At 38.7% G+C, this 62,058-nt stretch overlaps 2 protein-coding genes, 1 non-coding gene and 1 pseudogene across 3 annotated transcripts; 2 read left to right on the forward strand and 2 right to left on the reverse strand.

Moving 5' to 3' along the window:
- Nucleotides 1-686: 686 nt before the first annotated feature.
- LOC140508845 (olfactory receptor 52I1-like) lies at nucleotides 687-1,691 on the reverse strand. The gene has a single exon (XM_072616726.1). The coding sequence runs from the start codon at nucleotides 1,674-1,676 to the stop codon at nucleotides 687-689; it is 990 nt and encodes a 329-aa protein (XP_072472827.1). The 5' UTR covers nucleotides 1,677-1,691.
- A 16,809-nt stretch (nucleotides 1,692-18,500) lies between these two features.
- LOC140508846 (olfactory receptor 52I1-like) lies at nucleotides 18,501-19,511 on the reverse strand. Its single transcript, XM_072616727.1, has one exon. It carries the CDS (start codon nucleotides 19,488-19,490, stop codon nucleotides 18,501-18,503), a length of 990 nt encoding a protein of 329 aa, XP_072472828.1. The 5' UTR covers nucleotides 19,491-19,511.
- Nucleotides 19,512-22,659: 3,148 nt separating this feature from the next.
- LOC140507633 (heterogeneous nuclear ribonucleoprotein H2-like) lies at nucleotides 22,660-34,140 on the forward strand (annotated as a pseudogene).
- Nucleotides 34,141-53,804: 19,664 nt separating this feature from the next.
- On the forward strand, nucleotides 53,805-53,911 carry LOC140509325 (U6 spliceosomal RNA). Its single transcript, XR_011968656.1, has one exon. It is a non-coding gene; the product is annotated as a U6 spliceosomal RNA (small nuclear RNA).
- Nucleotides 53,912-62,058: the final 8,147 nt, after the last annotated feature.

Below are 62,058 nucleotides of genomic sequence, written 5' to 3' on the forward strand. Positions count from 1 at the left end.
TAATTTGTCAGGACTGTGGTAGAGGGAAATCTTTTTGTAGTTACAATTTGGACCAGATAACCATTGAGATTCTTTCCAATTCTTATAAAAAAAAATCCAGTTGCAATTTGATAATGTTGGAGGTAGTCTTGTTCATCCTCCCACTGACATTAGGAAATTCCTCTACAGTGACATGAAAAGTCATACAACCTCTGTTTGACTGTCTCCCATGAGAGGGTTCAAAGTTAGCCAGCTAAGTTCACCCATAACCAACAATTAGATTATCTATAATTATCACCATTGCTCAGTGTAAAATATTTTCCATAGTGTTGCTAAGCAATATTTTCTACTATGGATAGCCCTAGACAATGAAGGATCATTGTTTGCTCCAAGTATAGGAGGCCTTCTCCTTCACCTAGTCACAATCCTGGTACCAGGGAAGCAGTGTAGTATAGCAGATAGGGAGCTAAGGTTGAAGCCAGGAAGAGCTGAGTTTAAGATGTACCTCTGAAACAAACCAGCTGTATAACCCTGAGGCAAGTCACCTAACCTCTCAACACTTTGAAAAGTCCTGTAAGAGAATACAAGTTTCAAAAATGATAACAATTTGTATTAGCAAAAGAAGTTTCCTTCTTTCAGAGTTCCTTGAACAAAGAAAATCATGAGTCTCATCCCCATCTCTACCCTAGCATCATAACATCTAGTAATTAAGTGCTCATACACAGTTTCTCCAATTTGAACCTCGACACAATGCACCAGCAGTTCCCTAGCACACCTAACACTCGCTGTAGGATCTGCTTGGTCCTCAGGCCATAGATGATAGGGTTCAAGGTGGGTGGAATGACCAAATAAAAATCAGCAAGCAGCACCTGTGTGTGCAGAGGCACTACACCCTGCCCAAACCACTCCACATAATGGGATATCAACCCAGGAAGATAGTAGAGCACCATGACTCCTACATGGGAACCACAGGTGCTGAGAGCCTTGAGTTGGGCATCCCTAGAAGAAAGTCTAAACACTGCCTGAAGAATCAGGCTGTAGGAGGTGGCAATAAAGGACACATCAGAACCCACAATGATAGAGGAACCAATCAGACTATAAAGGCTGCTGGGCATATAATCAGCACATGCCAACTTGGCCACAGCCATGTGCTCACAGTACGAATGGGGGATCAAGTGGGAGCCACAGAATGGCAGATGAATCACCATCCAGCTCAGTGGAGTCATGAACAGAATAGCTCTCACCACGATAGCTAGGCCAATCCCTAACATCATCTTGGGTGTGAGGATGGTTTGGTAGTGCAGAGGTTTGCAGATGGCTACATAGCGATCAAAAGCCATGCCTAACAACAGGCCTGTCTCAACAGCTGTGGCTGCATGGACCACATACATCTGAACAAAGCAGGCAGTGAATGTGATGGCATTATCACCTGACCAAAAGATGCTCAACATCTTGGGAGCAACAGAAGTGGCCATGATGATATCAACAGCTGCCAGAATGCAAAGGAAGTAGTACATGGGCTCATGCAGAGTAGGTTCAATGCAGATCACAGTCAGAATCAGAGTGTTCCCTACAAGGCCCACAATATACATAAAACTCAATGGGGCTGCCAGCCAGAGGTGTGACCCCTCCAGTCCTGGGATGCCCAAAAGGGTGAAAGAATTATCTGCTGTCTGGTTGCAAGGTGGTGCCAGCATGACAAGGGAGGCTTCTTTCCTGTGGATAAAAGGGGAAAGATCTTAAAAAGATCCCAGCCTAGGCTCCTATCTCTTCCCAATGTCACCTCCTACTTGACTTAATTATTATTTGGCTTCTAGTTTCTCTGCCAACTAGCAGATACTAGATAAGAAAGAACAAAAGTGGCTAATTGGCAACAGATGACCACGAATGGTGAAGAGATCACAGGCAGTGGGATGTTTTTTTTTTCTGATTTCAGTTCAAACAGCTGATCTAAATAATAACCTCAGGGACTGAAAGAAATGGTGGACATGACCTCTGGGCCACTGCTGGTGATTTGAAAGATTGCTGAGCACAGGAGGTATGCTGCAGCAGTGAAGAAGGGTCAATGTTGTCTCAAGTTTCAAGGAAGGAACCACAATAAAATCTGACCTGTGAGCTTGACTTCAAATCTGAAAACATTCCAAATTATATTGGGTGAAAAAGTGGTCAATGAATGGCTAGAAAACAGCAGTTCCCAACCTGTGGTCCATGGACCTCTGTGGATCCCTGCGGTCCCTTGAGTGGATGTTCACAGTTATTCACTTGTTAAAATCTCCTTTCTTTTTCACCTATACTTGTGTATGATACCAAATTTTCTTCATGTACTTCAACAACATATCACAAGAGACTGAATTTTAGAATGAGGGAAGAGAATCCAGCTGTCTTCTACTAATCCAGACACTAGAGATTTGCCAAAATAAGTAAAACAATACTACTGATCTTACTGTTTTTTTCTTTGGAAAATATAAATATTTGTATTAAGATGTTAACATCTTATGAGCATATTATTGATTTTAGTCAATTGATATTTTAAACTTAATCAGCTTAATTTATAATGTGGTAATTATGACCTTCATAAACATGGGTCTTTTGGGGGTTTTCAATAAATTTTAAGAATGTAAGAAGGTCCTGAAAGAAAAAGCCTGAGAAGTATAGATCTAGAAAATAAAGTAACACTCCTAAAATGTCTTCAGCAAAAGCAACTACACTACATTTATTTCCTTTTTTGAAAGATCCTAAACTGAAAGCTCAGGAGAATGCTATACATATAGGTTACCTAGATTTCTGAAAAGTATTTCATAAAGTATTCTTGCAAAAAGGATTGAGAGATGTATATCACTAGATGAAATCAGAAATTCTGCTTTAAAAAAATTGTAAGAAGAAGTATTTATGCATGGTTCAAAGTCAAGACTGAGCAGGTCTCCAGTGGAGGACAAGGAATCTCTTTTTCTCCCTTGCTGATGAACTTTTTTATCAATGATTTAGGTAAAAGTATAAATGGCAGTCCTAATGCATTTGTCATACTCTTTTTAGTAACATTTTCCAGCTTTTTGTTATTTGCAGAGTCAGTATCCAAACATGTTTGGACAGGTAAGAACATTAATGGGACTCTAATTAGATGGAATTTAATAGAGAAAAATTTCAAGTCTTACACTTAGATCAAAGGGGGGGTGGACTTCACAAATACTGAGTCTTCCAAAAGTCTTAGTGAAATGATAAGCTTAAGAATGCAGTAAGACTTTTAGGATATCCTGCACAATATGGGAGAGAGGCATGTCAGACAACCATTTTTCTGAAAAAGAATCTGGGCACGTTGATGAAATTCAGACAACTGTGAATCAAAAATGTGATGATGTCTGAAAAAGCTAAGGTGCCCTTGGGTTACATTAAAAGAGATGAGCATTCTGAGAATTATTTGGTTGATAATCCTGCTGTTATCCTTCCCTGGTCTTAGCATATAGGCATCATGTTAGGAGAGAGAGCCCTGGAGACAAGGTTAAAGGAAGAAACAGCTATAGTATTTGGTCAAAATCACCTTCCTTTTTAATCTTCACATGGTGGATGAAAAGGGAAATGTTCAAAGAGGTTAACCTCAGTTGAAAATCTGCCTGAAATGGTCCCTGGTGGACCTGTCTAGGGACAGAGACCCTGAGTGTGCAAGGAGGAGCCCTCCAGTTAATCAAGGACAGCCTGAGTTCTGGGAGTAGGAACAATCCCTAAATTAATGTGTTGGGGAACACAAACCCTGGCAGTGAGGGAGAGTACCTTGTCATCCTGTATGAGGGCCAGAGCCCCTGCACTGGAGGAAAGGAGATATTCTCCATCAGATTCTCTGACACCTTAAGATTCTGGATCAGATCCTGTCATCCTGCCTGAGAGCCTGAGTTTATGAACTCCTGAGCAGAGAAAACTGATTTTTGTCCCATACATTCAAAGAGACACCCACCTGAATTTGCATCCTCCCTACTCCAGGACCTACCTACCCTGAGGAAACTTCCAAGTCCTCCTTTCTCTGAAAGGGCAACAGGAGAATCTGAGCTGCTCCATCTCTAGATAAGGAGGATTTGCAACCCAGACTCCTACTTGCCCTGGGAACCTGGAGCCCTGCAGTCCTCTTGATACCTGCATCCACTCACTGGGGAAAAGCCTGAGCTGGTGAGCTGTGGAAAATAGAATATCAGGGGAGGCAGCTAGTAAAGGAGCAATGACACTGGCTGTGGAGTATGGAGACCTAGGCTTGAATGCTGCCTATGTTTATGCCACTCACTAGGGAGAAGATACTTCCCCTTCTGGGCCCATTTCCCTCTACCATGAGGATCATACTGTTCTCCCTACTAACCACACTGGGCACTTTTAATGAAAGTACTTGATCAACCTTAAGCACTGTGTAAATGTATGTGGTTATCCTCAACACAGCAACCTGAGACAAATAACCATCGTCTATATCTCCTACTGGAAGCAATGGACCCTCTGTGGTTACTGTCCTCAAGGAGTTTGTCTTCTACTGGGGAATACATATACAGAACACAGTAATTTTGTTGGTGTTGTTTTTGTTGTTGTTGAGTCATTCAGTCATGTCCAAGTCTTTATGATCACAAGGATCACAGCATGACAAGCCTTTCTATACTTAACTATCCCTTAAAGTCTGTCCAAGCTCATGTTCATTGTTTCCATAGCACTATCTATCCATCTCATCCTCTGCAATTCCCTTCTCCTTTTGCCTTCAATCTTTCTTACCATCAGGGTCTTTTCCAATGAGTACCATCTTCTCATAAGGTCAAAGTATCTAAATCTCAGCTTGAGTGAATTTGAGTGAATAGACTGAATTAATTTCTTAATTAATAGTCTGAATTAATTTCTTAATTAATAATCTGAATGAATTTGAAGTAGTGATTGATTTGATCTCCTTGCTGTCCAAGAGACTCACAAAGTTCTCCATTCCCACAATTTCAATGATTCCACAACCTTCAGTTTTCCTTATTGTATAGTTCTCACTGCCAGACATTGCTACAGGAAAAACTATCTCTTTGACTATATAAAATGTTGTCAGCAAGGTGATGTCTCAGCTTTTCAGTATGCTTTCAGATTTGCCATAAATTTCCTCCTAAGTAGCAAGTGTCTTTTAATTTCATGACTGCTGTCACCACCTACAGTGATCTTTGAGATCCAGAATAAAAATTCTAATACTGCCTCCATTTCTTTTCCTTCCATTTACCAGGAAATGATTGGACCAGTTGTGAAGATATTAGATTTATATATGTATATATATAGGTATAGATATAGATATATTGCTTCATACCATCTTTTATGCTCCCCTTTCACCCTTATCAAGTGGATTTTTAATTTATCTTCACTTTCTACCAACAGAGTACTGTCATCTGCATATCCAAGACTGTTGATACTTCTCCCAGCAACTTTAATTCTAGCTTTTGATTCATCCAACCTGGCATTTCACATCACATACATTGTATATTAGCAAAACAAATAAGGTGACAATATACATCCTTGTCGTACACCTTTTCTGATCTTAAATCAATTAACTGTTTCATGTCCAGTTCTACCTTTTGCTTCTTGGCCTGTATACAGGTTACTCAAGATGATGTGGTACTCCTATCTCCTTGAGGACTTGGAACATTTTGTGGTGATCCATACACCCAAAAGCTTTAGAGTAGTTAATGAAGCAGAAGTAGATGTTTTTCCAGAACTCCCTTGCTTTCTCCATAATCCAGAAAATGTTAGCAATTTGTTCTCCAGTTCCTCTGCCTCTTCAAAAAACCAACCTGTTCTGGTAATTTTTGGTTCATGTATTGTTGAATCCTAACTTGCAGAATTTTAAGCATAACTGCATTGGCATGTGAAATGAGTATGATTGATTGGTAATTTGAACATTCCTAGGCATTACCCTCCTTTAACACTGAGACATAAACTCTCTGACCACTAGTATATTTCCAAATGTGCTGGCATATTGAGTGCAGTACTTTAATAGCATCATCACTCAAGGGTTTAGATACCTCATCTGGAATTCTATCATCTTCACTAGCTTTATTGTTAGCAATGCCCACTGGACTTCATTCTCCAGGATATCTGGCTCTAGATCACTAACCACATGATCCTGGTTATCAGTGATGTTAAGGACTTTCTTGTGTAGTTCTTATATTCTGGCCACCTGTTCTTAATCTCTTCTGCATTGTCTGTTAAGTCCTATTTTTGTCTTTTATTATCACATTTTTGGCATGAAACTTTCCAATGATATTTTTAATTTTCTTTTTATTTTTTTCTAATGTATTTATTTATTTGTAGTTTTCAACATTCATTTACGCAAAATTTTGAGTTCCAAGTTTTCTCCCCATCTCTCTCCTCCACCCACCCCAAGACAGTGGGCATTCTGATTACCCCTTTCCCCCAAGCTGCCCTCCTTTCTATCACACTCTCCCTTCTCTTATTCCCATCCCCTCTGTTTTCTAGGAGGGCAAGAAAGATTTCTATACCACCTTGACTGTATATCTTATTTTCCAGGTGCATGTAAAAACAATTTTTAACATTCGTTTTTAAAATTTTGTGTTCCAACTTTTCTCCCTTCCTCTCTTCCCAAGCATCCCCACTGAGAAGGCAAGCAATTCGATATAGGTTATACATGTGTAGGTATACAAAACACTTCCATAAAAGTCACGTTGTGAAAGACTAACTATATTTCCCTCCATCCTATCCTGCCACCTATTTATTCTATTCTTTCTTTTAACCCTATCCTTCCTCAAAAGTATTTACTTCTAATTACGCCCTCCTCCCACTTGCCCTCCCTTCTATCACCCTCCTTTTCCCCTACTTTCCTGTAGTGTGAGATAGATTTTCATAGCAAATTGAGTATGCATATTATTCCCTTTTTAAGACAAATGTGATGAGAGTAAGGCTCACTTTTTCCCTCTCACCTCCGCTCTCTTCCTTTCCACTGAAAAACCTTTTTCTTGCCTCTTTTGTGTGAGAGATAATTTGTCCCACTCTATTTTTCCCTTTCTCCTCCAAATATATTCCACTCTCACCCATTAATTTTATTTCTTTTGGATATCATTCCTTCCTATTCAACTTACCCTGTGCCTTCTGTCTATATTGATATAATCCCTCCAACTATCCTACTACTGAGAAAAGTCTCAAGAGTCATAAATATTATCTTTCCATGTAGGAATACAAACAGTTCAAGTTTAGAAGGTCCCTTATATATCTTATTTCTTGTGTTTGAAAATCAGATTTTCTATTCAGCTCTGGTCTTTTCATCAAGAATGATTGAAAGTTCCCTATGTTATTGAATGAAGATTTTTTCCCCTGAAGTATTATACTCAGTTTTGCTAGGTAGGTGATTCTTGGTTTTAATCCTACTTGCTTTGCCTTCTAGAATATAATATTCCAAGCCCTAGTTCAGCTGGAATTCTATCATCTTCACTAGCTTTACTATTAGCAGTTCCCACTTGACTTCATTCTTCATGATATATGGATGGATGACAGGATTCCAGCTGATCTAGGGCTTCATCTAGTGGCTGTTACATGTTGTGTTATCCCAATTACGTTTCCACAATACTCGAATTGTTTCTGGCTGCTTGCATTATTTTCTTCTTGACCTGGGAGCTCTGGAATTTGGCTAAAATATTCCTAGCAGCTTTCCTTTTGGGATCTCTTTCAGGAGGTGATCAGTGGATTCTTTCAATATTTATTTTACCCTCTGGTTCTAGAATGTCAGGGCAGTTTTTCTTGATAATTTCTTGGAAGATGATGTCTAGCCTCTCTTTTTGATCATGGCTTTCAGGTAGTCCCATAATTTTTAAATTGTCTCTCCTGGAAGTATTTTCCATGTCAGATGTTTTTCCAGTGAGATATTTCATATTGTCTGCTATGTTTCTATTCCTTTGGTTTTGTTTTTTAATTTCTTGATTTTTCGTAAAGTCATTAGCTTCCATCTGTTCCATTCTCATCTTTAAGGAATTATTTTCATCAGTGAGCTTTTGGACCTCCTTTTCCATCTGGCCAATTCTTCTTTTAAGGTCATTCTTCTCCTCATTGGCTTTTTGGATCTCTTTTGTCATTTGAGTTAGTCTATTTTTTTTTAAAGTGTTATTTCCTTCAGCATTTTTTGGATCTCCGTAAGCAAGCAGTTGACTCTTTTTTTCATGATTTCCTTGTATCACTCTCATTTCTCTTCCCAATTTTTGCTCTTCTTCTCTTATTTTATTTTCAAAATCCTTTTTGAGCTCTTCCATGACCAGAGACTAACTCATATTTTTTCATGGAGGCTTTGGATGGAGGAGTTTTGACTTTGTTGTCTACTGTTTGCATGTTTTGGTGTTCCTTGTCACAAAAGTAAGATTCTATAGTCTGATTCTTTTTCCAGTTTTGCTCATTTCCCCAGGCATTTACTTGACTTTTGAGCTCTTTGTCAAAGTAGATCTCTGCTTCTTGTGGGCATGGGGGTGATGTACTGTCAGCCACTTGATCCTCCCACAATTTTTGGACCTAAAACTCCAGAAACAGTGGCTGCAGCTACCCCTGCTGCTGCTGTGGATGCTACATGCTGCTCTGTCTCCTCCCCACCATGCTGCCCTAGGCCTGGAGCCAGACCACTCTACTTTCCCACACTGGTCCCACAGACTTTTTCCACTGACCTTCCGATTTGTCTGAGGCATTTTGGGGTCCTGAAGTCTGGAAACTGCCACAGATGTGAGAAATTCAGTCTCCCCAAGGCCCACTCAGGTCTTCCCTGTGCCTGTGCAGGTCTGCACCCTGTCCACTGCATGGGGTGACAGACACTTCACACTCTAGGCTATCTTGGAGTTGAGATCTGCTTCACTCTGTTACTCTGTGGGTTCTTCAGCTCCAGAATTTGTTTGTTACCATTTTTACAGGTATTTGGCTGGGCCTGTGGACAGCGTTATAGAAAGTGTATGCTGATATTCCAGTATGTTGACTCTGCCTCCCTCTATCTCTAATTTTCTTGAAGAGACTCTTTTCTTTCCCACCCTTTTCTTCTATTTCTTTGCGTTGCTTGTTAAAAACAAACAAACTTCCTGTTCTCTAAAATTTTGCATTCAGTTGAGTATCTTTCCCCTTCCATTTCTTTCTTTCCTCAACTATTCATAGATCCTCATCAAATAGCCATTTTGTTTTCTTGCTCTTCTTTTCTTTGGAATGTTTTTATTGTTACCTGCTGTGCAATATCAGTCAATACTTCTTCAGGCACTCAATCTACCAAATTTAATTCTTTAAATCTATCCATCACCTCCACTTCATATTCATAAGTGATGTTATTTTTTCATACCTACATGGGTTGATGGTTTTCCCGACTTCTTTCAATTTAAATATGTATTTTTTAACAAAAGAGAAACTCATGATCTGAGCTGCAGTCAACTCCATGTCTTTTTCAAACTGCCTCTATAGAGCTTCTCACACTTTGGTTACAAAGTATATAATCAATACATTTTCTATGACCATCTGGAGATGTCCATGCATAGAGTAACTTTTGAGTTTTTGAAAAAAAAGTTTTTGTTATGATGTGGATGTGGGAAAATAGGGATTGTGATGCATTCTTGGTGGAGTTGTGAACTAATCAAACGATTCTGAAGAAAGATTTTTGAAACTATCAAGAAAAATACTATATTCCAAAGAGATAAAAAAAGGCAAAAAAGACCTATTTATACAAAAATATTTATAGCCCCTCTTTTTGGGGTGGCAAAGAATTGGAAATGGAAGGCATGTCAATCAGTTGCAGAGTGTCTGAACAGCTGTGTTACATGATTGTTGAATAGTATCGTGCTATAAGGAATGAATAGCAGGATAGTTTCAGAAAAACCCAGAAAGATCTGTATGAACTGGTACAAAGTAAAGTGAGTAGAACCAGGAGAATATTGTCCACAGTAACATCAATATCATGGTATTGATTAACTGTGAAAGACAGCTACTCTGAATAAGACAATGATCCAATGCAATTACAAAGGAACCATGATAAAAAAAAATACTATTCACCTATAGGGAGAGAAATGATGAATTCAGCAGATTGAAGCATATAATTTTTTGCATTCTTTATTTTTCTTGGGAGTTTTTGATGTCTTTTGTAACATGGAAAATGTGGACATATCTTTTGCCAGACTTCCCATGTAAAAACAATTTTAACCTCCATTTTTTTTTACAATTTTTAAACAGCATTTCCCATTTGTATATCAGGAAAAAAAAACTTTAGCATTCCTTTCTACAAGATTTTTTCTAATTTTTTTTCTCTCCCTCCCTTCATTTCCCCTCTTCTGAAAATGATAGGCTGTTTGATACTGTTTACGCATGTGCTATCAGATAAAACTGTTTCCATGTTAGTCAGAGTTGTGAAAGAAGAAACAGATCCAGCAGGAAAAAAATGCAAGAAAGAATAAAGTAAGCTAAAAAAAAAAAACAGCCTTCAATTCTGCAATCAGAGTCCATTAGTTTTTTGGATGGGGATGACATTTACTTTAGTGAGTTCTTTGTACTTGTCTTATATAATTGTGTTGCTGAGAAGAGCTGAGCCATTCATCAATCATCAATCAATGTTGCTGATCCTGTGTGCAATATTTTCCTAGTTCTGCTCATTTCACTTTGCATTCATTTGTACAAGTCTTTCCAAGTTTTTTTCCTGAAATTTGCCTAGTCATCATTTATTGTTCTTCAATAATATTCCATTAAATTCACATACCACAGCTTGTTCAGCCATTGCTCAATGGATGGATATCCTTTCAATTTCCAATATTTGACCATTACAAAAAGGGTTGCTATAAATATTTTTTCCAAATGTGTGTCATTTTATTTTTCTTAAATCATCTTTTTTTAGGATACAGACCTAGTAGTGCTACTGCTGGATCAAAAAACAAAAACAAAACTAAACAGTTCTGCTGCTCTTTGGGCATAGTTCCAAACTGTTCTCCAGAATAGTTGGGTCAGTTCAGACCTCCAACAAGAGTGCATCAGTGTCCCATTTTCCAACTACTTCATCATTTGTCATTTTCCTGTTCTGTCATATTAGGCAATCTGATAGATATTAGGTGGTACCTCAGAGTTTTTTGAATTTGCATTTCTCTAATCAAAAGTGATTTATAACACTCCTTCATATGCATATAGATAGCTTTCATTTCTTCATCTTAAACCTGCCTGTTCATTTCCTTTGAAGATTTATCAATTGGGGCATGGCTTGTATTCATGTAAATTTGACTCATTTCTCCATATATTTGAGAGATGAGACCTTTATCAAAGACACTTGCTATAAAGCTTGTTTCCCATCTTTCTGCTTTCCTTCTCATTTTGGTTGCATTGCTTTGGTTTTGTCTGTAGAAAAGCTTTTTTACCTAATATAATCAAAATGAACTATTTTACATTTTGTAATGCTTTTCATCTCTTGTTGGGTCATGAATTCTTCCTATCCTCATATTTCTGGCAGATATGTTATTTGTTCCTCTCCTAATTTGCTTCCTTTATGTCTAAATCATACCAAAGGTCTACCAGGTCTCACTCTTCTAATATTGTATTTATCCCCTTAGTTTCTTTTTTGATTATTGTTTTGGTTAGGTTTATTTAGTTCTGAGCAGGGACAGTTAGTGTCCCCCACAAGTATAGTTTTGCTGCCTATTTCTTCTACATCATTTGATGCATATATGTTGAGTATTAGCATTGCTTCTGTTAACAGGATTTTTATTGAGCCAGTCTCTAACCTGAGAATGCCCCCAGCTACACAAAGCAGGACTAGAAACAGGTGTGCCAGTAATCACGTCATTTAATCAATTTCAGAGTGAGGAATGTTCTCAGCTGAAGTAAAAGCATAGGTTGTGTACTTAAATCACAAGTGGAGAAGGTGGTTTACAAATAAACATTTACTGGTTTCCCATGAGAAATCCACAAGATCCACAATGCAATAATTCTGGAGTCAAATCTTTCAGGGTCTTGACCACCTCCCCTGGGGCACAGAACCAAAGTTCTATGACAGGAACAGATTCTAAAATCTTTGATATACTTCACTGGTCAGAGTTTTGGTTTCTCAGTTTAAGTTGTATTGTGAGCTCTGACTCCCTAGCCAAAGAGGCAGCTCTTGAGTAAACTAAATTATTAGCAGATTAATTACACATATCATATCAATTAACACAAAAAATACAATCTTTTCTCATTCCTTCCTTTTGGTCAAGAAGCTCAGAATAACCCTTGAAGGCTGATGAGGAACATTCATTTGAAACATGATTTTGAAAAATTTGATTATGGAAATTAGCTATCAAAGAAAAAAAAAGAGGGACATAGTTGTCATACAACAAGGGGAGAGTCTCCCTTAGTTCTTTTTGCTTCCAAGCATGAGTCACATATGACAGTCAATCATATAGTAACAGAGTGTTAAAGCAAGGCACGGGATTAATCAGGTGGAAATTTTCCTTTTCTAGAAAGGAAATAACACAATGGGGAAATGAAGTCAAGGGGATCCTACCAAGACTGTGTCCTGAGCCATCCTCATAACCTTTTCTAGGCACAGACACTTACCTTGGCACTCCTCAGACTGCCACACATGTCATTTTCTATTGTTGCTTTGTGACAACTCAGAAAACTCTTCTAGAAATCAAAGCTCAAAACAAATTACAGTGCCAGGAATTTTTACTCAAAATAGCAAAATTTTCATTAATCACTACTTAAGGAAATAAGTATGACAGAAAAGTGAGAAAAAAGGCTACATCCATGAACATTAGGTGACTGAGGGGATTGTAGCAAGGAGAAAAAAGGATTAGTTTATAGCAGAAGTAACTGCAAACATCAGCCCATGTCCAGTTTCTTGGTTGGTGATCTACATCAGCTGTCATCTACTCCTCATCCTGAGGGTCTTGGTTACAACTGTCCACTTAAATGTTGGCTGCTTCAGAACCTATTTAATCTTTAGTATCAGATCATCAGTAAGTTCCAAATTGCAAGTGGGTGGTTCTGCTCTTTTGGAGATGTGACAGGTGGATGTAGGACTCCACTTTCTGGAGTTTGGCTGCAGTGGGAAGGGTGAACAGAACCTCAAAGGGATCTTTTCACCATGGCTCCAAGGAGTGTTTTCAGAGGTGACATTTCCAGTAGCCTCAGTCACTTCGGTTGGTTCAGGGGATAAGTTTTGGTTGGAGTATCTAAAGAATGGCACTGTGAGACAAGTTGGTAAGTCTGATATTTTCTGAGCCAAGCTGTGGATTCTGTTTCCCAACCCCACAGGTACAGTGACATTGGGCATCCTGTTAATATCTCATAGGAAATGAGCTTATGGGAAACAAATGGTCTGGAATAAGGCTTAACAGGGCCAAATGAAAGGGTTTGAACCACAGAATTTTGCAAGGGAGATCTTAAGTATCCCATTAACTCTTTCAACTATTCCTGATGATTGGGTGTGACAGGCACAATGGAGGTGCTGAATAATTGGCCAGGATAAAAGTACCTTAACTAAGGAAGCTCCTGTGAAATGGGAATCATTGTGTTTCTCTTTAGGGAATTCCCATAATGGAATTATTTTTTTTCTAAGAGGATTTTTGCTACCTCAGAGGCTGTGGCAGTATGACAGGGGAACATTTCCACCCAACGAGAAAACATACAGACCATAAATCATATCCAAGGGTAGAGGGCAATTGAATAAAGTCAATCTGCCAGGTTTCAAAGGCTGCATCTGAGAGAGGAAACTGGCCACAAGTAGGCTTCAGAGACTTGGATAAATTGTGCTTGGGGCAGGTGGGACACATCTCCTAGGCTGTGACAGCAGTCCTGTGAAAATTATCCCACTAACATTTCTGAGCCAGCTGCACTAGCTTGTCAGGTCCCCAATAGCTGAATGAAGGTGATTCACCGTAGGGAGTGATAAGTTCTTAGGGAGTACTACAAGTCTGTATGGAAGAATCTACAGTCCCTTAATCTTATCAAATTCATATCCTTCCTTTTAAGCCTGTTCTTGCTTTGTGATAAGCATTCTCTGTAGCCAGTGACTACATTTTCTTTTCTTAGGCTAGGAGGTTTGGGCAGTCCTTCACAGTGGGACGGATATACTATTAAGGCTCTACTTATGGGGACTTGTACCTCAAGAATTTTAGGAGCTGAAGCTGCAGTTTTAGCTGCTTAATGAGCCTACTCATTTCCATGGGTATGAATGCTGTCTTCTTGACTGTGCCCTGGAATTTTTATAACTACTACAGTCTAGGAAGATATAAATGGTCTAATATTTGGGAAATCTGTTTTTGATTGTTAATAGGTTTTCTGAAGAGGTAAGGAAGTCCCAGTGTTTCCGTATCACCCCAAAGTCATATGCCAAAGTCTCATTCTCACTTTCCATCTCAGGTAGATAAGTAGTGTGATCAAATGTCCTTGTGCCAACTACATTTCCTCCTTTCTCAGAGGTGAATAAATCAAATGGGAGAGCTAACAGCACAACGATACCTGCAGCATTGATAACTGGCCTGATATGAGCGGCATCTGAAGTCCCTAAGCTGGAGGAAATTTGGTTAAGACCTGGATGGTCAAAAGGGGTTAAGGAAGGAGAAGGAGGTAAAGGACAAAAGCGAGTGGTCCCTCCTTGGTCAAAGGAAATAGTGATATAATATAACAAGTGGCCAAGGGCCTCAGGGACCAGGACATAAGGATGAAAGACACTGACCTCCAACAAAAAGAGAGTGATTCTTAGATATTGGCCACAATGGTCTTATTAGAAATCCCCACAACTAAAATACTCTCTTCACTCTGGCGGATGGGAGTGGGAAAGGCAAAGGGGTTTAAAATAGAGCATGGCACTAGCCTGAACTAGAGCAAACACCTCTTGTCCCTGTATGAGCAAGGAGACATCCCCAATAGGAGTCATGGGGATAACAGGCAGTGCCTGTGCACGTCCCTCCTTTTGCCACCCCTCCTGCTAGCCCTCCCCAAAACCTAGTCATTCGGAGTGATCACAGTTGTAGGGAGGGTCCCTCAATACTTTCTGGGGTTTCTTCTCTTTTTTTTCTTCACCATCTGCCACAATCTCCATTTAACAGTTTTTCCTTCAGGGGCCAGATTTTCTACAATTAAAACAAATTCCTGGCCTGTTTGATTTTGATGGTACAGGGAAGCACTGTTGGAGACAACAGGGGATGTCCCCAGGGATGGTCCCAGGGATGGTAAGGAATGTATTGCAGCTGTTTCAGAAGGAAGGCAAAGGAAAACAGGTTTGGTTTTTTTTTTTGCTTCTGTAAGTTCTTTTTTATTGTTTTCAATCTCCTTTGCCAGAGTTGCTGCCAGCTGTGCTTTGGTCTCAGGAAGGAACCCAGTGTCTCAGTGTTGCCCATCAGAAATAGCTTAATTAGCTTAGAGGTGGGTGGACAAAGATTATTAATAAAATACGAAAGAAACTGAATTTCCCTTATTGCTATCATGCTTAAGGTGCAAATTGCCATCAAAAGCCTGTGTGAGTTTGTCATAAAACTGTCAGATTCCCCAGGGTCCTGTTCAGTATCTCAAACCTTTGTTAAATCAGTGGGTCAGGGGAATACAAGAGGTATGGCTTCAAGTAGATTTTTACCCATAACTTAGACAAGTTGGTAATGTTCTTTACCTTAGCCCTCCAGGGCCCAAGCTATCTTAAGATCCTCCTCCAGGTCTTCCCAGCTGGCCTTTAGGAACCAATTTTTAGTGTTCTCCTTCTCAGCCAAGACAATCATGAGTTGATACAGATCTGGGAACCCAGGTTCGTATGAATACAGGATTAGCTGGAACTACACAGCAAAAGTCTATGGGATCCTCCATGAGACTGGGATAATCCTTGGCAATAGTCTGGAGTTGTCCAAGCTGCCGGGGCTTGAAACTATAGACCCTGATCAAGACACTCTCCTCAGGGTTTTTTTTTTTCCTCAAGAACTTTGGCTTGTTCTTTGAAAGGGAACATAGAATCTCAGGAACTGGTGGAATCCTTTGATAAAAGTGGATATTTTTTACATAGTTGTGGAGTTTTGGAGGTTGTTAAGGAGAATATTTTCAAATGATTTAATCCTTTCTTTCACTGATTCTAATTCTGACCTCTGGTCTCTTTTCCTTGCCTCTGAGTACCATTTATTATAGCTGTCCCATTCTAGAGGCTGAGTTTTCTTGTTCATCAATTTCTTCTATAAATATTCTAATGTGTTTTTATCAAAGCTGCCTCAATGGGAACAGAAAAGTTTAAGATCATCACTAATCAAATCAACCCAAACCTGGCAATATGAAGGACAATCAAGGCCATATTTCTTGTACATTTGAAAGGTACATGTCTACTCTGGAGGTTTCTTAATAAGAATTGCTGTATCTTCCCCCATAAGTTTACCACATATCTGTCCCATTGTAAAGGTATACACTCAAAGATAACAAGACTTAACTAACATGTATACACAATTCACAAATACAAAGATACAATAAAGGGAATACAAAACAAATACACAAAACATAAGTTCACAATTACAAGAGCACAATTAAAACGTTAACACAAAATGAACCTCACAAGCTACTCAACACAAATATTTTTATGGCATATAGAAATAAAAACCCACAGTCCATAGCTCATACCACTTTAATAAAAGAGAGAAGAAAAACCCTGAAGGTCATAGCCTGCTCTATAGTACAAAATAAAAGATACAGGCAAAGCCAAATCCAGGTGACAAAAACGAAACAAAACATGAGCCTTACCACAGTGATCTAGTTCAAGAAAAGGAGTAGGAGAACATGCCTTGCAATGAAAACCCAGAAGTGATCAGAGGCTGAGCTCCTAAGGGAGCATCTAATTTGTCAAGCACTTTGAGATTCTGGAAAAAATCTGATGATGCAGGTCCCTTCTCCCCACACTGAAGTGCTCAAGGCATTAGTCTATGTCCTTCCCATAAAAACTTCTGACACCAATTAATATTAACAGGATTTTTACTGAACCAGTCTCGAACCTGAGAATGCTCAGAGGCAAACAAAGCAAGCCTAGAAACAGAAGTGCCCATCCTCAAGCAGTTTAAATCAATTTCAGAGTGAGGAATGCTCTCTTAACTGAAATAGAAGTAAGTACAGGTCATCTACTTAAATCCTAAGTGGGAAAGGAAGGGATGAGGTGGATTACAAACAATCATTTAGTGGTTTCCCATGAGAAACCCACAAGTCCCACAACAACAGTTCTGAAGTCAAGTGTTTGGAGGTAGTGACCACCTGCCCTAGGGAGCATAACCAGAATTCTGTGATGAGAAAAGCTTCTTCAATCTTTGATTCCCTTCACTTAAAGTTCAGTGATCGTGAACATTGTCAGAGTTTTGATTAATCAGTTAAAGCTGCATTGTGAGCTCTGACTCCCTAACCAGAAAGGCAGCTCTTGAGAAAACAAAATGATTAGCCTATTCATTAAACATCATATTGATTACTATGAAAATTATAATCCCTTTTCATTTCATTGTCTATGTACCTTTTAGCAAGATGTAGTTTCCTTCCTTATATCTTTTAATTAAGTCTACTTTTGTTTTTACCTTTTCTAATATCAGGAATGCTATCCCTGCCATCCTGATATTTTTACTTCAATTAAAGCATAATAGATTCTGCTCCATCCCTTTACCTTTATTCTGTGTGTTTCTCTATGCTTCAAGTGTATTTCTTGTTAACAACATATTGCAGAATTCTGTTTTTTGATTCACTCTTCTCTTCACATCTCTTTTGTGAGAGCATTCATCCCATTCACAATACAGTTATGATTGGCACCTGTGTTTTTCCCTCCATCCTATCCTTCCTCTTGTCTGTCCTCTCCTTTTCCCCTTTCCCTCCTCACCAGCTTTTTGCTTGTCTACCACCTCCCCTCATCTACCCTCCCTTCTGTCAGTCTCACCTCCCCCTTTACGTTTTCTCCTCCCTTCCTACTTCCCTGTTGGGCAAGGGAAATTTCTATATTTAACTGATTGAGTGTTGGCTAAGGTAGATTTCTACATTCAACTGATTGTATGTGATTCCCTTTTTAAACCAAAAATGATGACAGTAAGGTTCATGTGATGCCCATCAACCACCCTCTCATTTCCCCTTTTCTGTAATAGGTCTTTTATACCTCTTTTACCTCTTACTTCCTTCTGCACCTTTTGTTACCCTCTTTCTCATCCCTTACTTTTTTAGGTCGTTCCCTCCAATTCACCTTATACCTACACACTCCATGTATATCCCTTCGAGCTGTACTATTAGTGATACAATTTTGCTACAAGTATAGGAGGCCTCCCCTTTCATTTAGTCACAACTCTGGTACCAGAGAAGCAGTGTTGTATAGTGGATAAGGAGCCCACCTTGAAGCCAAGAACAGCTGGTTTTAAGAGCTGCCTGACACAAACCAGCTGAGTAACCCTGAGGCAAGTCATTTAACCTCTCACCACTTTGAGAAACCCTATAAGAGAATATAAGTTTCAGAAATGATACCAATTTGCATTAATAAAGGAACTTTCCTTCTCTCAGAGTTCCTTATACAAAGAAATTCAGGAGTCTCATCCCCACCTGCTTCCTAGTCTTAAAACCTCTAGTAATTAAGTGCTCCTGCACAGTTTCTCCAATTTGAGCCTTGACACAATACACCAGCCATTCTGTAACACACCTAAAACTCGCTGTAGGATCAGCTTGGTCCTCAGGCCATAGATGATAGGGTTCAAGGTGGGTGGAATGACCAAATAAAAATCAGCAAGTAGCACCTGTGTGTGCAGAGGCACTACACCCTGCCCAAACCACTCCACATAATGGGACATCAACCCAGGAAGATAGTAGAGCACCATGACTGCTACATGGGAACCACAGGTGCTGAGAGCTTTGAGTCGGGCATCTCTAGAAGAAAGTCTAAACACTGCCTGCAGAATCAGGCTGTAGGAGATGGCAATAAAGGACACATCAGAACCCACAATGATAGAGGAGCCAATCAGGGTATAAAGGCTACTAGGCATATAATCAGCACATGTCAACTTGGCCACAGCCATATGCTCACAGTAGGAATGAGGGACAATGTGGGAGCCACAGAATGGCAGATGAATCACCATCCAGCTCAGTGGAGTAATGAACACAATAGATCTCACTATGATAGCTAGGCCAATTCCCAACATCATCTTGGGTGTGAGGATGGTTTGGTAGTGCAGAGGTTTGCAGATGGCCACATAGCGATCAAAAGCCATGCCTAACAACAGGCCTGTCTCAGTAGCTGTGGCTGTATGGACCACATACATCTGAGCAAAGCAGGCAATGAATGTGATGGCATTATCACCTGACCAGAACAAGCTCAACATCTTGGGAGTTACAGAGGTTGCCATAATGATGTCAACAGCTGCCAGAATGCAAAGGAAGTAGTACATGGGCTCATGCAGAGTAGGTTCAATGCAGATCACAGTCAGAATCAGAGTGTTCCCTATGAGGCCCACAACATACATAAAGCTCAATGGGGCTGCCAGCCAGAGGTGTGAGCCCTCCAGTCCTGGGATGCCCAAAAGAGTGAAAAAATTGTCTGATGTCTGGTTGTAAGGTGATGCCAGCATGACAAGGGAGGCTTCTTTCCTGTGGATAAAAGCAGAAAGATCTTAAAAAGTCAAAGAGGCCCAGCTTACACTCCTATCTCTTTCCAATATCACCTCCTACTTGACTTAATTAGTATTTGACTTCTAGTTTCTCTGTGCCAGCTAAAAGACACTTGATAAGGAAAGAACAAAAGTGGCTATTTGGCAGCAGATGACCATGAATAGTGAAGAGATCACAGGCAGTGAGATGCTATTTTGCTGATTTCATTTCACACAGCTGATCTAAATAATAACCTCAGGGACTGAAAGAAATGGTGGACATGACCTCTGGGCCACTGTTGGTGATTTGGAAGATTGCTAAGCACAGGAGATGTGCTGCAGGAGTGAAGAAGGGACAATGTTGTCTCAACTTTCAAGAAAGGAACCAGGATGAAATCTGAAAACTGTCAACCTGTAAGCTTGACTTCAAATCCTGAAAACATTCTAGTTTATATTGTGTGAAAAGGTGGCTAGAAAACAACAGTTCTCAAACTGTGCTCCATGGATCTCTGTGGATCCCTGAGGTCCCTTGAGTGGATGTTCAGTTATTCACTTGTTAAAATCTCCTTTCTTTTTCACCTATACTTGTATATGGTACCAAATTTTCTTCATGCACTTCAACAACATATCACAAGAGATTGAATTTTAGAATGAGGGAGGAGAATCCAGCTGTCTTCGACTAATCCAGACACTAGAGATTGCCAAAACATGTAAAACAATGCACCTGATCTTACTGTTTTTTTCTTTGGAAAATATAAATATTTGTATTAAGATGTTAACATCTTATGAGTTTATTATTGTTTTTAGTTAATTGATATTTTAAATTTAAATAGTTTAATTTCTAATATGGTAAGTAAGACCCTCATAAACATGGGTTTTTTGGGGTCCTCAATAAACTTTAAGAATGTAAGAAGGTCCTGAGAGAAAAAAGCTTGAGAATTATAGGTCTAGAAAAAAAAAAAAACAATCCTAAAGTGTCTTCAGAAAAAGTAACTACACTAACTTTATTTCCTTTTTTGAAAGGTCCTTAAATGAAAGCTCAGGAGAATGCTATACAGAAAAGTATTTGATAAAGAATCATGTGCTATTTTCCAAAAAAAAAAAAAAGATGAAGTATATCTAACTAGACAAATTCAGAAATGCTATTTTTAAAAAAATTATAAGAAGTAGTCAGGAATGGTTCAGTTTCAATGTTGAATGAGGTCTCCAGTGGAGGATCAAGAATCTCTGTTTCTCCCTTGCTGATGAACATTTTTATGACTGACTTAAGTAAAAGTATAGATGACATCCCAAACACATTTGTCATAGTGTTGCTAGTAACAATTTCCAGCTTTTTGTCATTTGCAGAGTCAGTATCCAAACATGTCTTGACAGGCAAGACCATTGATGGGACTCTAATTAGATGGAATTTAATAGTGACAAATTTCAAGATTAAAAAGGGGGGTCTCACAAACACTGAGTGTTCCTAAAATCTTAGTGCAGTGATAACCTTAACTGTAGTAAGACTTTTAGGACACCCTGTACAATATGGGAGAGAAGCATGTCAGACAACAATTTGTCTGAAAAAGCATCTGAACATATTGATGAGATTCAGACTAACGTGAGTCGAAAACGTGATGATGTCTGAAAAAGCTAAGGTGCCCTTGGGCTACATTACAAGAGATGAGCATTCTGAGAATTATTTAATTGATAATCCTGCAGTTATCCTTGCTGGTTTTAGCCTATGGGCATCATGTTAGGAGAGAGGGCCCTGGAGACAAGGTTAGAGGAAAGGACAGGTATAGTCTTTGGTCAAAATTATCTTCCTTTTGAAACTTCAGGTGGTGGGCAAATATGGAAACCTGCAAAGTGGTTAGCCTCAGTTGAAAAGCTGCCTGAAATGGTCCCTGGTGGACCTGTCTAGGGGCCAGAAACCCTGAGTGGGCAAGGAGTCCTCCAGTTAATCAAAGATAGTCTGAGTTCTGGGAATAAGAATAATCTCTAAATCAATGTGTTGGGGAGCACAAACCCTGGTATTGAGGGGGATTACCCTGTCATTCTGTCTGAGGGCCAGAGCCCCTGCACTGGAGGAAAGGAGATATTCTGGATCATACTCTGAAACTTTAAGACTCTGGGTCAGATCCTGTCATCCTGCCTGAGAGCCTGAGCTTATGAACTCCCGAGCAGAGAAAACTGATTTTTGTCCTATACTTTCAAAGAGACACCTACCTGAATTTGCATCCTCCCCACCCCAGACCTACCTGCCCTGAGGAAACTTCCAGGTCCTTCTTTCTCTGAAAGAGCAACAGGAGAATCTGAGCTGCTCCCTCTCTAGATGGGGAATATTTATAACCCAGGCTCCTCTTTGCTTGAGAATTTGGAGCCCTGGTGTCCCCTTAGGACCTGCATCCACTCACTGGGGAAAAGCCTGAGCTGGTGAGCTGTGGATAATGGAATATCAGGGGAGGCAGCTAGTATAGGAGCAATGACACTGGCTGTGGAGTATGGAGACCTAGGCTTGAATGCTGCCTATGTTTATGCCACTCACTAGGGAGGTGACCTTTGAGGAAATACTTCCCTTTCTGGGCCCATTTCCTTCTACCATGAGGGTCGTACTTTTCTCCCTACTAACCTCACTGGGCACCTATAATGAAAGTACTTGATCAACCTTAAGCACTCTGGAAACGTAAGTGGTTGTTCTCAGCACAGAAACCTGAGACAAATAACCATCTCCTATATGTCCTCCTACTGGAGGTAGTGGCCCCTCTGTGTGGAGATTCTAAGACTACTTCTAGGGAAGGCACCATGAAGGAGGAGAGACATGATAGGGTAAAGTAAGTTGCAGCCACACATTTAATTTGGAGTGCAGTATCACAGAGGGAAAATTTTCCACCCTCTTTCTAACTACACATAATGATGCTCTGGGAGTAAGTCTCTAGAGACTGAACCCCAAGGTACAATGATTACCTACTTCAATTCATTCCTTAACGTCTACCATAATTTCATCCTGTTATACCTTTCCCATTTCCATCGTTCTCAACCCACATCTCCCATTGATCAAATTCCATTCTTTATCCCCCACTGACCAAGAATTGCAGCACCCTTATTAATATCATCCCCCTCAATCTAAATTCTCCCAATCTCACATTCTGCCACTGTACTTTCAGGAATATCTATACCATAGACAACAAACTAGCTTTGTCTAACACTTCTTCTCAGAATGCAAAATTCAAAATGGGACATCAGCCATCCATTTCATTTATACCAGAGTGAGGAGATCAAGTGGAGAAGTAGCTGTTGAACTCAAATCCAAAGATGAAGTCAAACTGGCATTGAAAAAGTGTACAGAGAATACAGCACACAGATATGTCCAAGTTTTCAAGTCAAATAAGGTTGAAATGGTTTGAGCATTGAAGTATACTGCCCCAAATAGCCTTGACAGAGATGACTATGTGTGCTTTAGAGGACTCCCTTTTAGCTGCAACAAGAAAGGCATTACTCAATTTTTTCAGGTTTGGAAATCATACCAAAGGGGATAACATTTCCAGTAGACTTTTGATGGAGGAGTTGTGGGGAAGCCTTTGTACAGTTTGCTTTCCAGGAAATAGCTGAAAAGGCTCTAAAGAAACACAAGGAAAGAATAGGGCACAGGTATACTGAAATCTTCAAGAGCAGTCTGACAGAAGTTCATAATCATTATGATCCTGCTCAAGAGCTAATGGCTAGAAAACATCCAGGTCCTCATGGTAGACCTCAGGCTGGCAGATGCTATGACAGTCTTAGTAGAGGATCTGGGATTAAAGGAGTGAGGTGTGGTGCCTATGAAATTGGGTATACAGGTAATGATGACTATAATGGGTATAGTGATGAATATTACTTTGAAAGAAACCTCAATTTCTATTTAGGAATGTCTGGTCATATCTATGGAGACAGCTGGTCTACCTTTCAGAATCCAGCAGGTCATTTTGTGCACATGAGAGGACTGCCTTACAATGCTATAGAAAATAGAATCTATGATTTGACCTGTGGGAGCATGCATTGAAACTGGACCTGATGGCAGAATGACTTGGAGAAGCAGATGTTGAAATTCCTACTCATGAAGATTCTTGGCACCTATGTCAAAAGATAAAGCAAATATGCAACACAGGTACCTAGACGTCTTCTTGAATTCTATAGCAGAAGCAGACAGCAGAGTTTATGATCCCCAAATGATGGGAGGCATGGGCTTGTCAAACCAGTCTAGTTAGGGCAGTCCATCTAGCCAGGAGCTGAATGAAGTTTGTGGAGGAGCCTACAATGGTCAGATCAGCATGAACAAATGTGACCAAATTTTACAGAAAAACTTTAGCAATTTTTCAACCACACATTGCATAGAGAAGCAAGGAGAGATGAATGGAAGCTACAACAATTCTGGGAGCTTTGCATCTATGGCACCTATGTCAAGCTTATGGTTTATTGTTACTGTTACTGAAATCAGAATAGTTTTTTTTTTTAAACTCCAAGTTTGATATTGTTAGAACACAGGAAAATATTAAATATTTGTTCATGATATAATAAGTAAGTAAGCTGAATAAAGATTGTAAGTGCTAAAAATGTTTCTATTTTTCTCAAGGTAACTATGTTGTAGGAGTGCTCTTCAATATTGAGGTTAAAACAATCTCAGTTCTGTTAATGGTTACTCTTATACAGACTAGCAAGAGTGCCAAAATGTATTTTGGGAGACGTGGTTTTAAAATATATATTTATTTATTTTCTCAATTACATGTAAAAATGACTTTTAACATTTGATTTTTTAAATTTTAAATTCTGAATTCTCTCCATCCTTCACTTCCCCACCCCCATTGAGGATACTAATTTTCAATAGATTATACATGTGCAATCACTCAGAACATATTTCCATATTAATCAGGTTGCAAAAGAAAACAATGAGTCAATAAGAGGCAGACCCGACTCAAATGACTCGCCACCACCACCAACACTACCACCCCCCCAAAAAAAAACATACAAAAGAAAGAAAAAGTTAAAAAGTTAAAAAAGCATGCTCTGATCTGCATTCAGATTCCATCAGTTCATTCTCTGGAGGTGGATAGCAATTTTCATTATAAGTCTGTCAGAATTGTCTTGGATCATCATATTGCTGAGAACAATTGAGTCTTTCACAGTAGATCATCACAAAATGTTGCTTTTACTGTGTACCATGTTCCCCTGGTTCTATTCACTTTACAAAAATCTCAGCAGGATTTTTATAAAACCAGTCTACTCCTAATTGGGAATCTAATGCACTGTTAGTGGAGTTGTGAACTGATCCAAATATTCTGAAGAAAAAATTGGAATTGTCACCACAGGGCTATAAAACTGCATCATATCATTTGATCCAGCAATACCACCACTAGGTTTGTGCCCTGACGAGATCAACAAAAAAAGGAAAAGGACCTATGTGTAGAAAAATATTTGTAACAGAATTTTTATGGTGACAAAAAATTAGAAATTTATTGGGTACCCATTAAATTGGGGGATTGCTGAATAAGTTGTGGTATATGATTTTGATGGAATAATATTTAAGTCAATGAGGACAATTTTCAGAAACAATATGCATATTCTAGAAATTTAGTCTTGGTATTTATATTAAATTGTGAGGCATTGATTTAAATCTTTCATTGGATTGGAATTTCCTTTTAGGTTTGTTGTATCAAGTGAAATTTGTTAAATAAAACTTTTAAAAATTATTTGAGGGGGTGGATCCAAGATGATAGAGTAGATGCAGAACCCAACCAACCCTCTATTTTTTAAATTGATTTTTCCTATAATATGATACTGAGGTCTGATTGGATGAGGCAGAATCTAATTGAGGGAGGAGATGGGTGAGCTTGTCTGTACCGCCCATGAGATCCAGTCTGAGGAAATTGGCAGTTCTCTGACTTAATGGAAATTCTTGTCCCTTTAATAATGTAGCACTGAGCAGTAGTTTAAGGGTGATTGTGAGGTTAAAAGAAATTGTCATTGTTTCATTAATTTGAGAGGAAAAGAAATGCTGATTTATCTAGCAGGAAAATTGTGGGGGGCATCCTAAAAACAGTTATTAGCAGAAAAGCAACTTTTTTGTGGCACAGAATATTCATGAAGAAAATGAACACATGAGTACCTACAGTCCCAGAGTTCCAAGTTGGCCCACACACATGAACTGTCCTTGTTTATGTGACTCCTTGCTGGATTTCTCTGTGAGGGTTCCACCTCCCCCACTGCTAAAATAGGAGAATGTGATGCAGTTTAGCACATGGACTGTGATGTGATCATTACTATATTCCTCCTATCTTGTGCAGTAGAGGTGTTACAATTATTTTAGGTTTATTTTCTTATTAAATAAGTGTCTTGTGTTTCAATTAATGGTATTATTATGAATTATTTTGTATAAATAGGAAATATGTCCGTGTCAGGAACTACAGTGGTAGATAGCCCCACCTCCTCATCCTACCCATACAAATACAAAGAAAAAAAAACAGAATTGAGTCCTGCACCTTGTCCCTGCCCAATACCAACATGGCTCCTGTGATGTTAGACTACTCCATTACCTGCTGATGTCACCTGCCTTATCAGTATTGATCGCAGAAATCAGAGTTCCCCGTACCTCTAAACACTGTCAACCAAAAGACTCAAACTGTCTTTGCTAGCTCACCATTCAATACCTGACATGAACATCAGGAGACATGATTAGTCAGTCACCAGCCCAGAGACTCTAGCCATGAACAGTGTCTACTTGATCAACCTCTGCCTGGCTAGAAGCCACTTCAACCAAGGCAAAATGGTCAGCACCTTTTGACCAGCAACACTAATGACTAGGTCCCTTGGCTTGGCCACTTGTAACCTCCTTCCCCTGGGGCTATACTTACCCCACTCTCATCCCAGGAGGCCCACAGATGGTGCCCCAAATGGCAAGCCCAGACTTTGCCAATGTGGGTTGAACTAAGGTATGTCTGCTGCCACTTCCCAATAATAAATGTAAACCCCAGGGAGCCATGAAAGACAGCCTACAGCCTACTAGTCAACTTGTTTGGAAAAGGGCTGATGGTGTGAACCATTTAGAGACTAACTTCTATTGCTTTGGGGGTGGGTAGGTGCTGAGATTCAAACCCATTTCTCCCTTGCTTTTACCTCTCCCTAAGAGACAGCTGTATGGGAGGGACATCAGCTTTACTAGGGAATCCAACCAGTCTGCATCTGCCAATTTTTTTCAAGTCATGTTTTGGGACTACTTTATGCAAAGAAAATGGCAAGAATGGTCACAAAATACTCAAAAGCAAATGTTGTGAAACTGCAAGTAACAAGTATGAACTCAAGGAAGTGATATGAGAAGACACACCTTTGCAAAAGTATACAGGTCCTAGGTATGGTACATGGCTTACATTTGCAGACTTTAACAATGTATTGATGAATTTTGCTGATTTTTTTCATCTCCCCTCTGCCCCCAAGCCCCATTGTAAATACTATTTTTTTACATGAAATGGCTCTCCAGGAGAGAATGAGGGAAAAATGCTGGGAAACGTTCAAATGACAGAAAAAGCAAAATATATCAATAAAATTTAATTTTAAAAAACTATCTTTATAAATAGTACCATTTAATATTTTTCTGTACAAATCAGACAATATTTTAAAATAGAGATGATCATACAAATTTGTGCCAATTCTGCTTACTTGAATACCAGGATATTGTGGTTGTTTTGTCCATTTCCTTCTCCACCTCATTTTATAGGTAAGGAACTTAAGTAAACAGGCTGAAATGACTTGCCCAGGGTCATATAGTTATGGAGTGTCTGAGACCAGATTTGAACTCAGGAATATGAGTCCTTCTGTCTCCAGGCCCAGTGTTCTGTCTACTGCACCACCTATCTGCCCTGATGAGGGCATTACACTGCACAACAGGTAATCCCTTACAATGGGAGATTAAGTGCTTGAAAAATCTACTCATCTTATATTTGCAGAAGGAATTTGAAACACTGAGTGGAAGTGGACCCTGAGAAAGGGGGAAATCATGTACACAGGGAGATTTTGAGGCAAACAAGGAGGGAAAAGTAAATAAGAAAAGACAGAGAAAAGTGGTGGACCTCAAAATGAGTGACATAGTGAGGGAGGGGCCTAAGTATGGGCCAGTGTCCTCTCTGACAACTTCAATAATTAATAGGCATTATACTACTGTACAGAATCCAGCCACCACTGCCAAGTTATATTGAGTAAATCCAGGCTTTCCAATTCCCCTTTCCTGGTTTTGCATAGCATCTCTCTAGTAAGGGGTGGACAAAATACTTGCAAATCCAACTACAGGGTAGCCTCTGTACATCCCAACCAGATTCTAGGAAAGGGCAGCAGCATGTGATTTGATCCCCTTTAGAAATGTGATTGTAAACTCCTCTCTGAGATGACACTAGCCCATCTCCTTTTGGAAATATCCATCTATCAGGATTGTCTTGATCTTCTGGTGAACAGTTATCTATCAAAGCAACAGGGAGTTTGAAATCATGACCTCACTTTCTTCAACAACCTTTTGCCTTGGGTGCTACAATAAGGTACTGAGATTAGCCACACCTGCAGGCCAACCACTTTCCCAGGTGCATATAATCTTAAAGCTTCCCAACTACCCTGATCTCCCTGCCCCTTTCAAAACTGAAGAAGGGTCTTTTCCATCCTTGTAATTGTTGGTGACTCAACTAAGGGGAGGGAAATAGTAATAATCCAGGCTACTCCGACTCATCTCCATCCTTCTTAGCAAATGTGTCACTGACCATCCATAGCTTAAACTAAGTTTCCTAGTACTTATATCTTCTCCTAAGGAGTAGGAGAGGCAGTCCTTTGTCTACCCTCTGTCTTATCTGGAGAATGGGAGAAAGAGAAAGGAATAAGCATTTATTTAGCATGCTAAGCACTTTAAAAGTATGACCTCATTTGATTTTCATAACTCTGCTAAAATATGTTCTGTTATTATTCCTATTTTAAAATTGAGAAATCTCAGGGAATGAAAAGCTAAGTGACTTGGTCAGGGCCATAAAGCTATTAATCTCTCTTTAATGCCAAGAAGATTGGAACTTCTTTTTGTCTAAGTAATTTACACTTAGTAGTTAATTAGGAAATTGGTGGGCTTAATTCATCAATAATGCAAGCTCCCTTTTCATTCTTCCTATGGAGTGATATACTCTAAAGGTTTCAGAATTAATATTAATTAAATAAAGATGCTAACTGGAGAGCTAAGAGGATAACTAAGTACTGAGGGATGAAGACTGGTAAAGCAGAACAAAGAGATTTTTCTACTCTATCACTGGTGTTGAGGTTGGAATTCATACCTTCTTCCTTTGGGAGGAAACAGAATATAAAAGGCCTGTACTGTCTCAGCTTGAAAAGTCTCTCCTTAGAGCTAAGACTCCAGCTGGAGCTGTGTTTCTGACCCAGAAACATCACACCAAGGTAGGTTTTCATCCAGAAAAATGCCCCTTTTCTTACAGGTCTGTGAAAACTGGCCCTCAAACAGACCCTCAAAGGGCATTGCTTTTCCATATCCCAAATTGCTTTACAATCCCACTGACAGTAGTGGACTTTCTAAACCTTTTCCTCTGTGCTTACACTTCTCATTGCTTCCCTAAACTTCTCAAATGAAAAAGTTTGACTTATATTACATGAAAAAAAATCTGTTCACCAAAATATCTGTTCACATCATCTTAGCATCCTATAGCTCTCCTCGTTTTCACAGCTACTCAAGAAATTCATTTAACAACAGTATCTTCAAATCCTTTCTTGTCACTTCCTTCCTCACTCTCTGCCCTCTGACTTCCTAACTCACCATTCAATGGAAATTACTTTCCAAAGTTACCAAAGATTTCTTAACTGCCAAATAAAATGCTCTTTTCTCAATTCTCATCCTGTTTGAGTTCGCTGCAGCTTTTCATCCTTTCAATCACTCTTTTCTTGATATTCTCTTCTTTCAAAGATTTCCTGATATTTTTCTCTCCTGTTTCTTCTTCTAACTGGTACTCAGATTCATTTTCTGACTCTTTAGCTATGAGTGTCCATTCTTTCCTGGGCCCTCCTCTCTCGCCACTCTATGCTATTTCACTGATCTCATTGGTGATCTCATTAGCTCCCATGGATTGATCTATCATCCCAATATTGAGGATATACAGATATATTCATCCAGACCACACCTCTCATCTGACCTACAGTGTTGAAAGGGGGGGGAAAGGATGGTGATACAAAACAACAAAAGAAACAATTATTTTCAACAGAATGGTCATATGGAAAAAAAGTGCTCCAGGATTAGTGGAGCAGAATACACATTCTGACTTTTTTAATGTGAGCAGGAATGCACAAGCTATAAGCCATTGACATTGATTTTAATTCCTGGAAAAAATTTACATAAAATTATTTTAGACCACTTTCTAGATAATTCTTCAATAAGAAGTATGCCTTCTTCCAGTCCAAATCACATTTATCTCAGGTTCTTTTTTGATTAGGTTAATAGACTGATAGGGGAGAGGCTAAGAGAGTGGTGGATCAGTGGAATAGGCTAGGTACACAAGACACAGTTGTCAATGACTATAATAATCTACTGTCTGATTAAACCCAAAGACTCCAGCTTCTGAGATAAGAATTCACTATTTCACAAAAAACTGCTTGGAAAAGAGTATGGTAGAAACTGGACATAGAACTACATCTTGCACCATATAATAAAACAATGTCAAAAATAGGTACATGATTTAGATATGAAGAATGATATTGTAATCACACTGGGAAAATAAGGAATAGTTTACCTGTCTGATTCATGGAGAACAGAAGAACTTTTGAGCAACCAAGAGCTACAGAATATTATGAAATGCAAAATGGATAATTTTTATTGCATTAAATTTAAAACTTGTTGCTCAAACAAAGCCAATGCAACCAAGTTTAGGAGGGAAACAAAACTGTGAAAGAATTTTGACAGCCAGTATCTCAGATAAAGGTCTCATTTCTAAAATATATAGAGAACTGAGTCAAATTTGTAAGAATACAAGTCATTCCCCCATTGATAAATGGTCTAAGGATATGAGCACACAGTTTTCAGAGGAAGAAATTAAAACTATTTGTAGCCATATGAAAAAATGCTCTAAATCACTATTGATTGGAGAAATGCAAATGAAAACAACTCTGAGATAGCACATCATACCTGTCTTATTGGCTAATATGACAAAACAAGAAAATTATAAAGGCTAGAGCAGAGAGGGGAACATTGAAACACTAATCCTTTGCTATTGGAGTTATGAACTGATCCAACCACTTTGGAGAACAATTTGGAACTATGCCCAAAGGGGTACAAAACTGTGCATACCCTTTGAGCCAGCAATACCATTTTTAGAGCTATGTCCCAAAGAGTTTATACAAATGGGAAAAGGATCCCCATGTACAAAAATATTTATAGCAGTTTTTTGTGGTGGAAAAGACCTGTAAATTGAGGGATTATCCATCAACTGGAGAATTGCTGAAGAAGTTGTGGTATATGAATGTAATGGAACACATATTGAAAGGACATGTTACCTGAGGCTGAGAGAGGGGAGCAGAACCAGGAGAACACTGTACATAGTTACAGACACATTTTAAAATGAGTAACTTTGATACACTTGGCTCTCCTAAGCAAAGCAAAGTTCTAAGAGAAGTTCAAAAGACTCAATGATGGAAAATGCTATCTCTATTCAGAGAAAGAATTATTGAGTTTGAATGCAGATTGCAGCATACTATTTGTGCTCTCTGTTTTTCTTTGGTTTTGTTTCTTCTTTCTCATACTTGCTTCCATTGGTTATAATTCTTCTTTGCAACATGATTAGTAGGAAAATATGTTCAATGGGAATGTATCTATATAATCTGTATCAGATTGCATGATGTCTTGGGTAGGGGTAGGGGAGAGAGGAGTAGAAATTATGGAACTCAAAACTGTGAAACTGAATATTGAAAACTAATTCTTTTAAAAAACTGAATTTAATTTAATTGATATTTTCTATTCCTAATACCACCACAGTATTTCCAAGCATCCCTTCTCCTCTCCCTCCCAGAGGTCCTTCCTATATGACAAAAGCATTTTTCAGAAAAAAATAAAATTCATTCATTTCAACTGGTTGATGCATTGAGAAAGTATACAAATGTATGGATTATATAACAGCTGTTGACCTTCCACCATGATAAATAGCAAACAATTCAATTTAGAAGAGTATTAGTCTTCCCTCAAATAAATTTTCATTAATATATCTTTCCCCACCTAATGATCCCTTCAGCAGTTAGTTGGTTCTTGATTCCATGGCTGCCCATGGGGCTTTCCTCACCCAGGGTCTGATGCCCCTGAGTGGCCTTTGACTCTCTCCTGGTAGGTTATACTACAAAGATCAGGAAAATTGGAGCCTGGGATTTGTTTGGCTTACTCAAACACTAGAATACTTTAGTAAACCCTTCAGTACCAGATGTGATCATTTCACTAGAAGCTCTGTTCCCTACAAATAAGGTTGGAGCCCTCCTTTGTTTAAATATCTCACACTTAGTAGGTACTTACTGGACTGGTATGTCCAGTGAGTAAACTCCCTCTTCTTTGTTTCTGAGGAGTGATACACTCAAAAGGGTATCAGAGTTAAATGTTAATTAAATGAGGTGCTAAGCAGAGAGTTGAGACCGTGATCAAGAATTGAGGGATGGTGATTGGTCAGGTGGAACAAAGGGATTTTTCTACTGGATTATACATGACAGGTTGGAATTCACACCTTTATGTAAATATCAAAGGGAAGGGTAACTGTTGGGAGCAAATGAAATATAAAAGGCCAGCACTTTGTCAGTTTAAAAACTCTCCTTAGAGCCTAGACTCCAGCTGGAACTGTGTTCCTGCCTGAGAAGCCTCCCACCAGGATATTCAAGGTAGGTTTTCACCTGGAGAAATGCCCCTTTACTTATAAGAGTAAAAAACGAGAGCTAGTCTGTTAAGAGGACTTGGAGTCAATTCAGATTTGGGGTTTGTATCAGTGGCTATGACATGGCAATAATTTCATGAACATGGTCAAGTTCCTTACTCTGCCTAAATTGCAGTTTTCTCATGTATAAATTACATGTACTTTAATAACTATAAGATCAGGGAGGCTGGCAAAATCAAATATGACAATATATAGAGACTGGCAATAGGTCTTAGGTTGACTTTATGTTAAAGTTAGATCAGACCAACTCAGAAGAGAAGTGTTCTGATACTGATTCTCTGATATATTGGTCTCAAATGTCTTGACTAGGGAGAGTAGGGATAGTTGAATTCTTGGGGAGAACAATTCCCTCAACTTCCAGTATTTTGCCACCAAGAAAAGGGCTGCTATACATATTTTTTCAAATGTAGATTCCTTTCCATTCTTTTATGATCTCTCTGGGATTCAGATCCAGTGGTGGTACTGCTGTAGGAAAGGGTATGCACACTTTGGGAGTCCTTTGAGTATAGTTAAGATTGCTCTCTAGAATGGCTGGATCAGTTCACAACTCCCCCAACAATACATTACTGTCCCAATTTCCCCACATCATCTCCAACATTATAATTTTTCTTTTTTGTCATATTAACCAGTCTGATTGGTGTGAGGTGGTACCACAGAGATGTTTTAATTTGCATTCCCTCATCAAAAGTGATTTAGAGCAGTTCTTGATATGCCTATGCAGAACTTTGAATTCTTCATCTAAAAACTGCCTGTTTATATCTTTCACCATTGTTCAATTGGGAAATAACCTGTATTCTTATAAATTTGACTCAGTTCTCTATATATTTGAGAAATTAATTCATTAGCAGAGACTGTTGTTGCAAAGATTGTTTCCCAGGTTTCTGCTTTCCTTCTAAGATGGTGGCATTGGTATTTGTGCCAGAGCTTTTTAATTTAATATAATCAAAATTATTTAACAATTTATAATGCTCCTTTTTTCTTACTTGGTCATGAATTCTTCTCCTCCCCCACAGATCTGACTGGTAGACTACTCCCTGCTCTTCAAATTGACTTATGCAGTCACCCTTTTATGTATGCCAGGCATTCTGAATGTTTCAAAACTTAAAGTAATCAAAAATAAGAGACAATTATATTGTCTTCCTTCTCACAAACACATGTTCCATATAATTTTGTTTAAATTTTGAGAGCAATTGACTGTATCCTCCACTTAGAGGGTCTATCCTCTATTTCTTCCCTTTTACAGTCCATGTCCTAGAGAAAGGAACATATTCCTCTTTCTCACCTGTAAGCTTTGTTTGAGCTAATTTATAGAAATACTGAAGAAAAAATTGATTCCCCCTGTCAGTGACTGAACATCAAAGGGTAGAGGTAGAGTAAAGAGTCTGGTAACCAGATAAAGGGGAATTCATCAGCTGAGACCCCAGTGACATAGGAAAGTTAGGTCTACCAGCCAAAACAGCTCTGGGGTGAGCAGCAAGTGAAGGGGGCCAGATTCCCATGTTGGCTAATCAAAGTTATTTTGATGTTAATTCTTCTCTCTATAGGTGCAAGTGGTGAAACAGAAATCATTGTCCCAGAACCAGACACATCACTCTGTGGACTTGTACAAGAAGAACCCAAACCCAGCTCATTTCAATGGATACTGTTCAGCCAGAGACAAAAGACTCATGGGCTCTGGCATTGGAATATGAAGAACATGAGCCATTGAACTCCTCTGTGGGGGAATATTCCACCCCCTCACTCCCAGAAACCCACACAGGATATTGCCCCCCTCAATGCTGCAACTTTATTGATGAATTTCTTTTTGATAATATCCCGGTTCTCTTTTTTTTGATTTTCATGCTTCTGTTGATCATCCTCCCAATAGTTTTTAGATGCTTAAAACCAACACCATAAAATCCATTAGTGTATCCTCATATTTTCCAAATTATACATTGATAAAGACTGGCTTCTGAACCCTGCTCCTCCTCTTAACTATTAATGGCATCAGCAGTTAGACTAGCTCCAACCACTCAATATACTGCCATATTTCCTTTTTGATAGAAGGTACCTGTGGTTCCATCTTTCAATACCAACCTTCCACCATGATCAAGTCAAACACCACCCAAGGCCTTGAAAAACTTTGCAGCAATTTGTCAGGAATGCTGTGTCTAGATCTGCCTTTCCGTCAAGTCTGGAGAGACCTGAAGCAGCTTCGCTTATCTCACTCAGTCCTCTTCCTAGAGAAGGAATTTTTCAGGACACTACTGAAAATTTGATATAAACAAATATAGATCCAAAAAAGAAATTTGAGAAGACACTCCCACCCCAATCCTTTACAGAGTTGGGAGGACAATTGGTGTGGTACGTTGCATATTTTTGCAGCTATTTCAATATGTTGATCAAGTCCATTCTTCCACGTTCCATTTTTTTCCCTCTCTTATAAACATTAGTAATATGGAATGGTCTTCTTGTGTAGGATGGGCAAAGAATACTGGAGATATTCTAGTCATTGAAAAAACAAAAGATATCAATAAAATTTTATTTTAAAAAGACTACTATCCTTGGTCAATAATGTTGGTTGTCATTTTCTCTGTAAATGTCAGATAGTGTTTTCAAATATGAATGTTCATGCAAATCTGTGCAAGTTCTCTTTACTTGAATTCTAGGATAAGATTGGGAATGGAAAGAAGATAACTCTAGAAAGGAAGAACATTTAAAGCCCAATTAGGCTGATGCAGTTCAAGAGATTGGTGCATGCAGTCACGTATTTAGTTTGCAGTACACAGCCTCATGTTCATGAAATTATTGCCATGTCATAGCCTCAGAAAGAGAATATTACTTATCGAGATCCTCAGACATTTACTGGCTGTATGACCCTGGCCAGTGCCATATAGTGGATAGCCCAGAAAAACACAAGTTGTAGGTGATTAATAAATGCATGTTTCCTTCCTTCCTCATTTTGTTATTTTTATTCTTTCCATTTTGTTCTGAGATGGCAGAAAAATAATAATTTTACTTCTCAAACATTTCTCAGTAACCATTTTGGAAAGGGAACAGTTAAAGCTCTTCTCTTGAAGAAAGAATGAGTTAAAAGAAAGCCAAGCCTCTACTAAGGGAGAAGGCAAGCACTTCTACCCCCAGGACACATAGCCTTTACATTGAGCACTACTTCCTTCTATATACATAATTCCACTTTTCTTATTTCATATTTTTTCATATGAATTATTAATACTGCTAACACTAGCACTAAGCACAAATCTCTTCAGCAATCCACTAAAGACAGTTCTTCCAAGTTGACATCAACCCATCAACTCCTTCTGGAGTCTGATCATTCAGCAAATTCCAAGTCTGGTTAAGTATATACTGTTTTGCCCTTATTTCTTTGGTTTGCTCATGAACTTTCCACAAATGCTTTGTTTAAAATCTAGGTAAACGGGGGGGCAGAGCCAAGATGGCGGAGTAGAAAGACGCACATACACATAGCTCCGAACCCACAACCCATAGAACATCTGTAAACAGGAACTCACAGTGAATTCTGGAGCAGTAGAGGCCACAGAACAGTGGAGCGAAGGAGATTTCTGTTCCAGAGGGACCTGCAAACTTCTCGCAAAAGGTCCTTCGTGCCGCGGACTGGGCGCCGGGACTGGGAGCCGAGTACAGCCTTGCCACGCCCATGGCACCAAGAGGAGCAGATCCGAGTGGGCTTCAGGGACAGGATCTCCAGCAGCCATGCGGGTCCCTCCACCCACAGGTGACAAGGGTCGGTGAGAGGGTCTCTTTGGCGGGTCGAGAGGAGAGTGGGGTGCCCCCATAACTCAGGCCCCCTCGGGAGGCAGCAGCTGAGGCAGCAGCAGACCAGGGCTCCCCAAGCAGGCAGGAGCCTGGATCCATTGTTGAAGGTCTCTGCATAAACCCCCTGAGGGAACTGAGCCCGAGAGGTGGCCCTGCCCCCACCTGAGCACCTGAACTTAATCTCACACTGAATAGCAGCCCTGCCCCCACCCAAAGCCCAGAGGCTGGGAAGCAGCATTTGAATCTCAGACCCCAAGCACTGGCTGGGAGGATCTGGAGGCAAAATGGGTGTGAAGAGAACATTCAGAAGTCAAGTCCCTGGCTGGGAAAATGCCCAGAAAAGGGAAAAGAAATAAGACTATAGAAGGTTACTTTCTAGGTGAACAGGCATTTCCTCCCTTCCTTTCTGATGAGGAAGAACAATGCTTACCATCAGGCAAAGACACAGAAGTCAAGGCTTCTGTATCCCGGCCCACTCAATGGGCTCAGGCCATGGAAGAGCTCAAAAAGGATTTTGAAAATCAAGTTAGAGAGGTGGAGGAAAAGCTGGGAAGAGAAATGAGAGACATGCAGGCAAAGCATGAGCAGCAGGTCAGCACCCTGCTAAGGGAGACCCAAAAAAATGCTGAAGAAAATAACACCGTGAAAAATAGGCTAACTCAATTGGCAAAAGAGGTTCAAAAAGCCAATGAGGAGAAGAATGCTTTCAAAAGCAGAATTGGCCAAATGGAAAAGAAGATTCAAAAGCTCACTGAAGAAAATAGTTCTTTCAAAATTAGAATGGAACACATGGAGGCCAATGACTTTATGAGAAACCAGGAAATCACAAAACAAAACAAAAAGAATGAAAAAATGGAAGATAATGTGAAATATCTCATTGGAAAAACAACAGACCTGGAAATAGATCCAGGAGAGACAATTTAAAAATTATGGGACTACCTGAAAGCCATGATCAAAAAAAGAGGCTAGACATCATCTTTCATGAAATTATCAAGGAAAACTGCCCTGAGATTCTAGAACCAGAGGGCAAAATAAATATTCAAGGAATCCACAGAACACCACCTGAAAGAGATCCAAAAAGAGAAACTCCTAGGTACATTGTGGCCAAATTCCAGAGTTCCCAGGTCAAGGAGAAAATATTGCAAGCAGCTAGAAAGAAACAATTCAAGTATTGTGGAAATACAATCAGGATAACACAAGATCTAGCAGCTTCTACATTAAGGGATCAAAGGGCATGGAATAGGATATTCCAGAAGTCAAAGGAACTAGGACTAAAACCAAGAATCACCTACCCAGCAAAACTGAGTATAATACTTCAGGGGAAAAATTGGTCTTTCAATGAAATAGAGGACTTTCAAGCATTCTTGATGAAAAGACCAGAGCTGAAAAGAAAATTTGACTTTCAAACACAAGAATGAAGAGAACCATGAAAAGGGGAACAGCAAAGAGAAGTCTTAAGGGACTTACTAAAGTTGAACTGTTTACATTCCTACATGGAAAGACAATATTTGTAACTCTTGAAACTTTTCAGTATCTGGGTACTGGGTGGGATTACACACACACACATGCACATGCACACGCACACACACATAGAGACAGAGTGCACAGAGTGAATTGAAGAGGATGGGATCATATCTTAAAAAAATGAAATCAAGCAGTGAGAGAGAAATATATTGGGAGGAGAAAGGGAGAAATTGAATGGGGCAAATTATCTCTCATAAAAGAGGCAAGCAAAAGACTTCTTAGTGTAGGGATAAAGAGGGGAGGTGAGAGAAAAACATGAAGTTTACTCTCATCACATTCCACTAAAGGAAAGAATAAAATGCACACTCATTTTGGTATGAAAACCTATCTTACAATACAGAAAGTGGGGTATAAGGGGATAAGCAGGGTGGGGGGGATGATAGAAGGGAGGGCATGGGGAGGAGAGTGCAATTCAAGATCGACACTCATGGGGAGGGATAGGATCAAAAGAGAATAGAAGTAATGGGGGACAGGATAGGATGGAGGGAAATATAGTTAGTCTTATACAACACAACTATTATGGAAGTCACTTGCAAAACTACACAGATTTGGCCTATATTGAATTGCTTGTCTTCCAAAGGGAAGGGGTGGGGAGGGAGGGAGGTAAAGAAGTTGGAACTCAAAGTGTTAGGATCAACTGTAATGTTCTTGCCACTAAGAAATAAGAAATACAGGTAAAGGAGTATAGAAAGTTATCTGGCCCTGCAGGACAAAAGAGAAGTTGGCGACAAGGGCAGAGAGGGATGATAGAAGAGAGAGCAGATTGGTCATAGGGGCAATTAGAATGCTTGGTGTTTGAGCGGGGGAGGAGATAAAAGGGGAGAAAATTTGGAACCCAAAATTTTGTTAAAATGAATGTCAAATAAATAAATAAATCTTTAAAAAAAAAAAATCTAGGTAAACTACATTTTTTTTGCATTTTCATGATCTATCAGTCTAGTAGCCCTATCATTGAAAATGAGATCAACAATGCAATTTGTTCTTAATGAAAGTATGCTCCTTCTTGATGGATTCTCATTGAATTGAAAGGAAGTGATAAAAACTCATGTTTTACATTTTGCCAGGAATAAAATATCAAGGTCACTGCACTCTACTATATGTATTGTTTTTGAAGTGCATGTATTTTGTTGTTGTTGATATTCTGAAAAAAAAATTTAAAAATTACTCATTTTGAAATTAAGTACAAAAAGACAAAAACTCTTTGTATACAGCATCATATGGAGGATTCAACATAAAACCATGAATTTCCATTTACATTGTTTGATCTTAAATTATATAATAAACACTACACATTGTTTCCATAGCTATTCTGCTATTATATGCTTCCTCCTGAGGTTTTGGATTTGTTTTTTGTTGGTTTGCTTGTTTTTTTGTTAACTGCTATGTACTTTTAACTTTTTTCTCCCTTCCCGTTCTGCTCTGGAGAAGGTAACAGACAGAAATATGTATGATTTATGCATAGTATGGTTTTACATATACATGCATATGTGTGTATATGTGTGTATATACACATATACATGTATGTATATGCTCATGTGTATACATATGTGTGTATACTTTATAAACATATACAGATGTATACAGATATATACATGCATATATATATATGCATGTGTTCTTTATAAATTCTTTTTCTGGAGGTGCACAGCATCTTCCTTCATAGGTCCTTTGTAGTTGGTTTGAGTATTTGTGATAATCAAGGTGAATTTCTCATTCAAACTGTTACCAGGGTATTTCCCTTACTATGTACAACATTGTCTTGGTTCTGCTTATTTCACTTCTTGTTACTTCATGCAAGTTTTTCCATTTCTTTCTAAAAGCAACAACCTTGTTTCTTACAGCACAATAATATTCCATCACAATGATATGTCACAACGTGTTTATGTATTCCACAATTAAAGAGCTTTTGTCATTTTAGCCAATCTAGTAGGTGTAAGATTATGTCTCAAAGCTGTTTTAATTTTCATTTCTCTAATCAATAATAATGTATAGAACTTTTGTATAACTATATGTAGTTTTGATGTCTTCATCACAAAACTGCCAGTTCATATCCTTAGACCATTTATCAATTGGAATATGACTTGTATTCTTCTAAATTAGAAAAAGTTCTTTCTTTGAGAAATGAGACCTTTATCTGAGAGACTGTCTATTACAACCACCAACCAATTCTCTGCTTTTTTTTCTGCTCTTCAACATGCTGGTTTTATTTATAAAAAACCTTTTTGATTTAATGTAATAAAAATTATCCAAACTGCACTTCATAATGCTCTCTTTCTTGTTTATTCATTTACCCATGTTTACTCATCTGTAAGTCTAATGGGTAAAATCTTCCACTTTCTTCTAATTTTCTTGTGCTAAGTCCTCTTATGTCTGGGTCACAAGCCTATTTTGATCTTGTCTTGGTAAATGGTGTAAAGTATTGGCCTATGTCCAATATCTGCCACACTGCTTTCCAGCTTTCCCAACAAAGCATTATTTACCAAATAATTAATTCTTATCCCTCAAACTCCAATCTTTACATTTGTTAAATCCAAGCTTCCTATGACTACTGTGTACTGTATGTCTACTCTGTTCCACTGATCTACCTTTCTATTTCTTAGCCAGTACCAGATACTTTTGATAAATACTGCCTAATAATATAGTTTAAGACCTGATACAGCCAATCCTCCTTCCTTTAATTTTTTCCCCATTAGCTCTTTGAAATCCTTGTTCTTTTCTTTTCCAAATGAATTTTGTTATTATTTTTCTAACTTAGCAAAATAAGCTTTTGGTCATTTAATTGGAATCACATTGAAAAAGTAGATTAGTTAAGTAAAATTGTTATTTATCATGTTGATTCTTACTAACATCTTTTTTAAAATAAGAATATTTGTTCTTCTCTAGCACCCCTGCAGAATTTCTCCTTTTCTCTATATGTCTCTTGAAAAAGGATGATTTCTTTGTTTTTATATCACCCTCCTTTCAAATCTTTTCCTACTCTGCTTCCCTTTCAACAAGCTAATCTATTTCACAATAATAGAAATCACCCAACTGTAGCTTTGCTAGAAACTTGGAATCCCTAAAAAATCCACACCACTTTTCCTGAGACTGCAGTTGAAGAAAGAGAGTGTTCTACCCTCCCTAGGCCACTAATTATTTTTGCTTTTCACAAAACTTCTACAATTTCAAAGCCATTATTTTGCCCCAGTTCTCTCCAATTTTCCCCTTCCAACCTTACCTTTCAGGTCCCCTACTAACCTCTACCCAATTAAAGGTAATTTAAACAATATAATTGTAATTTAAATGGTAATATCTTTGCATTCATTAATATGCCCATATGACATGCCTGAACTTGCTGAACAGGTGAAAAAGGAAGGGGTGGAGCAGGAAGTGTGGAGCAGAGCTGAGAGGAAGTTAGTCAGAGCAGTCAGCTGGGAAGGACAGAGAAAGTAGGCAGCTGGGTGAAAGAAAGGCATTTTGCTTGAGGGTGTTCATTTGTGGGAAGACCTGATAATGAGTATAGACTGGTACTGGATGGATCTCTTCGGTACTGTGATGGATCTGGCTTTCTGGTGTTGGAATAAATTTTCTGGTTCTGTCTTCCATGTGGAGAGTTTGGTTTTTGTTTTTTGTAAATCAGAATTAAGCTGACATATTGATAGCTGCCCTAGGCACTCTGAATATAGAGTTGGCCTTACATCTCACTTCTTTTTAAGTCTCTCTCTGCTGCATGATGTCCAGAGGATACTCAATGGGAAGATGATCATTTAGGGATTAACACTTCCTAAAAATATCTAAATGATTAACATACTCACATCTTGTCATTCAGGGGCAGCTAGGTGGTAGTGCAGTGGATAGAACACTAGAGCTGGAATTAGGAAGAATCATCTTCATGAGTTCAAATCTGGCCTCAGATTCTTACTAGATTTGTGACCCTGGTCAAGTCACTTCAACCTGTTTGCCTTAGCTCCTCATCTGAAAAATGATCTGGAGAAGGAAATGATGAACTTCTTCAGTATCTTTTGTAAGAAAACCCCACAGTGGGGTCATGAAGACTGAACAACAAATCCTGGCTTTCACTAAGTATTTCAGAGATTCAGAACCCTCCTCCCCAACTATGATTTATCAAACCATACTTTCCATTCCCGACTGACAAGGGACTACTCCTTCATTAAGATCCTTCTCAACTTTACTCCATCCAGTATTCCATTCTGAAGTAACCCACTCTTCCACTTTACCCTCTGGGATAACTGCTCAATGGTCAATAAATGACCTTTTATCCTAAACCTTTTCCAAAATAATTATGTCTACTTTTTTTGTTCTCATGGAGTGTGGTCTAGCCCCCTTCTAATGACACAAGATTCCTCTGTTCCTCTAATGCCACTACCAGATAATGTCTCCTTCAAGCTTCATTTAATCCACCTCTATCGCCCAATCAACATGCTGGTATTTATTGGTGTGGAGGTATTTACTGACCTTCAGGCCACTGTCCTCTTTTTCTCAATAAGTTTGCTGCCTTGGTCAGTTTTTTTCTTCTCCTCTACAAAATGTCTTTTGGTACTCCCCAAACACCAACTTCCCAGTTCCTCACCTTACTCATTCCCCAAAACTTACTGCTCTAGAGCAACTCAGCTTCACGCAGCAATATCCAATTCAATGGTATTATCATTCACAGTGTTCTCACTCCTTCTGAATTATTTTCTGGATGTGGCAGTGGTTTACCTAGCTCAATGAAACTCTCAGATATGCCTTACAGGATTACCCAAGAAGGACAGGTCATGGTGAGGAGCTCTGGGAAAAAGTGACCCACGAGAGGAAGAAAATGGAAAATCACTTCAATATCTTTGCCAAGAAAACCTGCATAGAGAGTGGTGCATGAAGTTGGGAAAAGGTGGGCATACCTGAATGAGTGAACTACAGCAACAAAAGTATCTCATTTCTATGTTCAAATACTCTAAAATTCCTTTATCAGAATACGATCTGTTCTCATTTCCCCTTTCCCTCTGTCTTTCAACTCCTATCCTTGTCCTTTGTCCTGTCAACCAAGTCAGATGCTCTCTTGGGGAAATTTAGATATCTCTTTCCCCTAAAGGGGAGGATGCCTGGACAATGCAAAGGCCACTTCTCTGGATTTAAATCCCCCCCTTTCCTTTCCCAAAATGGAAGAAATTCAGAGAAAGATAATGCCTGTGAAATTGAAAAAGGATTTTTATTAAGCAGAGAAGAAAAAAAGTCATGTACATGACAGTGTTGAACAGGACAGGACTCCAGGAAATGGATGGCAAGAATTTATATATAATTTCAACAAAGGAAGATAAGGAATTTTAGAGGAAAGGTGGGCTTGGAAAGGAATTGGTCAGTGAGCCCCAACCCCAAGAAGAGTGGGAGTGAAGATTTCCAGACGTCAGAGCTGTGCTATTTTGATATAAAATCTGAAGGCATTCTTGGTGATAAGCAGCCCACAATTCAGGGCTTGATAAGGAGATTTCTCCAAAAAGGGGATATTTTGAGAATCCCATAACAAATAATTAGGGGAGTCTTTGGAGATAAGGATGCTTCTTGAAATTCCATGATCTACCAAATGACTCAGGGTCTGCTGAAAGTTGGTACGAGATTAATAGACTTCAGAGTTGCTGATTTTCTGCACTTCCAGCTACGTTTATTCTGTCACTGCAAAGGACTATTGCTATGTCAAGGGAATACAGTCATTACTCATACAATTTTTCTAGTAACCTGGATAATTTTGGGTGTGGGAGGGCTCCAACAAATCATTGTATCCATTTCCATAGTCTGTAGAATGCTCTCCAATCCCTCCAGTATTTAGTTTGTTTTTTGGGGTTTTTTGTTTGTTTTTTTTAAAGCCAAAGAAAAAGTTTATTAAAGATTCACCTTACTGTGTTGACTCTTAAGGAGTCTAAGCATTTGTAACACTTGTATTCACAAGCATGCCAGATAGAATCTCAGCTAGACAAAGTCTGAGCTGGATTGAATCTGAGCACTTTCATGGAGGTGAGATGGAACTTACATACAGAAAGTACTTGGGAAAGATCTAGAGATGGTCTAGTTGTCTGGGAGGCTGGTCTAAGGAGACTCTTGATGGGATTGGGGTAAACTGTGATGTAATCCAGGGTGGGAAACAGCTAGAGACAATCAGGAGATATCCGACAATGGAGGGTTTTGAGTGAGAAGCAGGTGAGGCAATCAAGAGGTAAAAAAATGGCCACAGATTTGAGTATGAAAGGCCAGGTTAAGTGGAGAGATTCCAGGTTAAAGTGAGGAGATTCTAGACTATAGTCTAGAATAGATTAGACTATTATCCAGTTGGGCAACACAGCTTCTTCCTTCCTTCCTTCCTTCCTTCCTTCCTTCCTTCCTTCCTTCCTTCCTTCCTTCCTTCCTTCCTTCCTTCCTTCCTTCTTTCATTTCTTCCTTCCTTCCTTCACCCCTCCCTCTTTTCTCTGTCTCCCTCTTCTCCCTCTGTCCACATAGGAAATCTTGTCCTTAACTATGCATGCTTGGCCCAAAGGAATATAATTTCTATCCCTACACATCACAAGATGTTTTGGGGTTTATAAGCTACAGTTCTTTATAAGGACCATGCCTTAAAACCAAATCACTCTGGCTCTCATTGATTGACCAACAATGGTTCCCAATCCAAGCCTCACTTGGGTATTTTGGGGCTGTGATGCCTCAGAGTGACTGTAAATAGCAATTGTTTCTGTTTGGACAAAAAACCAAGGATTTTCCCTAGATTTTTTTTGACTAGTTAACAGAGGACATTATTGGCCTCACACAGAGACCGTAGCTTAAAAGACCAAGGTCTCCCATTACATTCTGGGTATTCTCCAGTTATCCTGATCTATGTCTTGCCAAACAACCTGGATGGCTCCAGAGATGGGAGTGAGGCTAGTGACTTTGCACAGCCCTGATTCACTTAATTCTAATTTACTTGCAACATCATCTTTATGTTGTCATGGTCCTCCCTCAGAATGCAGAACAAACAATGACATCCCATCCTCTGGCAACACTTTCTTTCCTATCCAAACCTCTGAGGGAATCAGTTCAGCTCTGCAAAGTGCTCTTCTCTGGATGCTTTTCCTCTCTTACTCTATTGCAGACTTGGCCTGCCAACCCTCAACTTTAGATTATTCTCACCATCTCATGCCATGGCTCTTCATCAGTAAGCTGCTGAATAAACATGGAGGAAACCATGTAGACTGGGTCCACTACAGACTTGTTAAATACCACTCTAAAAGGTTCATGATGGAAAATGCTATCCACATAAAGAGAAAGAATTATGGAGTCTGAATGCAGATCAAAGTATAGTATTTGTTCCCTCTCTCTGACTCTCTCTCACTTTCTCTATCTGTCTCTGTCTCTATCTCTCTGTGTGTGTCTCTCTCTGTCTCTCTGGTTCTCTTGTCTCCCTGTCTGTCTCTCTGTCTCTTTGTCTCTCTCTGTGTGTGTTTCTGTCTCTCTCTGTCTCTCTCTCCCTCTCTGACTGCCTCCTCAATCTCTCTCTCTCTCTCTCTCTCTGTGTCTCTCTCTGTCTTTCTCTGCCTCTCTTTCTCTATCTGTCATCTGTCTGTCTGTCTGTCTGTCTGTCTGTCTGTCTGTCTCTCTCTCTTTCTCCCTCTTTTGTTTTGCATCTTCTTCCTCAGGATTCATTCCATTAGTTATAATTCTTTCCAACACGACCAATGTGAAAATATATTTAATGTGAATGTAAACATAGGGTTTATTTCAGATAGCCTACTGTCTTTGGGAGGAGGAAGGTGAGGAAGGGGAATAAAATTGGGAACTGCAAAGCTTGTGGAACTAAATATTGTAAACTAAAAAAATAAATAAATGACATAAATGAAAATTCTTTAAAAAAGAATTGTTAAACATGCTCAAATAGATCTTCAAAGGGAATTCCTTTTCTATATCCGAAATTGCTTTAAAATCCAATTGTCCACTGTGGACTTTCTAAACCTTTTCCTCTGTCCTCACGCTTCTGATTGCTTCTCTAACCCTCTCAGCTGAGAAGTTTGTCTCATTTAACATTAAAACAGGCTATTCACCAAAAGGTGAGTCACTTTATCTTAGCATCCTATAGCTATCCTTGTTTTCATAGCTAACGTCCTCACGAAATCCTTTTAAAACCAAGATCTTCACATCCTTTCTTGTGATTCCCTTCTTCTCTCTCTGCCTTCTGCATTCCTAACTCACCATTCAATGGAAACTACTCTTTCCAAAGTTACCAAGTGATCTCTGAATTGCCACATACAATGCTCTTTTGTCAGTTCTCATCCTTCTTGACTTCTCTGCAGACCTTCATCCTTTCAATAACTCCTTTCGTGATATTTTCTTCTCTCAAAGATTTCCTGTTATTTCTCTCTCCTGTTTCTTCTTCTACCTGCTACTTGGATTAATTTTCTGACTTTTTAACTATGAGGCTCCAATGAGGCTCTCTCCTGGGCCCTCCTCCCTTGCCACTCTATGCTATTTCACTGATCTCATTGATGATCTCATTAGCTCCCATGGATTGATCTATCATCCCAATACTAAGGATGCACAGATATATTCATCCAGACCACACCTCTCATCTGACCTACAGTGCTGAAAGGGGGTAAGGGACAGTGATGCAAAGAAACAAATGAAACAATTACTTTCAACAGAATGGTCATATGGAAAAAAAGTGCTCCAGGATTAGTGGATCAGAATACACATTCTGACTTTTTTAATGTGAGTGGGAATGCACAAGCTATAAGCCATTGACATTGATTTTAATTCCTGGAAAAAATTTACATGGCTAAGAGGGGAGCAGGGTGTCCCCATAAATCAGGCCCCCTCAGGAGGCAGCAGCAGACAGATGCTCCCAAAGCAGGCAGTGGCCTGCATCCATTATTGAAGGCCTCCACATAAACCCCCTGAGGGAACTGAACCAGGTGTGGTGGCCCTGCCCCCTCCTGAGCAGCTGAACTTAATTTCACACTGAATAGAAGCCACCACCACCCCCAACCCCACTTCAGGCTTGGGAGCAGGATTTGAATCTCAGCCCTCCAAGTGCTGGCTGGGTGGAATGGGAGGCAAGGTGGTTGTGGAGAGGAAACTCAGAAGTCAAGTAACTGGCTGGGAAAATGCCCAGAAAAAGGAAAAAAAATAAGACCACAGAAGGTTACTTTCCTGGGGAACAGGTGTCTCCCCCCATCCTTACTGATGAGGAAGAACAAGGCATACTGTCAGAGGAAGTCAAGGTCTCTGCCTCCAAAGGGAACTTAAAATGGCCTCAGGAAATAGTAGACCTTAAAAAACAAGTTAGCAGCTTACTAAAGGAAAACCAAAAAAATGCTGAGGAAAATAACAGCTTTAAAAAGAGGCTAACTCAATTGGAAAAAGAGGTCCAAGAAGCCAATGAGGAGAAGGAGATTTTAAAAAGCAGAATTAGCCAAATGGAGGAGAAGGTTCAAAAGCTCACTGAACAAAATAATTCATTGAAAGAGAGAATTGAGTCCAGGGAAATGAATGACTATGAGTTAAACCAAGAAGTTAGTAAACAAAACCAAAAATTTGAAAAAAATAGAAGATAAGGTAAAACAACTCATTGGAAAAACAACTGACCTGGAAAATAGATCCAGGAGAAATAATTTAAAAATTATTGGACTACCTGAAAGTCATGATCAAAAAAAGAGCCTAGACATTATCTTCCATGGAATTATCAAGGAAAACTGCTCTGATGTTCTAGAATCAGAAGGCAAAATGGATATTGAAAGAATTCATCAATCACCTCCTGAAAGAAACCCCACCAGAGAAACTCCTAGGAATATTGTGGCCAAATTTTCAGAGTTCTCAGATCAAGGAGAAAATGCTGCAAGCAGCCAGAAAGAAACAATTTGAGTTCTGTGGAAATACAATCAGGATAACACAGGATCTGGCAGCTTCAACATTAAATGATCAAAGGGCTTGGAGTAGGATATTTCAGAAGTCAAAGGAACTGGGATTGAAGCCAAGAATCACCTACCCAGCAAATCTGAATATAATACTTCAAGGGAAAAAATGGTCATTCAGTGATATAGGAGAATTTGAAGATTTCATGTTGAGGAAAAGACCAAATCTGTATTTAAAAATTTGACTTCCCAAGACAAGAATCAAGAGAAGCATGAAAAGGTAAACAGAAAAGAAAAATCGTAAAAGACTCTAAAGCTGAACTGTTTACATTACTACATGGAAAGAAAATATTTTTAACTCTTGAATCTTTTTCTCAGTATTTGGGTAGTTGGAGATATTGTACATACACACACACACACATACACATAGACAGATAGAGAGCACAGGGTGTGTCATCAGAAGAGATGATATCCACATACACACAAAATAAAATAAAATAAAAATTAAGGGGTGAAGGAGGAAAATTCGGGGAAGAGAAGGGGAGTAATGGAATGAGGCAGGCTATAACTCATAAAAGAGATAAGAAACATCTTATTCAATGGAGGAGATAAGGGAGAAGGGGTGGGGGGGGTTAGTAAAGCCACTCTCCCCATGTGTAGCTGAAGGAGGGAATAACATGCTCACTAAATTTGATATGAAAATTTATATACACCACAGCAAAGTAGGAGAGGAGGCAACAAGTGGAGCAAAGGGAAGGTTAGAAGGGAGGGCAAATGGGAGAAAGGAGTCACTAGAAATAAATACTTTTGAGAAGGGACAAGGTCAATTGTCAATTGTAGGGGGGATAGCGTAGGTCAGAGTGCAATATAACTAGCATTACCCAACATGATTACTATGTAAGTCTTTTGCAAAACAACACATATTTAGTCTGTATTGAATTGCTTCCCTTCTCAGTGGGGCTGGGGAGGGAGGAGGGGAGGGAAAGAAGTTGGAATTCAAAATATTAGAAACGAATGTTGAGAATATTTATTGCATATAATTGAGAAATAAGAACTACAGGGATAGGACTATGGAAATTTATCTCGCCCTGCAAGAAAAGAGAGAAGATGGGGATAGGAGAGGGATAGGGGTGTGATGGAGGGGAGGGTACATTGAGGGAAGGAGTAATCAGAATGCAAGGCATTAGGAAGCGGGGGGGGGGAGGAGGGGAGTGATGAAGAGAAAAATTAGACATGTTACAAAGTGAGGTAAAAGCAATTAGTATTAAAACAATAGACTGAATTACTGAGAATAAATCAATGATATCTTTAGTTTGTAGAAAAGAATTTCAGTCCAAATTTCCTAGAGGAAGGTAACCTCAGGTAAAATTTGGCATTGATGGAAAAGTCAAGGTTTTAATGGTAAATTCGATTTTATAATTGCCATTTAATCAGGAACTAGAACATGTATAGAAAGACATGTAAGCCACTTAAGACTTGCCTCAAAAGATGTTCCTAAGCCAAAGTGAAACTATAATCATATTTGAAACCTGGTTATTGGAACTTGCCATTTTTAGATCCTATGGGACTATTAAGTGACTGTTCTTCTGAGTCTAACTCCAGGTATGGGAAGCAAGAAAGGCGATCTGAGCCTCCAATCCATGATGCCAGTAAGCTGATGAGATGCTGGTATGAACTGCATAGGTGATCTCAAGGGAAGGGTGGGAGAGCGGCTGTTCAACATGGGCTGAGGTGGGATTCCCCTGACTCAATTTCTCCACCAATACCTGGCAGACTTTAAGCCTGACAATACAAGTGGATAATCTAATCCTGCCTGGAATTGACATGAAGTCGGGGAGATATTGTATCCCTGAAATGTCCCTACTCTTGGTGGCAATTTCCTATAGTCAAAAGATTTGTAAGCTTAATACCAGATCTATTCAATTATAGATTATGGGTAGGGGAGCATCCAAGGTTGTCTAAAATTAAGCTATTAGGCATAGGACTTTATACGAACAAAATTAAGTTTGGGTCCTTTAATTCTTAGTAATACTGTGGAGACAATTAGGTCAAGAGCTTGTGAAGTTAGCAACATAAATATTATTTGTGTCTCAGTTGGTTAATGTTTAAAAAAAAATTCTTTTGTAGTCTATATTGTAAATGCTTTAAAAAGAAGTATCACCTGACCAAAAGTTTGAATTGCTTTATCTGTTATAAACTGTGTTAAAAATAAATAAGAAAAAAAAAAAGAAAGGAAGTTGCTGTAGAATCACAGTAGCAATTATTAGAATAAGCCTTCCTCTGAAATTGGGTGTAGAGGGGGTAGCTGCAGGTCACTCTATTGGGAATGATACTATGCCACTTCCACTAGGGAAATGAATATGTTAGGGGATATTAAAAAGCTGTTAAAGAGAAGCCTGAGGTGCTGGTTACTGATGTCTTCCCCACCCATTTCCCTAAATTGATTCATGGGGAAAATTCTGAAGGGCATTGAGCAGAACGCAAAGGTTCACTCGCTGCAGGCTGCCAGGTGAAGCCTTCCAAACGCCCACTTGACTCACTTGTAATCAAGGAGCTAAAGGGGTGATGGCAGCTTGCACGGCCACAAATCAGGAAAGGAATACAGACCTGCTGTTTGGACTTCATTAAATGGATGAAATCACCACAGAGCTTCCTCAGGAAAGACAAAGAATTTCTGTAGAGCTCTCCAGGAGCTTCTGGGAGGTTCATTCATTCGACATACACATATATATTCATATGCATATGCATACACATGAATCCACATAAGTACACATTTACAATGTGTCATCTACGCATATAACTATACGTGTGTGCATGTGCACATGTGTGCATTTGTGTATATGTGTGTAAATTTCAGGTGATTAAATTCAGTCAGTCATCCTAACCATAAAGATATTCTTGAATCTTGACAATGTCACTGAAATGTAAGCTATCCCACGTAACATTTTGTCAATGGCTATTACGATAAACAGGAAATGTGTACTCTTATCCGATTCATTTAAAAATGTTAAATATCATAGTGCCAAAGGTATGTCTCTAGGAAATTCTACTAAAGTCCATCCTTCACATTAATATGAAACCATTAATAAATATTGTTTCAACCTAGTCAAATATTTTTAATCAAAAAAAGAAAAAGAAAAACAGCCCATAAACTTTCCATGAATGCTTTGTTTTAAATCTAGGTAAACTACATGCTTTTGCATTTCCATGATCTATCAGTCTAGTAGCCCTGTCATTGAAAATGAGATCAACAATGTCATTTATTTTTAATCAAAGTATGCTCCTTCTTGATGAGTTCTCATTGAAATGAAAGGAAGTGATAAAAATCAGGTTTTAGATTTGGCCAGGAATCAAAAATCAAGTTAACTGCATTGTTAATGTATTGTTTTTCAAGGCACTTATTTTGTTCTTGTTGATATTCTGAAAAAAAAATTTTTTAATTACTCATATGGGTTTGTTTTTTGTTGGTCTGTTTGGTGTTTTGTTAACTGCTGTGTACTTGTAATATTTTTTTCTCCCTCCCTTGCAACTCTGCTCTGGAGAAGGTAACAACTAAACAGAAATATGTATGATTTATGCATGGTATGGTTTTATATATACAAGCATACGTGTATATATGTGTGTATATGTATACACGCTTACATGTATGTATATGTCCGTGTGTATATATGTGTTTGTGTACTATATACACAGGTATACATAAGTACATATGCACACCTGTATACATATATGCCTGTGTTCTTTATAAGTTCTTTCTCTGGAGGTGCACAGCATCTTCCTTCATAGGACCTTTGTAGGTTGTTTGAGTATTTGTGATAATCATGGTGAAGTTGTCTTTCAAAGCTGTTCTCAGGATATTTCCCTTACTATGTACAACATTGTCTTGGTTCTGCTTATTTCACTTTTCATTACTTCATCCAAGTTTTTCCATGTATTTCTAAAATCAACCAGCTTGTTTTTTTATGTCACAATAATATTCCATCACAATCATATGCCACAATATGTTTATGTATTCCCAAATTAAATAGCTTTTATCTTTTTAGTCAGTCTGATAGGTATAAGATTATATCTCAAAGCTGTTTTAATTTTCATTTCTCTAATCAATAATAACGTACAGAATTTTTATATCACTATATATACTTTTGATGTCTTCATCACAAACTTTTCTTGATACTCTCTTTTCTCAAAAATTTCCTGATATTTCTCTCCTGGTTCTTCTTCTACCTTGTACTAGATTAATTTTCTGGCTCCTCAGCTATGGGTGTTCACTGAGGCTCTTTCCTGGCCCCTCTTCTCTTGCCCCTCTATACTATTTCACTTGGTGATCTCATTAACTCCCATGGATTAAACTATCATCCTGATACTAAGGATCCACAGATGTATTCATCCAACCAAATCACTCATCTGATCTACAGTGTTGAAAGGGGGAAAGGAATGGTGATGCAAATAAAAGAAAAGAAACAATTGTTTTCAACAGAATGGTCATGTGGAAAAGAAGTGAAAGAAGTGCTCCAGGATTGGTGGAAAAGAACAGTATTCTGATTTTTTTAAATGTGAGCAGGAATTGACAAGTGACCTTGAGTTGGATTCCTGGAAAAATTTGACAACAAAGTTATTTTAGATAATTTCCTTTCCTAGATGTTGACTGATAACCCTTCAAGTAAGAGTTATCAGTGCCTTAATATGCTGTGTGCCTTAATCCACACCAAATCAAACTTATCTCAGTTTATTTTTGATTAGGTTAATAAACGCACAGAGAGCAAGACAAGGCACTCTACCTTGTTTACCTAGTTTTTAACAAAGTACTTTATAAAGTTTCATGGACCAACCAAAGAAAGGAGAGAAAGACAATATATACCTGCCAAGTAATGCTTGGAATTGGTTAAATGGTTAGACTCCAGAAAGAGTCACTGGTGGACTGTGAACTTGGAAGAAAGTCTTCAGTGGAGTACCACAGGGGTGTCTGCTTGGTATTAGTGACTGGATCATCAATCATTGATATAAAATCACATGTGTGTTTGTCCTTCATTGCCAAAGAGACCATGCCATCAGAGAAATAATGACATGACTTGCACTTGACTTTGTTTTGAATGAGAGAGGGCTGTGCAGGTCACCAACCTCACTTCTCCTCCAGAGTTATCTGAATCCAGTGACCAGATATTCATCAGGATGACTGGAGATGACCCAGGATGAGGTCATTTGGGTTAAGTGACTTGCCAAAGGTCACACAGCTAGTGAGTGTCAAGTATCTGAGGTGAGATTTGAACTCAGGTCCTCCTGACTCCTGCAGTGGTGCTCTGTCCACTGTACCACCTAGCTGCCTATCCAATGAAGAATACACAATAGCCAAATGCCTTGATCATGATCATTTTTCTGTACTAGCAACTACTATGTGTCAGGCGCATGTGAAAAGTGCTTTACAAATATTATCTCACTTAAACCTGACAACAACCCTGAAAGATAGGTGCAATTATCTCCATTTTACAGATGAGGAAACTGAGCCAAACAGAAGTTGAGTGACTTGTTTAGAGTTACAAAGGTAAGAAGTGCCTGAGGCCAAATTTGAATTCAGCTCTTCAGGATTCCAGGACCAGTGCTTTATCTACTAAGCCACCTTCTCTGGTGGTTTACCAAACTAGCACACAAAAGGCTATTTAATGCATAATGTAGCTAAAACCAGATATTAGGAAATAGTCCTATTTTAATATTTACAGTTAAAAACATGATAAAGTTGAGTTAAAATATGCCTACAGTTAACTCTGGGTTCTCAAAGGCTATGCCAGCAGAATACATACTCTGGAAAGTACTCTACCAAGTTGGAGCAGCTTCCAATATGGCTAAGTATAGAGAGGTTCATCATTCCAAGAGGCTCACCAACAGAAATGATTTTTTTCTTTTGACTACAACAATCCATTTAATTGTCTAATCAAGCAAGGGAAAAATTCTAAAACTAATTTTCAGAGCTGTTACTTTAGGATATCTGGATTTTCTACTTATTTGTATCAGACTAAGGCAGAAAGAATGTTTTCTATCCAATCCTTTTGTTCTTACCCCCTACCTTTTCTGATTTCTTCCATTGTATGAGATGCAACATGGAGATCATAAAAAGACCCAGATGCATGTCGTAAGTTTCTCATTCAGTAGCTTGTATGACATTGGACAAATAACTAACATCTGTGAGCTTCAGTTTCCTCATATGTAAAACTGTTGTGCTTGCTTTGGCAGCACATATACTAAAATTGGAACTATAGAAAGAAGATTAGCATGGCCTGTGCGCAAGGATGATGTGCAAATTCATGAAGCCTTCCATATAAAGTCAGAGATAGAAAAAGAAAAGAAGAAAAGGAAACGACCAATACACAGCAAGTGGTGCTCATGATAAGGATTTTCAGTATTCCAAAGGCAAAAACATCTGCGCTCTCCCTTGGTAAAGAAGTGGCTTCTTTAGATTCATTCTTCCCTCAAGGGAAGAACTTTCTTTCAACTGCTCTGCTCATAAAGCAGCTACTGACAACTGTTTAAAAATCCAGGACTTCTTATATACTGGCTTATATAGTTTTCTCTCAAGAGAAAAGTGGAAAGGAAGGAAGGAATCAAATAAGGAAGGAATGAGAAAGGGAGGGAGAAAAGAAAGCAGGAGGAAGGAAAAGAAACAAGGAAAGATGGAGGGAAAGGGGAAAAAAGAAAAGAGGAAGGAAACAAGTATTTATTAAGTAACTCCTCTGTGCTTGGTTCTGTGCTAAACAACATGCACACCACAGCACTAGTAGGTAAGTACTGTTATCCCCATTTTGCATTTTAGGAAACTAAGGACTGAGGTAGAGTGAGGAAAGTGACATGCCCTGGACTACACAGCTAGTAAGTAGCTAAGGCCCTGAATTATGTTGGTATGTTTTTATTAAAATAAAAAATTTTATATTAACACTACTATATAATATTACTGTATAATATTATATACTGACATGTAACATTACTATATAGTATAACAATATATAATACTAGCATCATATAATGTAATACATTTCATTATAACAGAGCTAGAAAAAGTTATAAAAAATTTATCTGAAAGGAAAAAAGGTCCAGAACATCAATGGAATCAATGAAAAGAAATGCTAGGGATGCCTTTCCAAGCATTAATTTTTATAAAGCAGCAATCATCAAAATTACTTGGTATTGGGTAAGAAAGAGAGTGGTGGATCAGTGGAATAGGCTAGCTACACACGATACAGTGGTCAATAACTATAGTAATCTATTCGGTGATAAACCCAAAGACTCTAGCTTCTGAGATAAGTACTCATTGTTTGACAAAAACTGCTGAGAAAACTGGAAAACAGTATACTAAAAACTGGGCACAGAAAAACAAATTACAATGTATACCAAAACAATTTCAAAACAGGTATATGATTTAGATATATGAAGGCTGATATTATAAGCACATTGGGAAAGCAAGGAATAGTTTACCTGTCTGATTCATGGAGAACAGAACTTAGGAGGAAAGAAGAGATAGAGAATATTATGAAATGCAAAATGGAAATTTTTTATCACATTACATTTAAAATTTCTTACACATACAAAGCCAATGCAACAAAGTTTAGGGGGGAAACAAAATTGTGAAAGAATTCTTACAAACAGTATCTCTGATGAAGGTCTCATTTCTAAAATATATAGAGAACTGAGTCAAATTTGTAAGAATACAAGTCATTTCCACATTGATCATTGCTGAAAGGAGATGAGCAGACAGTTTTCACAGAAAGAAATAAAAGTTTTTGTAGTCAGATGAAAAAATGCTCTACATCACTAGTGATTGGTGAAAGGCAAATCAAAAGAACTCTTGGTGCCACATCACACCTGTCAGATTGGCTAACATGGCAAAACAGAAAAATGATAATGCTGGAGCAGATGGGGGAAAACTGGAACACTAATGCACTGCTGTTGGAGTTGTGAATTGATCCAATCACTTTGGAGAACAATTTGGAACTATCCCCAAAAGGCTACAAAACTGCATACCCTTTGAGCCAGCAATACCACTTCTAGAACTATGTTCCAAAGAGATCATACAAATGGAAAAAGTATACACATGTACAAAAATATTTATAGCAGCTCTTTTTGTGCTGGCAAAGATCTGGAAACTGAGGGAATGCCCATCAATTGGGGCATGGCTGAACGAGTTGTGGCATATGAATGAAATGGAACATATTATGTCATCAGAAAGGATGAGCATGTAGACTTCAGAAAAACCAGGAAAGACATACTAACTGATTTTGAGTGAGGTGAGCAGAACTAGGAAAACAGTGTACACAGTTACAGCCACATTGTGCAATGAGTAAATTTGATACACTTAGCTATTCTAATCAAATCAAATTTTAAGACAAGTCCAAAAGACTCATGATAGAAAATGCTATCCCCATCCAGAGAAAGAATTACTGAGTCTGAATGCAGACTGTAGCATACATTTGCTCTCTCTCTTTTTTGTTTTGCTTTTTTGTTTCTTCTTTCTCATGGTGCATTCCATTGGTTATAATTCTTCTTTACAACATGACTAATGTGAAAATATGTTTAATTTAATTGTATTTATAGAACCTGTATCAGATTGTATACCCCCTTGAATAGGGAGGAGGGGAGAGACAGGTAGAAAATTTGGGACTCAAAACTTGTGGAACTAAATGTTGAAAACTAAAAATTAAAATAGATATATGTACATTCACATATATATTAAATTAACTGATATTTTCTATTCCAAGTCCCACCACAGTTATTCCAAGCATCCCTTCTCCTCTCCCTCCCAGAAGCTCATCCTATAGGACAAAATTATTTTTCAGAGAAAAATACAAATTCATTTCAACTGATTGCTACATTGGCAAGGTACCCAAATGTATGGATTTTATAACAACTGTTGACCATCCACCATGATAAATAATAAACAATTTTATTTAGAAGAACATTATCTTTTTCAGATAAATTTTTATTAATATATTTTTCCCCATCTGATGGTCCCTCCAACAATTAGTTGGTTCTTGATTCTCTGGCTGCTCATGTGAATTCCCTGCCACAGGGTCTGAGACTCCTGAGCAGGTTTTGACTCCCTTCTGATAGAATACTACAAAGATCAGAAAAAGTGGAGCTGGGCTTTGGTTAGCTTACTCAGACAGTGGAATCCCTTTGTAAGCCCTTCACTAACAGATGGGATCATTTGTCTAGAAGCTCTGTTCCCTACAAAGAATCTTGGAACCCTCCTTTGTCTAAGTACCTCACACTTAATAGGAGGTACTTAGGAGACAAGTGAGAATATTTCATCCAAGGAGTAAACTCCCTCTTCCTTATTTCTGGGGAGTGATATACTCAAAAGGGTTTCAGAGTTAAAAGTTAATTAAACAAGGTGCTAAGCAGAGAGCTGAGAGGGAAACCAAAAATTGAAGGATGGTGACTGGTAATGTGGAGCAAAGGGATTTTTCTACTCCACTACTCCTGACAGTTTGGAATTTACACCTTCTTTAGGTAAATGACAAAAGGTAGGAGAACCTTGGGAGGAAAACGACTATAAAAGCCTAGTATTGGTTTAGTTAGAGAAGTCTCTGCTCAGTGTCTAAAGTCTGGTTGGAGCTGTGTTCCTGTCTGAGAAGCCTCCTAGCAGGACATCCAAAGTAGGTTTCCCCTGAGAAAATACCTTTTTTTGTTACAGATCTGTGAAAATGGACAGCTGGTGATTTGAAGGGAGTGGGGGCCAACAGAATATGGGGTTTACATTAATACTTGTGACATGGTCAAATTTCTATGAAGATGGTCAAATGATTTTTTTGGTTTTTGGTTTTTGGTTTTTTACCATGAGCTAGAAACCAAAAGACACTGAAGTGATCCAGGATTGATTTAGTTTTTAGTTCAAACTTCCTATGTAGTCAGTAGGCATTCAGACAGCCAACATGCTCTGTGACTTTCTCCACCTTCATTTAGCAGTACAAGAAGAGGAGCAAAATGGGGAACCTTAATGAAAGAAAGGTTAGGGTCTGATTAGGCATGATCTCCAACAGGACAAGATAGCAAGGGCTGAAACCAAAAGTATTAGATGCTGAATGTACTTAGCAGCTTGTTATATATTTGTGGGTCTGTGTGTGTGTTCATTCTGAGCTTAAGAAACAAAACAAACATTTCCACATCAAAATGGGAGAGCAAAACAGAGAACTGCACCTGAAGGGGCAGATCCATTATATACAACTTGCTACTCCTTTCAAAGATACAACCAAGTTATCATGTAACTTTCTTTTTTTTCTTCTCCCCCCACCCAAAGTTTGAGATGGTTGGTTTCAGACAAAAATTTGTATGTGAATGGATGGATGTATATTTGGCTGCTCATACATATCTACATATATACACTGCTTCAATTCATTGGTTTCAATCAGTTCATAAGTAGGCAAACATTCCACAGAGCAGGGTATTCTCAACTGCCAACTTGTTTTTGGGGTGCTGGAGGAACATCTTTTACGTTGACCTCCCATCCAAATTGCTTGAATCAACACAGAAGGAAAAGCAACACAGAAAGAAAATGTACTGAACGGCTTTCCTTTTAAATGGTTGAAAAGCTTCATAATAATGAAAAAGTAACTATACATAGTTTAATTCCTTTATGCAGTTTCTTTTTCCACAGTTTTTCCCCACTGGTTTTTTTTTTTATTTTTTTCCAAAGACATTTAAAGACAATTTTTAACATTCATTCTGATATAAAATTGAGTTTTTCTCCCTCCCTCTTTTCTGTCCTCCCTAAAATGGTAAGAAATTTGATATAAGTTGTATAGGTAAAATCAAGTAAAACAAATATCCAGGTTTGTTTCACATGGTTTTAATGAAATGTTGAGATCACTTATTCCACCCTCCTCCTGAGATTGTCCACCCTCTCTTTCTTCCCTTTTCACAGTCCAGTTTCTGCACAAAAAGAATACACAGTGGTTGCTTTGACTTCCTCACCCTGGAAGATGGAAACTCTGTTTGAGCTAACACCTAGAGAATCTGAAGAAAGAAGTGAACAAGATTTGGAAATGGGAGGGAAAGAAGAAAAATTGCATGCAGAGAATGAATCAAGAAACCAAACTAAGAATATTGAAGCAATACCTTCAGGTTCTATTCTGGCCCAATATCTTGCCATGTCATCTTCAACTGACAGCAGTAGCAGTTCTCATCAGTGTGGTTCTCATGAAGAATTCATGGAACTTCCATTTCCAAGCCAATTGGTTCCAGTACAATTTGGAGATTTGGAAGAGTCCTTGGTGTGTTCCACATTTCCACCTGCATCCCAGGTTGTTGAAGATGGTGAAAGTAAGGACAAGAGCAGTAATGACGATGGTGTTGATATCCGTGATGAAATCACCCCTGACAGTGATGACAACCAATATGAGGATGCTGATTCTCTAATAAAGACCATATACACATATATGATATATTATGTAATAAATATATAATATTATTCATATATTTGTGGGTAGATAGATAGATACATAGATATCGATACAATCAGATAGCATGGCATCTTGGGGAAGAGGGAGTTGAGGAAGGGGAAGAAAATTTGGAACTCAAAAATTTATGGAACTGAATGTTGAAAATTTTAAAACAAACTAATTAATAAAAATTGTTAAATAGTCTCAAATGGGCCATCAAAGGGCATTCCTTTTCTGTATCGCAAATTGCTTTACAATCCCACTGACCACAGTAGACTTTTTAAACTTTTTCCTCTATCCTCACACTTCCCATTGCTTCTCTAACCCTCTCAACTGAGAATTTTGACTGCTATTACATTAAAATAAATTTCTATTCACCAAAAGGTGACTCATACCATCTTGGCATCCTATACCTCTCCTTGTTTTCATAGCTAAACTCCTCAGGAAATCCATTTAAAACCAAGATCTTGATGTCCTTTCTTATCATTACCATCCTGATACTGAAGATGCTCAGATGGAATCATCTAGGCCAAACCTCTCATCTGATCTATAGTGCTGAAAGAAGGGAAGGGATGGTGATGCAAAAAAAAAAAAACCAAAACCGAAAAAACAATTATTTTCAACAGAATGCTCATATGCAAAGGAAGTGAAAGATGTGCTCAAGGATTGGTGGGAAAGAACAGATATTCTTGTTGAGGGCCAGGGTGGAGTGTGGTTGACAAGATCAGGATAGACCTTCGAGGAAACTGTTCTTTGAGACTGTGCTCATTATCATCCAGAATGGCTCTCCATGCCCCCCTGAAGTTGCTGTCTCAGTGAGACAAACAAGAGAATTACAGAAAACAAGGGATATGTAAAATAGATGTCCTCTAGGCTCACAGTCTTTAAGATAAGACTAATTAAATCACTAGGGTAGGAGACAAGCAGAATGTCTCCTAGGTTTGCAGTTTCTGTCTATAAATACCCTGACCCTCAGATCAATAGATGGAGTTGGTCTATCTTCTCCCGCCTCCCATGTCTTTCTTCTTCACCACATCACCGAGCTGTGTAGGGACACAGGCCATCCGCTACATATTCTGATTTTTTTTTTAATGTTAGTAGGAATGTACAAGCTATAAGCCAGTGACCTTGAATTTGATTCCTGGAAAAATTTGACAACAAAATTATTTTAGACCACTTCCTTCCCTAGATGTTCACTGATAATCCTTAAATGACATGTGTGACAATCCACACCAAATCATATTTATCTCAGTTTATTTTTGATTGAGCTAATAAATTTATAGAGAGCAAGAGAAGGCACTCAACCTGGTTTACCCAGATTTTAACAAGTAATTTGTAAAGTTTCATGGACCAAATTAAAGACAACATGTACCTGTCAAGTAATGCTTCCAATTGGTTCAATGGTCAGACTACAGGAGGAGTCATTTGTGGGAAGGAAGTCTTCAGTTGAGGGCTCCAGGTATTTCTGCTTGGTTCTAGTGATTGCATCATCAGTCATTGACACAAAATCACAATATATAAAAAGAGAAGAAGAAAAGGAGAGGAACTATGAACAGCAAGTGGTGCTCTTGAGAAGGGCTTTCACTGCCCTAGGGCAGAAATGCCTGCCTTCTCCCTTGGTGAAGACCTACTTTCTTTGAATTCATTCTTCCCTCAAGGGAAGAGCTTTCTTTTTAACAGCTCTGGTCCTAAAGGGGCTACTGAAAACTGTTTGAAATAAAAATAAAGCCAGGACTACTTATATACTGGCCTCTCCAGAGAAAAAGGAAGGAAATGAGGGAAGAAGGAAGGTAGTAAACAAAGAAGGAAGGAATGAGAAAGGGAGAGAAAAAAAGAAAGTGGAAGGAACAAAGAAAAAAGGGAGAAAAAGGGAAGGAAACAAGTATTTATTAAGTATACACTATTTGCTTGTACATATACGATCTCATTTGATCCTTACTGCAACCCTAGAAATTAAGTGGTACTATTGTCCCCATTTTACATTTCAGGAAACTAACAACTGAGACAGAAAGATATAAGTGATACGATCAGGGCTACACAGCTATTACAGTGTCTGAGGCCCTGAATAATATTTATTTTTTATTAAAATAGAAAGATTTCATAATAATATTATTACAAAATATTACTATATAACATTGCATAATGATATGTGACATTATTTAATAGTATAGTATAATAACATAATAATAGTATTGAAGTGGGCATTATCTCCCCCCTGCCCCCCCCTCCCGGAGCCCCTGGGTTGAGAAATGTCTGTTGAGTTTCTAGGCAGGGTTGGGCCTAGTAGCCACTTTCTATTGTGCCCCTTCACCTAGCAGCCACTCTCTGTTGTACCCCTTTGCCTAGCAGCTGCTTGGGCCCCCCCTCTCTGTTGTACCCCTTTGCCTGGCAGCTGCTTGGGCCCCTCTCTCTGTTGTGCCCCCTTGCCTAGCAGCACCTAGGAACCCCTGTCAAAACTGTTCTGTGAAAAATGTGTGCTGTTGGAACTGCAAGGCTGTACCAGGAAGTGCTAAGATGCTTAAAAGGCACACACACCTTTGTTCAGGGCTGCCTCTTCTGAGGACAGCCACCAGCTAATAAAGACACTCCCAAATTTTCAATTGACTCTTGCCTGTGCTTGTCTCAGTCCATCCATTTCAATATAAGAAAATATAATACATTTCATTATTACAGAGCTAGAAAAAATTTAACAAAATTTATCTAGAAGGATAAAAGGTCCAGGATATCAAGGGAATTGATGAACAGAAATGCTAGGGAAGGTGTCCTAGCCTTTGGGTCTCAAACTTTATAAAGCAGCAATCATCAAAATTCCTTGCTACTGGCTAAGAAGGAGAGTGATGGATCAGTGGAATAGGCAAGCTACATAAGACATACTTGTCAATGATTACAACAATTTACTGTTTGATAAACACAATGATTCCAGCTTCTCAGATAAGATACCACTATTTGACAAAAAAGTTCTAGGAAAACAGGAAAACAGTATTGTAGAAATTGATTACAGAACAACATCTTACACCCTATGCCAAAACAATGTCAAAAT

The sequence above is a fragment of the Notamacropus eugenii genome, chromosome 5 (assembly GCF_028372415.1).
Source record: "Notamacropus eugenii isolate mMacEug1 chromosome 5, mMacEug1.pri_v2, whole genome shotgun sequence".
Taxonomy (NCBI): Eukaryota; Metazoa; Chordata; class Mammalia; order Diprotodontia; family Macropodidae; genus Notamacropus; species Notamacropus eugenii.

What these genes read in the sequence shown, in the direction of transcription:
- LOC140508845 (XM_072616726.1), bottom strand. Translation starts at nt 1,676, where the DNA reads ATGCTGGCACCACCTTGCAACCAGACAGCAGATAATTCTTTCACCCTT.
- LOC140508846 (XM_072616727.1), bottom strand. Translation starts at nt 19,490, where the DNA reads ATGCTGGCATCACCTTACAACCAGACATCAGACAATTTTTTCACTCTT.